Genomic DNA, 60,948 nt, shown 5'->3' on the forward strand with positions numbered 1-60,948 from the left:
TGTGGGCAACACCAGTCTCTGCAGAGCATCAATGGGTTCTCTGGGAAGCCTCCTTTACTGAAGATGAAATGCTTCCACTCAGTCACTTCAGGCCCAGGCTTCAGGCCTAGTCCGCAGCATCAGCCCACAGCACTTGCTTCCTTCTAGTTGTTGTGTGAGGAGCCCAGAGAGAGAGCCTGGCTCCTCCCTTCCTTTATAAAGCCTCCCACAAAAGGCTGTGCGGTGAAGCAATGCACCCTGGTATTCCAACTGAATTGTGGGTATCGTAGTATAAAAACGTCTGATTAATATCACCAAGTTGCAGTGTGGCAGTTTGGCCACTAGAAACTTCTGATGAAAATCACCAAGCTGCAGTGTGGCAGTTTGACCACTAGATGGAGCCGAGTTCCTTAAAATGTCCAGCAGCAGTTTTACAACTTGTATAAGGGGAAAACCTCGCTACAGCTGAAATCCTCTTCCCCACTCCAAATCCTCCACTTCCAGCACAAGTCCCCTCCCCCAGTCCCCCATTCCAACACAAATCCCCCTAGCAAATATACCTCCCTAAATAAAATTTCCCCTCTACTGTTTCAATTTTCCACCACTCCTACCACATCTCCCTCCCTGTCGCTCACGCAAATTCCCCTTCTCAACACAAATCCCCTCCCCCAAATATCCTTGTGGTGCCCCCCCAACCTCACATGATACCACGGTGCCCAGGGCAGCCGCAACTCCTGCCCACCCCTTGTCCTGGCCCTGGGTGGACAAACTTACTTATGTTAGGCTACATACAAAGCCCAGCAGCAGTGGTAAAATGGGCCAGTCCCTGCTGTTAGACAGAGCAGCTCTGTGAACCAGACCAGCAGTGGACCAACACTACATATGTTTTTCTTTTTCAGTAACAGCATAACAACATGCAGCAGAAAGAAGTTGTATCATGCAAAATGTTCTGTTGGGCCTCACTGATCGTTGGCCATGGTGAAAGGTTACTTTTTGTTAAGAACATGGTTTCCTTTGTGGCTGTTGGCCCTTTTTAATATGACAAGTCAAAACTGCAATCAAATTTGATACTAATATATTTCCTTCTGTCAGGCACTGTTAATGTATTGCCAGTGACACCGACTGAAGATACCACTGTAATCATTGTATGAATTGTTAAATATCCCCTCTCAGGGACAAAAGCCTTACATATCTTACTAGTGAGGCTTAGGAAGGGTTGCAGCTGTGACTGTGTTTATTATTCCCAGACTGGAGATACAGTTTGCTTTAACCACTTTACCACCGGAGGATTTTGCTGTCTTACGTCCAGGCCACTTTTTGCGATTTGGCGCTGTGCGACTTTAACTGACAATTGCGCGGTCGTGCGACGCCATACCCAAACAAAATGTACGTCCTTTTTTCCCCACAAACAGAGCTTTCTTTTGGTGGTATTTGATCACCTGTGCGATTTTTAATTTTTGCGCTATAAACAAAAAAAGAGTGACAATTTTGAAAAAATAACAATATTTTTAACATTTTTTATATGAAATTCCCCCCCAAAAAAATGTAAAAATCAAAATTTTTTAAAATTTTTGGCCAATTTGTTTTCTGCTACCTATGTTTGGTAAAAAAAAATCACAATAAGCATATTTTGATTGGTTTGCGCAAAAGTTATTGCGTTTACTAACTAAGGGAAAGATTTCTGTCATTTTTGGTGTTTTTTTTTTTAACGAGTAATGGCGGCGATCTGCGATTTTTTTTCTGGGACTGCGACATTGCGGCGGACAGATCGGACCCTTGACTGACATTTTTGACACTTTTGGGGGTACCAGTGACATTACTACAGTAATCAGTGCTATAAATATGCACTGTTACTGTAAATATTGACACTGGCAGGGAAGGGGTTAATTTTATTGGAGAGGGAGGGGTTAATGTATGCCTGGTGCTTACTGACGTGTGTGGGAGGAGGTGACTGAGTGACACAAGGACAGATCGCATGTTCAGCTATGCTGAACCATGCTATCTGACCCTGCCTGTCACTTAGGAGATCTGCCCGCTCTGTTTACACAAGCGGGCGGATCTCCAAACTCGATTCCCCGACGATCGGGGAAGAGCAGCCGCTCTTCCCCTGGCCCGACTCCCGCTGTGACGCGAGCGCCACCTACAGGGGGAGGGGTCCAGTGACGTAGGTCTACGTCGCTGGACGGGATCGTGCCACATTGCCGCAGTAGTGTCAATGTGGGCGGTTGTAAAGTGGTTAAAGGCTTAAAAAAAAAAATCTGCCGCAAGCTAACTGAAAGCATTACAAATGTACATATAGATTACTGATGAAGTCCCTATGTCTAAGGCTGGCCTAACACTTATGTGTTGCAGTAAGTGACAACACACCAGCAATGGAAAAAATCATGAAACAAGTAGACTTGCTCAGGGTACCCGCTTGGGAGGGAATACACTTACCCTTAGGTTTTCCCAAAGTAATTTTAGTAATTGTTGGAGGGGAAACAGTCTTAATATACACTATATTAACAAAAGTATTGGGACGCCTGCCTTTACACGCACATGAACTTTATTAACATCCCAGTCTTTGTCCGTAGGATTCAATATTGAGTTGGTCCACCCTTTACAGCTATACCAGTTTCAACTCTTCTGGGAAGACTGTCCACAAGGTTTAGGAGTGTGTCTATGGAAATGTTTGACCATTCTTCAAGAAGCGCATTTGTGAGGTCAGGCACTGATGTGAACGAGTAGGCCTGGCTCGCAGTCTCCGATCTAATTCATCCCAAAGGTGTGCTATTGGGTTGAGGTGAGAACTCTGTGCAGGCCACTCAAATTCCTCCACCCCATACTCGCTCATCCAGGTCTTTATGGACCTTACTTTGTGCACTTGTGCGCAGTCATGTTAGGACAGGAAGGGACCATCCCCAAACTGGTACCACAAAAATGGGAGCATGAAATTGTCCAAAATGTCTTGTTATGTTGACGCCTTAAGAGTTCCCTTCACTGAAACTAAGGGGCCGAGCCCAATCCCTGAAAAATAACCCCCCCCGCACCATAATCCCCCCTCCACCAAATGATATGGAGGGGTGGCCCAATACTTTTGGCAATATAGTGTAGATGAGCGAGTTTACGGTGGAGGAACTGGATTTGACCTAAACCTGATAGAACATCTTTGAGATGAATTAGGGCAGAGACTGCAAGCCAGGCCTTCTCTATGACATCAGTGTCTGACCTCACAAATGTGCTTCTGAAAGAATAGTCAAACATTTCCATAGACACACTCCTAAACCTTGTGGTCAGCCTTCCCAGAAGAGTTGAAGCTGTTATAGCTGCAAAGGGTGGGCCAACTCAATATTAAACCCTACAAACTAAGAATGGGATGCCATTAAATTTCATGCGCATGTAAAGGCAGGCATCCCAATACTTTTGGTAATATAGTGTATATTACTGATTGGCTGTAGAATGGGCAGTACAGTTCAGCTTTCAGTGCTGTTTTACACTGCAGTGTTACCGAAAGATGACTTGCTGGACGAATGGCGGTATGCTGTGTACCCAGGCTGAAATTGCTACAGTAACTGAATGGAATTCTCGGAAGGTTATTTGGCTCAGACAGTATCCCTCACACTGTCCCTACTTGGGGGAAGTCTCCCCACTGTCAGAATACAATAACTCAGTGTCAGCAGTGTTTTGTCTAGTGTGTAAGCTACGTTTAGTAGCTTCAGCGTTGAGAAACGGGGCTGCCGGCGTCCTTAACAACCATTGAATAGCTGGTTAAGGAGAGGGCCGGGAAGCCTGGTTCCCTGCTGACAGCTGAATGTAAAAAAAACATTGCCAACAATAAAAAATTATGGAATGAAATGTGAAAAATGTGGGTCCCCCCCAATCCATACCAGGCCCTTTGGGTCTGGTATAAATTTTAAGGGGAACCCCATGCCAACATTAAAAAAAATGGCGTGGACCCTTGGGCTTAGTATGGATTTTGAGAGGGACAGCCATGCCAAAAAGTTTTTTTTAAAAATGGTGTTGGGTCCGCCCAAAATCTATACCAGATCCTTATCTGAGCATGCAGCCTGGCAGGCCAGGAACGGGGAGTGACGAGGGAGTGCCCCTCCCTACTGAACCATACCAGGCCACATGCCATCAACATGGGGACAGTGCTTTGGAGCAGGGGGGCTTTCCCCCCCACCCCGAAGGGGGGGGGCCTCTTCCCCACAACCTTGACTGGTGGTTGTGGGGGGTCTGCGGTTGGAGGTGCTTATCAGAAACTGAAAGCCCCCTATACCAAGGGTGTCCCTTATGTGAATGAATATGGGGTACATAGTACCCCTACTTATTCACCAAAAAAGTGTAAAAAGTAAATAAAAACAAAACACAGTTTTTGACAATTGCTTTATTAAAAAATCCCAAAAAATATCCCTGCTGTAGATCCATTGTCAATCACGCCGCTCACGTGATTAACAACAATAACTTAACAACCAGCTATTCACTGGTTGTTAACCACTTGCCGATCGCCGCACGACTATTTACTGCGGTGGTCAGCCCCTCACAGGCAAAGCGACGTAGGCCTGTGAGCCTGTGAGGCTCGGTCACGGATCCCCCCCCGTGCGTGTGCCCGGCGGACCCGGGCACTCGCGATCGTCCGTTACATCGGGAGAAAGGCAGGTGGCTAATGTAAACAAAGCCGCCTGTCATTCTTCCCTGTGTAAGAATAGAGATCATACGGTTCTGCTATGTAGAGCCATTGATCTCTGTTCTTACACCAGTAGCCACATCCAATCACAGTTAGAATCCCGCCCCTAGGGACACACTTAACCCCTCCCTCTCAAAAAAAAGTTAACCCCTTCACTGCCAGTGTCATTTTTACAGTAACAGTGCATATGTATAGCACTGATTACTGTAGTAATGTCACTGGTAACCCCAAAAGTGTCAAAAATGTCAGTCAAGGGTCCGATCTGTCCGCCACAATGTCGCAGTCCCGCAAAAAAAATTGCAGATCGCCGCCATTACTCGTTAAAAAAAAAACAACAAAAATGACAAAAATCTTTCCCTTAGTTAGTAAACGCAATAACTTTTGCGCAAACCAATCAAAATATGTTTTTTGCGATTTTTTTTTACCAAACATATGTAGCATAAAACAAAAATTGGCCTAAAATGTTAAAAAATTTAGATTTTTACATTTTTTTTTAGGGAATTTCATATTAAAAAATTTGAAAAATATTGTTATTTTTGCAAAATTGACGCTCTTTTTTTGTTTATAGCGCATGATCAAAAAATCGCACAGGTGATCAAATACCACCAAAAGAAAGCTCTGTTTGTGGGAAAAAAAGGACGTCAAATTCGTTTAGGTACAGCGTCGCACAACGACGCAATTGTCCGTTAAATTCACGCAGTGCTGAATCGCAAAATAGTCCCTGGTCAGGAAGGGGATAAAATCTTCCGGGGCTTAAGTGGTTAAGGATGCTGGCGGCCTCCACTTCAAGAAATAAAAGCTTTGGCAAAGGCTGGACACTGGTGTTAAGCAGAATTTAGAAGAGTTTAGTAGAGTTTAGGAGCTGTCAGAATTTTTCTGCCAAACGCTGCTTTGCTCTCCTTAACATGCTGCCAGAGGGGGTTTTTTTCAGCCACAAAATTCACCTGCAAAAAAAGGCTGATAAAAGCCTATGTGTATATGAACACATAGGATAACATGCAGGGGAGTTTAGAGGCAGTTAAAAAAAAAATCTTTGTAGCCCAAAACAGCAGCTGTAAAAATGCCTGGTTTAAAGCAATTTATATAGAACTATATAGATCAGACCAACATGAGGAGGAAATAGGGACAGAAGCACTTTGTTCCAAATCAAGGACAGTCCTTCAAAATCAGGGACAATTGGGAGCTATGGGAATGTATTGTGTGCCTCAATGACATTATTGTGTAATTGGTGCTACTTCCATGTCACACAAATGTGATCTAGGGCTCAAGGAGATCTATTGCCACAGAATACACTTTCATTTTACAACCTCAGCATTGTAATAGAAAAACAAACAATAATTATATAATTATATACAGTATAAGTTTACTTTCAAAATCTTCTTTCATTTTGCGATTGCTGCTTGTCTGCTGGCCATCTCTTTCCACAACTTCCTGGATTCCCTGCATGCTTTGCAGCTTCTCTTCTGCTGTTTACTTTACTTTTCTAAGAACTACATATCCCATGGTACCTTGCTGGCTGCAAGCAGTGATTCCTGTGCTGACTCCACCTTCTGAAACTCCTCCTCTCAGCACCTCTGTAGTTCAGAGGGCAGGCTGTGTGAGATGTGTGACACAGCAGTGCTACTCACAGGGCAAAGTGAATACATGTCAAAGAATTCAAGGAAGTAATGTGTGGGGATCTTCGTAAAGTAAGTTTACAATCTTTGATATCATTCAGATTAACCCTTTGGCACTGGCTCCCCCCGGCATTTTAAGGGGTTGTGAATTCTGGGAGGTGGGGCTTGTGACCATGTGTCCGCTGTGATTGGCTGTCACGGTGGTTACATGATCGGAAATCTCCCACTAGCAAGCAGCGATCGGGAGCTTTCCGTAAGCTGCCGGTCACTGTGCTGTGAGTGCGCAAGGCACACGCTCTTGCCACAGCTCTATATGCGCTAAAGCACGCAAATATGGCTTGGCGCCAAGACCCAGCCACCGAGAGGCCACATATTTGCGTGCGCTCAGCGCCTAGGGGTTAATAGGAGTAAGCTTGAATTATTTGAAATACTGTAAAATGTGGAAATGAATAATGAATGTTTTGTAAAATGAATTTTACATTTGTAAAATTTTACATTTGTAAAATGAATGTTTTACATTTTGATCACATGTGGTTGTAATGGTAGAAGGTTTTCAAAACCATTGCACAGAGCAGGTAAGTGTAACATGTTTGTCCTTTAACTACCTCAATACTGGGCACTTAAACCCCCTTCCTTCCCAGACCAATTTTCAGCTTTTAGCGCTGTTGCATTTTGAATGACAATTGCGCGGTCATGCAACACTGTACCTAAACCAAATTTATGTCATTTTTTTCCCACAAATAGAGCTTTCTTTTGGTGGTATTTGATCACCGCCAGGTTTTTTCTTTTTTGGTGCACAAATAAAAAAAGACCGAAAAGTTTGAAAAAAAAAAAAAAGTTTTTTTGTTTAGGTTATAAAATTTTGTAAATAGATACGTTTTTTCCTGCACTGATGAGCACTGATGACGCCGCACTGACAGGCACTGATGAGGAGACACTGATGGGGTGGCACTGATGGGGTGGCACTGATGGGGTGGCTCCATTCAGAAGGACGAGACTCCCACCTGGCCGTATATGTACTATGGCCCGGGTGGGAGGTGGTTAATAAAAAAAAACAAGGCTTTACACTCACTTTAAGGCCCCTTTCGCAATTGTGTGACTTAGGACTGTAAAGTCGCATGACAAGTTGTACCCCATGATTTCCAATGAGTACCGTTCATATCTGTGCAACTTCAAAGTAGTCCCTGCACTACTTTGGTCTGACTTTGATGCGATTTAAGGTCAACAGACCTCAAGATTACACAGGCATTGCTTCAAGTCGCTTCAAAGTCACGTCAAAGTTGCGCGACTTTCAGGTCGCACAAGTGTGAAAGGGGCCTAAAGAAGAATAATACTTACCTCAGCTCCTGCAATGCGGCCTCTTCAAGCACCCTTGCCCAGCCGCTGATATCTTCGGGTGTTGCTGGCTTCCAGGTCTCGATCGCCGACCGCTGCCATTGGCCAGGCGGGGATGATGTCATTCTAGCGCATGCATGGGAGTTCACTCAGATTGAGCACTGCCGAATTTGTACAGTGAGGTACGCGTGCGGGATCACTGTACAAGGATGAACAGGCAGGTAAGTAGCTTTGATCTAGAAGTGACAAAGCACGTCTCTTCTGCATTAAAAATCTGCCAATTTTTTTACACAGGCTATGGCACAAAGGAATCCAGTTCTGTATTGGTTGATACAAAATGACATGTATTTTTTTATGCAAGCAAGGTAAGTACCAGAATTTGGTATGGAATTAGCTTCTTCTTGTCCCTGTACAGCAGAGCCCTGTCAGGGACAGAAAGAAGCAGCACAGAGACACAGTAAGGCTCCATTCACACCTGAGCATATGGTTTTCAGCCTGTTTTGAGGTGTTTTTCAGGTGTTTGTTCAGGCATTTTTTGCAGGTGTTTGGAGGCAGGCATTGACATCTGACCAAAAATGTTTGTAATCAGCCAAAAAGAAGCTCATGTACTTTTTTGAGCTTCAGCCATTTTGCTTCAGATGACAAAACGCTCATATGTGAACAGGGAGCATTGAAATTAATAGAATTTTGCTTGTTGGGCATTTTGGAACTTTAGAGATGAGCGTTTTACGAGCTGAAAAATGCACAGGTGTGAACAGGGCCTAAGTTGTGCTTCTGTGATTACATGGACCACACTGAAAGGAGAGAACAGAGTGAAAGCCATCAGTCTGCTCCTTCTCCTTTCACTGTCCAGGGTGAGGAGAGGCAAGACTGGTAAGTTTTATTTATTATCAGCGAAGAAAAATCAGGTCTCCAGAAGATAGAGGGAGGAAATAAGCAAGGCATATAAGGGCTCATTGCAATGGGTGCTGGGACCCGTCCTCCATGTTGAGCTGATTTTTTGCTGCATGCTCAGGCAGCCTATAGAAATGGACGCAGATACAGCAGCTGCATGGACAGTCTAATGTCAAAATCTGACATGCTGGCAGGAGCAGGTGCATGGATGTGAATGCAGACTCTGTGCATTTGGATCCATGCACCTGCTCCTGCCAGCATGTCAGATTTTGACATGCAACTGTGTCCATGCAGCTACTGCGTCTGCTTTCATTTCTATGGGATGCCATGGTGGATTCAGTGCCGGTTCAGACGTATGCAATGTCAAACATTGCATGTGATTCGCACCACACTGCTGGGCAAACCACATGCGTTGTCTGTGCGATGCGAATTCAGCCATGCAGATTGCATGGCTAAATTCATATCCCATTCAGACCAAAGTCGCACAGGACCCTTTTTTTAGTCCGCATCAGAATCAGATCGCATGGGTGTTCACACCTATGTGATCTGATTCCTGTCCGAACTGACAGTTCGCACTGCGATATGTGAACTGATCTGGGGGTGACGTTAACTTTGTATTGACGCCCCCAGCAGTTCGCATATGGCAGTGTGAACTGCCTGCGAGTCGAGTGCGATGCCGGAACCCGCAGTGGATTCGCAGGGTTCCCGCATCGCACCAATGTGAACCGGCACTCCACACTCAGCAAAAAGTGGCTCAGCACAGAGGATGCATATCAGCCCCATCTGAACGAGCCCTAAAGCCATCTATAGGTGATGCAAGATTCTTTCCTGCAACCACGGTGTGATGGTTGATTGGGAAACTCCTCCCGTCCCGCAGAGCTGTTTTGTTCTCCGGGGGGAGCTAGCTGTCTCTGCAGTGATTATTGCTAGTGGCTATAGCTGCTGGCAATATTTGCATGGAAAATTCAACATGCTGGTTGTACCCACGTTGATCAGTCACTCAACTTGGGTACAATCAGCCTGCCCATACATGGTTCAAATCCCTGCCGAACCAGCTGGGATTCCAACCATCTATAGCCAACTTAGAGGGGTTGTAAAGGCAGGAGTTTTTTTTTTATCTTATAGCATTCTATGCATTAGGATAAAAAGCCTTCTGTGTGCAGCAGCCCCCTTAATACTTACCTGAGCCCCATCTCGACCCAGCGATGTCCACAAATGCCTAGGTTGTCCGGGACTCTTGGATCTGATTGGCTAAGACACAGCAGTGCCACCATTGGCTCCCACTGCTGTCAATCAAACTCAGTTAGCCAAAGAGGAGAGATGGGGCAGGGCCAAACCAGGGCTCTGTGTTTGAATGGATACATGGAGCTGCAGCTCGGCTCAGGTGCCCCCATAGAAAGCTGCTTGCTTTGGGGGCACTCAACAGGAGGAAGGGGCCAGGAGCTCCAGCCAGGGACCCGAGAAGAGGAGGATCTGGGCTGCTCTGTGCAAAACCAACTGCACAGGGCAGGTAAGTATGTTTGTTATTTTAATAGAAAAAAAAAATCAAGACTTTACAATCACTTTAACTGTCGGTTCACACTATGTCGACACGACTTTGGGGCGACTTAATGAAGTCGCCGTGCACCGCGACTTTGGCACGGCTTGCACCAACTTCACATAATGGAAGTCAATGCAAGTCGCTCCGACTTCGTCCAAAAGTAGTGCAGGAACCTTTTTCTAAGTCGGAGCTACTAGAGTCGCTCCTATTAGAACGGTTCCAATTGCACAGAATGGAGCACGACTTGTCAGGCGACCAAGTCGCCTGACAAGTCGGAACAGTGTGAACCGGCACTAAGAGGAATAGCTGCACAACAGCAGAAAGGGTGTATACATGATGATTCAGTTTAACCATTTGCCGACTGTATAATATAGATATACGGTGACAAAGCGGCTCTGCTGGGCCAGATTACCTACCTGGTACATGATCTAGCACTTCTGGGTAGGGGGCGCGTGCATGAGCACCACTGGTCACCCAGGTCTTCTGTGATTTACACAGCAGATGTTGGGTGTTGGCCAATAAATTACAGCCAGGACCCGCTGTAACACACACAGGACAGGACTCTGACTATGTAAACAAGGCAGAGCTCTGTCCTGGCAATGGGGAAATAATGGATTTACGTACCCCATAAAGCAGGGAATGGAATTGATTACTTCCCCTAATAAAAGCACCACACTGTGTATGCCATAACACTGGCCAGGCACACATTTAACCCTTTGGTCATCCTAGATGTTTAACCATTTCCCAGCCAGTGTCATTAGTACAGTGACAGTGCATATTTTTAGCACTGATTACTATATTAGTGTCACTGGTTCCCAAAAAGTGTCAGTTAGTGTCAGAATGTCGCGAAATTGCAGTCCTGCTATTAGTCGCCTTTACTAAAAAAAAAAAAAAAAAAATCCCATAGTTTATAAACGCTACAGCTTTTGCGCAAACCAATCAATATATTGTATGCTTATTGGGATTTTTATTACCAAATACATTTTGCAGAATATATATTGACCTAAATTTATGAAGAAATTAGATTTTTTCATTTTTTATTGAATATGTTCTATAGCAGAAAGTACAAAATATTGTTTTGTTTTTTTTCCAAAATTGTCAGCATTTTTTTTGTTTATGGCGCAAAAAATTAAAAACGCAGAGGTTATCCAATACCACCAAAGAAAAGTTATATTTGTGGGGGGGGGGGGATATATTTTATTTGGGTACAGTGTCGCGCGACTGCGTAATTGTTAATAAAGTAACACATTGCCGTATGGCAAAAAATGGCCTGGTCATGAAGGGGGGTAAATCTTCTGGAGGTCAAGTGGTTAAATACGTTAAATGCATTTAAATGGAATATTTTTCATTTATTGATTTAATTGGGCCTGATAATAAATAAATGCTTTTAATGCTGTGATTCCATAAGGTATCCACGTGGTTGTCATAATGCCTGACGCGCTTTCCAAGCTACATGATGAGGATTTCACTGATCTTCATGAGGTTTTCGTGTTCATTTCATGCAGCTGATGTGCTTTTTCATGCTCATTTTGCACATTTTTCACAAGAATTTCATGCTGATTTGTACAGTTTGTATTCAGTGGGAATGTCTGGGGTGTATCCGCATCATAAATCATTCAGGCAAAAGTCTAACTTTAACTAGAGTGGCCCATGTGATTACTATGACATTTTGCAGCATAATGAGCTCAGTTCAAAATACATGTCCTCCTGGTTAGTACATTGATTCCACAGGATAGAGCAGGCATGTCAAATTTAAAGGAAGCAGTGGTCTGTACTGAGTGGAAGGATTCTGCCGGGGGCCATGCTCTGTATATAAGTAGCCAAACCTACGTCATTCTGTAAAAAACATGACTGAACTTTGGTACTTATAGTAAGTGTAGCTTACATTTTGTTATCCATGAGAAAGGGTCTTTGAAGCAGATGAATATTCAGATGAAAATTGATAAAATAAAGCATAGCCTGGAACAAACAGCTAGCACCTCATTCATGTCATGCATAACTTTGCTAATATTCATCCATGCATGTCAATGTGAATGCATCTTAAGGCTGGGTTCACACATGCTGCGACTCACAGCAGGGGGACTGGTGCGTCCGTGTTTACCAAATCAGGTGCAAACCAGGTCCGAATTTCTGCCAGAATTCGCACCTGATTCAGAGCCAAAGACGCACAGGACCCTATTCCAAATGCGGACCGCGGCCCCCAGGAGGTATGTGAACCATTAAGAGCTGGTCACACTGTCCTGTCATGGGAATCGGATTCTGGAAAACCCGCATCCAATTCGCATAAGTGTGAACCCAGCTTAAAGCCTAAGGCTGGCCAAACATTATGCAGTTATCTTTTCTTCATCCATGAGTTTGAAAAAAAGAAAATCGCTTGATTCCCCCATCGACACAGTTAGTCCCACTACGCTATTGTATTCTAACAGCGGGTGGTTTCCCCATCCCCGTGTAGCAGTATTTCCAGGCCTGTGGCCTGATGTGGGTCTGCCATTGTTACCGGTTACCTCTCCAGCCCATGTGAGCTGCGACCCTGGGTGTGAGAACTGAGACATTGACAACTCCGGCATCTTTGTTTGGTTGTTTTATTGTAGTTTTAAGGGATGGGAGAAGGGAATGAGTGGGATACTCTTTTGGCTCGACTATGTACAATTCCGGGACTTTATAGCAAAAATGCCCGTTAGCACTGTCTTGACGCCACCCGACGCTAGCCAAGCTTACTGGCGCTTTGAACACACTGTATCTCTGAAAGCTGTGCTGGAATTGTGACTTAAGTCCAAAAGATTCAGGACTGTAGAACATTGAACGTCTGACACTGCTTGCACTGCAAAGTCACTGACTACTCCCTCCAACCTTGCACTGGCTTGAGGTAGCTTGCTGTGGATTCCTGTATGGCTGCAACTCTCAACTGATGCACTACACACTGTGCACTAACTCTACAGGGCCCGAACTACAGGTGTCCTCTTTATCACTTCAGGGTCCTTAACCTTGGTACACCCTCTATCACTTCAGGGTCCTCTGACCAGGTACCCCTTTATAGCTAGCTGATACTTGGATCCCCAGAACCTTCTCCGGAGTGGTCCTCACTGACACTAGGCAGACCCCCAGGGGCAATCCTCAGTACTCACGACCTGTGTAGGCTTTCCATGGACTGGACCCCTCTCGCTCTCCGCTGGTTCTCGGCACACCGCATCCCCCTCAGCTCAACTCAGCACTCTCTGGATTCTCAGGCAGCACCCGAGACATCCGCTTCCTCTGACAGGAGGAAAGACAGCCGTACTCTCCCTCCTGGGACTCTGCTTCCCGCCAAAGACCACGAGTCACGCACGTCCCTCAGACTTATACCCACTCCCAGAATCCTATCCTTCTGGGGTAGTTACAAGCCTCAATGTGTCCCTGATTGAGTTTCCTCCACTGCCCTATGAGAAGCCTCTCACAGAGCCAGTGGGGAGACTCCCCTCTCAACAGACACACCTGGAAGCCTTGACTCCCTAACCAAAAAGCAATGATGGCCCTGCTGTTAGGCAGACAAGGCCCACTATGCATTTACATAGCACCTACCTGTAGGGTGCTACACCCGGCATCAGAATAGAATGATCACTGCTGCTGGCTATAGCCAGAGGCTGTGATCGTAGGAAAGAAAAAAAAACCCCGCAATCTGGTTGTACTGAAGTCGATCGATACATCAACCAGCCTGCCCATAGAGGGATCAAAATTCAGCCAAATCCTACTGAACTGGCTGAATTTCGAACTGTCTTCGGCAGGCCTAGAGCCAGCCAAATACTGAGCAAATTTCTTTCCTGCAACCATAGGTTGCAAAAAGGAAATTCACTCGATTCTCCCATCAACACCTCCTCCTGCTGGGCCATTGTCTTCTCCCGGCTTGAGGGCGGGAAGGAGTAGGGGAAGCCGTCCCGGCCGGGAACAGACAGTGATTATCGCTAGCAGACATAGCAGCTACTTGTGATAATCGCAAGCGAATTCAGCAGACAGGTTTTTGTACCCAAGTTCCCGGCTAGTCCACATACCATAAAAGAAGACTGCTGAAAATAGAATGTGGCTATCAGCAGGGAACAACGAGGGCTTCGTTTGGAGGTAAGTGTTACATAATGTGCTAATATGTGATGCATACTAGCACAGTATGCTTTTACTTTTCAGGGGAAAAAAAAAAAACACACTGGGTTTACTTCCTCTTTAATGGGTTAAGAAATCAGCCATTGTCAGATTATAGCAGTGAATTATTTCTGCGGGGTGAGGGAACTGCTTCAGCTCTGCTTGAGCTTCCCTCAATGAATAGAAGGCCGACAAATAAATGAAAGTTCTGCCTTCTCCATTTTTAGAGCACTTTCCAAACTTCTATGACTGACAAAGTGGTGGAAAGGGCAGGCATAGTTGGCACTCCTAAAAAACGCTTATGAAAGGTCCAACGACTGTATTAACCCTCTGCAGCACCTGAAGAGTCCCTTGTGCTGACTATCCTGGTTGAAATTTACCATCATCTGCCCCTCTATACCCCTGCAACTGTTATATTCAGGTGCTGCAGCGGGTTAATACTGCCGCTGGACCTCTCATAAGCCTTTGTCAGGAGTGCCAACTATGCCTGCTCTTTCCACCAATTAGTCATTCATAGAAGTTTGGAAAGTGCTCTAAAAATGGAGAAGGCAGAACTTTCATTTATTTGTTGGTCTCCTATTCATTGAGGGAAGCTCAAGCAGAGCTGAAGCAGTTCCTTCACCCCACAGAAATAATTCACTGCTATAATCTATCAATGGCTGATTTCATAGCCCATTAAAGAGGAAGTAAATCCAGTGCATTTTTTACCCTGAAAACAGTGGTGGCCCGTCCAAAATGGGCGCCCCCCCATCCATGCATCCGGCCCCCTAATCTACATGCATGCAAAGGCTCTAATAGGCTTCAAAAAAGGGTGGGCTCGGGGTGCAGAGCCCTGCGCCCTGAGCCCACCAAGTTGTATGGCAATAGCGAATAAATAATCGCTATTGTCACACTGATTCTACTCCCAGCCAATCAGGAAGAGGGTTCAGAGACCCCTTTCCGGATTGACCAAAAGGAGAAGCAATCTTACTGGCCAGGAAGAGGGAGGAGACACACGGCTGGAGGAGAAGCACAGCGGCTCAGCCATCCAGCACTCCCTGGCTCAGACAGGTGGAAGGAGGAGTTAAGAAGGCCGGCCAGCAGGCTGTTTGGGGGGGTGTGCTGGTTTTCCACCCCCCTCTCCCGAATTACCAAGCACCAGCCGCCACTGCCTGAAAAGTAAAAGCATACTGTGCTAGTATGCATCACATATTAGCACATTATGTGACACTTACCTTCAAACTAAGCCCTCGTCGTCCCCGCTGGAGGCTACATCCATTTTCTTCCTTCCTGGTATTTGGACTGGCTAGGAGCCGGGTAACGACACTCCCATGCATGCACGCAGGAGCTGCCAGTCATGGCACAGGGCTCTGAAGAAATGGCACCATGGCCGTTCCTTTAGAGCGCATGCGCCGATGACGTCATCGGCTGCATGCAATGTAAAATATCTCCTAAACGGTGCAAGTTTAGGAGATATTTACAGTAGCTATAGGTAAGCCTTATTAGGTAAAAGTTATAAAGGTGGGTTTGCAACCCCTTTAAGGAAACAGTGCATTGGAGTTACATAGTTAGTTTGAAAAAAGTCCATCTGGCTCAACCAATAAAAAAAAAAAAACAGTAAAGAAAATCCAACCATACAATCCCATATATACAATCCTATACCAGATGCAGAGGAAAGCGAAAAAACCCCAGCAAAGCCTGATCCAATTAATACAGCAGGGGAAAAAAATCTTTCCTGATCACCTGAGAGGCAATCGGATATTCCCTGGATCAACTTTACCTATAAATGTTAGTACCCATTTATATTATGTACACCTATTAAAGAATCCAGGCCTTTTTTAAAGCAATCTAGTGGGGTAGCCAGAACCAGCTCTGGAGGGAGTCCATTCTACATTTTTACAGTTCTTACGGTGAAGAAACCTTTTTGTATTTGGAGACCAAATCTCTTTTCCTCTAGATGTAAGGAGTGCCCCCTTGTCCTCTGTGATCACCTTAAATTAAATAACTCAACACCAAGTTCACTAAATTTCAAAAGGCACACCTGTTACCATGCATTATGGTGCTAGGCTGTTGATGTATTCAAAGAGCAGTGATACAAGATGTAACAGGAAGGGCAAAGAAGTCTTATTTTTACTTTTTCTGTATTGTGTGAAAAGATGGTGGCAACCAGTGGTGGATGTCACATATTCCACGAGGCATCAGCTTCTACACTGGAACAGTTACAGAGTACAGACCTGGAAACACCTCATCAGGGTGCTGGCCTTGGGAACCAGGAAGAGCCAGTCAGCTCCTGATGATGTCAGAGAGGAAGAGCCCCATCAGGTGAAGGAACCAGCATACAGCAGCAGATTACAGCTCTGTGGGAGAGTGGTTTCATTCACAATAAATGGTAAGAATTTAGAGACATAAAAAATTAAAACGGGGGGGGGGGAGGGTGAAGTTCCTGGATGTATGACATTTGGCCTAAAGGAGGCTTAAATTGTGGCTGATGTCTGCTGATTCTGCCAAAATTCAAACTGTGAGTGTCCCTGTCCTCCCCACCCAACTTACCAAACTTCAACTGAGAAATGGAAAGAAGCGGATTAATAATCGCCAGTGCACCCATTCAGATGCAGCCATTTTTCAGGTATTTAGACAGCTGTGAGCTGCGTGGACATCTGAATACAATAGCTGGCAGGGAAGGTTCCTTCATAGACACTGTTTGATTTATTTTGCTCAGCCTGCAAACTGAACAAAAGAAATGAATGCGTGTATGGATAGCAATACTCAGTACAAACATTGGCATAGCATAGGCAGGGCCACTGGAGCAGTTTATCTGATTGCAAAATTCTTATGCTGGCCATAGATGGAGCAATTTTCTTTCTTGCAGCCGCAGGTTGCAGGAAAGAAAATAACTCAATTTCCCTCATCAAAACTGATTGTGTTAATAGGGGGAATGCCTCATCCGGAGTTATTGTGTTCTTCCGGAGGGGGGGTAGATTGGAACCATCCTGGCTGGGAGAACACACTGATTATTGCTAGCAGCTATATCCACTGGCAATAATTGCATGAAAAAAACCCGACACACTGGTTGTTCCCAAGTTGATCGATCAATCAACTTGGGTACATTCAGCTTGCCCATACATGATTTGAATCTGAGCTGGTACCCGCTGAACCAGCTGAGATTTAAATAGTCTATGGCTGGCTTTAGGTATGCAAAATCATACCTTCCATGTGTCCTGGATTTCGCTGGATCATTTTGAGCTTTCACCAAATTCTCGGCTAATCTCCGAACTAAGTCCCGGAGTCTGGTGCTGGAACAAGCTCTAGCACATGGCTACACAAATTCACCTGGCAGGGGTGTGTTAGTGCCGGGCACCAGGGGCACCTTGCACTCTGGTCCCTAGCGCTGCAATCTCCTCTGCAGCAGCCAGCATTTCCCCCTGCCAGCTGCCTGTAACAACAATACACATCAGAGCCGAGTAAAGCTAGGCCACTGAGTACAAGACTGTTTATTAGAAACTAGCAGGTATGCCTATACTGACCAAAGTGCAAGCCTTATCTAGAACGAAAAACAATGATCAGCCAATATGTATGTCAATTTTGGTCAGCCGGGGGACATCTGCTGAGGTCACAAACTACTCATAGACATACGTAGGTGTGCGCAGTCTATTGCATTAGGGTGTGCACCCTCAAACACACATGCCTTTCTCTGCAGCCTCAGCTGCACTGAACAGTGAATGAACGGGATAGTGCTTTGTGCTGAGCGGCTTCCTGTTCATCCACAAACTGAGGCATAGTAATCACAGTTTACTATGCTGCAGTTATGAATGAACACAGTGAGTGTGTTCACTGTGTTCAGTTAGAAAAGGAAGGAGCTGGTAATGACATATTTACTAGCCCATTCTCCCACTTTCCATTCTGGGAGCGCAACACAGGGTGAAGCCCAGGCAATAGGGGAAATCGACACCGTACGCAGTGATTAGGGTATGCCCAAGCACACCTGGCACACCCACTGCAAATGCCTATGCTCATAGAAATCTGCCCAATTTACCCATGTCAATGGACACCTTCCATTCAGTCGACTAATAATATTTGCAATTAAAGCAAATATTGCAAATTGACAAAAAACACATATATAAGGCTCCATTCACACCTGAGCGTATCGTTTTCAGGCGTTTTATTTTGGGGCTTTTTACAGGTGGTTTTTTTGGGCTTTTTTCTGGCGTTTTTTTGGGCTTTTTTCAGGCGTTTTTTGCAGGTGTTTGGAGGCAGTCATTGACATCTAACAAAAACGCTTGTAATCTTCCAAAAAAGAAGCTCCTGTATTTTTTTGAGCTTCAGGTGACAAAACGCTCAGATGTGAACAGGGGCCAATGAAATGAATGGGATTTTGCTTGTTGGGCGTTTTGAGACTTCAGAGATGAGCGTTTTATGAGCTGAAATACGCCCAGGTGTGAACAGGGGTCTCCTCCTCCCATGCTCGTCTCCAGGATTTCTCCAGGGCCTCTCCCATCCTCTGGAACGCTCTACCTCAACCTGTACGGCTATCTCCTACTCTAGCTGCTTTCAGGCAATCCCTGAAAACTCATCTCTTAGGGGAAGCCTATCACTAATCTTTCATCAGCTCATTCCCTACTGTTTCAACCTCTTGTAACACCTGCCCCACCCCATTAGATTGTAAGCTCTTCTAAGCAGGGCCCTCTTAATCCTCTTGTATTTTATTGTATTGTAACTGTATTGTCTCCCTGTTATATTGTAAAGTGCTGCGTAAACTGCTGGCGCTATATAAATCCTGAATAATAATAATAATAATATCACACTATCTGAGGCATCATCCCAGAAACAACATACTACACAACAAACTGGTATACAAGTAGGACTTTGAATATTCCCCAGACAGTGACCAAAGGGTAAAAAAAATATATATCTTTATTACAAAATTTTTGACAAAATTGAAATAATTTTAAATTAACCATTATTACTTGGCTTGCAATTCCAGGGGTCAATCCATTACATCAAATGCTTAAAAAGGATGAGATTAAGAGGAATGTGTATGGGTCGACACGTTTTGTGGATTCATCTGCTTCTTCAGGATCCTCGACCTGGGGTAAGAATACAATTGAAGCTTCACTTCCACATTAATGTCAGGGGAACGTGGCTGGAGCGTTGATGGCTGAGGTCACGTTTATCTACATACTAATGCACTGGGTTGGGGAGCAGAACCCTTTCATCTCTTTGATATGTGTAGGGCAGATTTTCAGCTAGTAAACAGTACATTTTACGTACCTATATTTTTAGACTTTGCATTGTGGCCCCATGCACACTGGACGTTTTACTATCTCTCCTAGACACCTTTCCTCTTGGCAGCAGCAATTTGGCAGAAAAAACGCTTTATGCCTGTAAACGCATGTAATGTGTTTATTATACGTTTTGGCGCATCAAGCGCTGGGGCATTCATTTATTTCATTGGACAGAATAATATTTCATTCTGCCCATTAAAATTAAATAACGCTCAAGCGCCAAAGGTGCCTAGCGCTAACGCGTGTTTAGGCGCATTTAAATGCGTTTACAGGCGTCAAGCGGGTCTTCTACCAAAATACTGCTGCTCCTGGACGTGCTGGCAGTGAGTTTATGTTTTTTCTGCCTCTGAACGCCCCTCCCGCTAAACAACGTCTTTATGTGCATGGACACGTAGGCTACCATGCAGGGGCTTTTAGAGGCAAAAAAAAAAAAACTCCAGACGCCCCTAGGAGCAGCGTTAAAAATGTCCAGTGTGCATGAGGCCTAAAAGAAATAGACATCACTTTGTTGGCTGCAGAAATGAAATAGTACCTTCTTGATGCAGTTTACTCAAGGGACCTTTGCATTATACAGCTGGATGGAAGTGTTTGGAATAATGCCTTGCTGTTATGTTTGTCTGTATAGTGGTGTGCCTCTCACATTTGCTAAAATAGTTCCCCCACACATTCCTGGACTGCTGAAGCAAAGCTGTATGGATATATTAGGTAGACATATACACTATATTACCAACATATTATAGTGTATATGTTATAAAAGTAGGACACCTGCCTTTACACGCACATGAACTTTAATGGCATCCCAGTCTTAAGCCCCGTACACACGTACCGATCGTCGGCCGAACGATCGGCTGTCTTTTGTCCGAGGGCTGTCGTGTCTGTTGAAAAGTGCAAAAGACTGCACACAAATTTTGTCGGCCAACAACAGCCGACTGCAGAAGTGATGTCATGTGATGGTTAACTTTCCTTGTCTTTTTTATTTTCTGAGCATGCCCAGTCTTGCAAATCTGCTGTCTGTCGGCCGAAATCTGTACTGACTGGCGAACAATCGGCCGTTCTGGTGATGGCCAACAAAAATTTTAATGCTTGCACGACAGATTCTGTTCGGCCGAAAGTACGCTGTCGGCTGTCGGAAGCATCATACTAACAAGCCGAAAATCGGCCGATCGTTCGGCGGCCGAACAGATTCGGCCTACAATCGGTACGTGTGTACGGGCCTTTAGGCCGTAGGGTTCAATATTGAGTTGGCCCACTCTTTGCAGCTATAACATCTTCAACCCCTCTGGGAAGGCTGTCCACAAGGTTTAGGCTGGCCATACACTATACAATTTTCTTATTCAATTTCCTTTAGATTTACCTTAAACTATGTAGTGCAAGGGCCTGCCTGACCGCATACAAATTGAAAGTGTTTAGGTTTGACCCTATATTACATGGTTTTGGTAAATCTAAAGGAAAGTTGAACAAGAAAATTGTATAGTGTATGGCCAGCCTTAGGAGTGTCTATGGGAATGTTTGACCATTCTTCCAGAAGCACATTTGTGAGGTCAGGCACTGATGTAGACGAGAAGGGCTTGGCAACTACTTCATCCCTTTAAACCCAAACACATATAAATTACACAGGTTCTGAGGCTAATTTAATGCAGATAAGGCACCAAGTAAGTTTAATTACCAACTATTCAGCCACAGAACCTGTAAAATTAATGTGTGCTCGGTTTAAAGGGATGAGGTGGCAACCCCACCTGGCTCGCAGTCTCCACTCAAATTCATCCAAAAGGTGTTCCGGGTTGAGGTCAGGACTCTGTGCAGGCCAGTCAAGTTCTTCTACCACAAACTCGCTCATCCATGTCTTTAAGGGCTTTGCTTTGTGCACTGGTTCAAATCATTTGGTGGAGGGGGATTATGGTGTGGGATTGTTTTTCAGGGGTTGGGCTTGGCCCCTTAGCTCCAGTGAAGGGAACTCTTAAGGCATCAGCATACCAAGACATTTTGGACAACCTTATGCTCCCAACTTTGTGAGAACAGTTTGGGGATGGCCCCTTTCTGCTCCAACATGACTGCGCACCAGTGCACAAAGCAAGGTCCAAAAAAGACATGGATGAGTGAGTTTGAGGTGGAGGAACTTGACTGTGAGCCAGCTTTCTCATCCACATCAGTGCCTGACCTCCCAAATGCTCTTCTGGAAGAATGGTCAAACATTCCCATAGACACTCCTAAATCTTGTGGACAGCCTTCCCAGAAGTGTTGAAGCTGTTATAGCTGCAAAGGGTGGGCCAACTCAATATTGAACCCTACGGACTAAAACTGGGATGCCATTAAAGTTCATGTGCGTTTAAAGGCAGATGTCCCAATACTTTGGTAATATAGTGTCTAATTATGGGTGCACGGGCCTGTAGCTCTACAATGATACTGTAGGTATTGCACTCAATGACTTGTGTGACTCAGATAGAACTTGGTTTCTCTAAATACTATGTAAGAGTTCCATAGTAATATTGTGATACTCATACATGATGTCTGCGTGATGGTACGTGCAGATGATGGTACGTGCAGATGTGGAATCAGGGATGTTCACTACTTAAGACTAGTCCATTGTTACATCAGCTAGGTAGGGGGAGGAGGAGGTGAAGGAGGCTGAACTGGGGGGAGGTGACTATGCAGATGTTCCATAGAAAGCTGCATCCCCTGCACACTGAACAGCCTGAATGCTGACTTCTACACACTCTCCACAGCTATGCCTACTACTTACTGCTACAAAGATATCTCAAGCACTGACGCTGACACAAAGTAATACTCAGCACTGATACAATCTACCACTTAGTATTGAAACAATGTAGCACTCAGCTTCACTGATGGCTATATATTTTTTTTACACGTTAACCCAATCATGCCTAGGAGCTCCCTGGTGGCTGCATACAAATAAAGTGACACAAAAAAAATGATATTCAGGTATGTATTGTTACCTCTTAAGTACCTTCTATTGCTTTCAGCCTTCTTTTTGTGCTGTGATCCGACCTACTGTTAGAAGATGGCTACGTTCGTTCTTCATGGTCCCACTGTATGTAAGTGGGTTTAAACAAGCTTGGGACGAACCCAGAACTATACTTTAAAAAAATTCAAAAACATATAAAAAGGGCCCATTCACACTAAAGTGCCCTTACGATCTGCATTAGGTGTCAGTGCAAAATGAACAACACCCCAAATGCAGGTCACAAGCACAGTGCATTTGCCTGCACCGCATGGCTTGGTACAAAAGTACCATGCAATCCGGTTTGGTGCGATTACAGCCCATTCAAAATGAATCAGGCTGAAATTGCATTGCACAGAACTGCATGTGACTCGCACAGGAACTCTATGCAGTTTCTGTGCGATTTACATGTGGTTCCTAGTGTGAATGGGTTCTCAGTTTAAAAAACAGAGGGGGAACAGACTTGCTAGATCACTTGGTCTTTTTGCTGCCATCACGTTTCTATCAATGAAGCCATCCTCTCTTACTCGCTTCCCAGATGGACTATGGACTTTGTAGTGTGCATAGACCAGTACCCATGACCACAAATAAAGCAGAGTTCCACCCAAAAGTGAAAGTTCCATTTTAAGGACTCCTCACCCCCTTACATGGCAAACCTTTGGCATGTCATTTTCTTTGGGGGAGAGTGGGTATCTAGTTTTGACAGGTTCCCAGTTCCCACTTCCGCTCAGGCTGCCTAGGCGACTCGAGTGGAAGTTCCCCCCCCCCCCCCTACAATCTTCTGGGACACGTCACAGGTCCCAGATGATTGCCCGGCCATTGAGGTGGGGCATCGCGACTTGGGCATTTGCAGTGCGCACCGGGCTGTGAAGCCACAAGCTGTCACAGCTGGGTGCCCACACTTGTGATGCCGGCGCTGGGGAGAGTGGAAGGAGAGAACCAAGGCTTCGGGCGGCCACATCGCTCGATTGTGGGACAGGGGAGTGTGTGTTTATTAAAAGTCAGCAGCTAAACTTTTTGTAGCTACTGACTTTTAATAAACACAAAAACGACTGGAACTAAACATGTACTTAACATGTACTGCTTGTTTCAAACAACGGAAATGAGGGGGGAAAAGGAAAGGTTCGGGAGCTCACTGAGGACCTTAAAAGCAGACAGAAAAAAAATTGATTACAGATCTATTAGGTAGTGGATGTTTATGGATTTTTTTTTGCAGTAATAAAGTATGCTGTTAGGAAAGACAAAGTTCATTCAAACAGGCATCGGGGAGCTGCTGCTAGCCATTAATGAGTTAATCTTATCCAGTCATAGGAAGGCATTATTCAGCAAATGGTTAATTATCCCCACCAGAAAGTTGCCAGATGTGAATGGGCTTATCACACCCAGCCCCCAGGAGCCACTAACATAGAACAGATTAATCCTGGTCATCCTCCAGGGTGCCACTAGTCATGAAAGGGATCATCATCCTCATGCATCAGGGAATGGAAAGCTAGGAAAGGGATCAGCGTACAAAAAGCAGAGAGCTGCCATCATAAAAGGGTTAGGTATGCACATATCAATGAGCACATATCAAGCACGAAGGGCCGGTTCACACTGGATGCGGTGCGAATTCACAGCGAATTCGCTGAAAATTCGCACCGCATCAAAATTGCAGCCTGTTCATGCAAACTGATTGCGGAGTGTATGTTAAGTTAACGACAGCGCGATTTGCAGAATCTGATCGCATAGGTGTGAAAAGCCATGCGATCCGATTCTGGGGAGGACAAAAAAAGACTCCTGCATGAGTTTGGTCTGAATGCGATGCGAATTCGAGCCATACAGTTTGTATGGCTGAATTTGCATCATACAGACATAGCATGTGATCTGCACAGCAATGTAATGTGAATCACATGCGATGCCTGCCATCGCACCAGTGTGAACTGGCCCTAAAGCCTAACTCTGGCCGTTGGTAAATCTCATCTCCTGTGATTCAATAAATGCCTGGGGTTCCATTTTACTCATCCACAAACACTAGGAAGCTGTCAGACATGAAAGCGTTAATAAACCACAAAGCAGAAGCTGCCAGTCACAAAAAGGTAATGATATAGAAATCAGGGAGCTGGCGATCATTAAAGGGTTAAATGATCACAAATTGGGGAGCAGCTGGACATGAAAGGGTAAGAATGCCAAAATTGGGTAGCTGCTGATTATGAAAGGGTTAGTAACTCACAATCAACCATTGAAGGATTAAATCACACTTTGAGGACCCGCCAAGTCATGAAAGGGTTGTTAATCTAAAAATCAGGAACCTGCTGGTCATGAAAGTGTTAATAATTTACAAATCAGGGCGCTGCTGGTCACGGTAGGCTTTATAATCAGCAGATCGTAGAGCTGCAGGTCATTAAAGGGTTAAATATCCACATATTGAGGCGCTGCTGGTCATGAAAGGGTCAATAATGCACAAATTGGGGAGCTTCTGATCATGAAAAAACTCGCAATCGCAAGAAGCTGCCAGCCATTGAAGTGTTAATAAGTCACACTTTGGGGACCTGCCAGTCACGAAAGGGTTGCTGATCTACAAACCAGGAACCTGCTGGTCATGAAAGGGTTAAAAATCCACACATCAGGGTGCTGTCGGTCATGAAAGGGTTGATAATTCACAAGTCGTGGACCTGCCAGTCATGAAAGGGTTGTTCATCTACAAATCAGGGTCCTGGCAGTTATAAAAGGGTTAATAGTCCACAACTCAGGGACCTGGCAGATGTGAAAAAGTTGTTACTCTATAAATCAGTGCCCCACCAGTCATTGGGGTGCTCCTGATCATGAAAGGGTTAATGCTCCACAAACCAGTGACCTTCCAGGCATAAAAGGGTTATTAATCTGCAAATTAGGGGATAAAAGGGTTAATAATCCATAGCCATGAAAGGGTTAATGCTCCATACCCCAGTGAGCTGCTGGTCATGAATGATAGAAAACAATAATTAGCCATTGTTTAATGTTTTCTTTTGTTTTGAAAATAGTAGGAGATATGTTACACCTCCTATCAGGTTTATTTCTCTTGCTGTCTGTCCCAGTAGGGTGAAATACCATTACTTCCTGGTCCAGAGACACAACAGGAAGTGAGTTTAGGGCTACACTGCCAATCAAAAGAAATGTCCCTACATCTTGGCAGTAACCTCACTTGCAGCGCACAGAAATCAATGTGCTGCTAATGAGATGATGGGCAGCATGTAATTGGGGGCTCAATTCCATCACAATCCGTGCGTTCACTGTGCGTTTCTGCATGTGCGTTTGCAATGACTTTTCAGTGCTGGTTTAATATCGCACTCCAGATCCGTTCTGGATGCGTTTCTGCGTGCGCGTTTTTAACATGTTCTGGTGCGTTTCTGGATGCATTTCAAGATTCCTTTTTTCCTGTGTTTTTTTTTTTTTTTTTCACTGCGTTTTACCGCATTCCAGTATGGTCCAGTGCAGGAAAAATGCAGCATACTTTACTTTTTTTTTTCTGGAACGCCCTGGAAATGACTGCACTGGTGTGAACTATGCCATTGGAAACCATATAACCTACTTTCCATGCGTTTTTGATGCAGAAGAAAAAACGTACTGGGCTGCATGTGGTGTGAACTGGCCCTTAGAGCCCATTCACATTGAGGCGACACGACTTCGGGGGGCGACCTGGGAAGTCACGTGCACCGCTGTGCACCGCGACTTGCAGAGACTTCACATAATGGAAGTCTATGCAAGTCGCTCCGAGGTCGCCCCAAAGTTGTACAGGACCCTTTTTCTAAGTCGGAGTGACTTGTGTCGCTCCTATTAGAACGGGTCCTGTAGCGGTCAATGGACTGCGAGGGAGCGCGACTTGTCAGGCTGACAAGTCGCACTAGTGTGAATCGACTCTTAAACTCACATGCAGTGACAGCAATGCAATGATGTAAACTAGGCTCATAAATTCATTGTTCCTGCATATGCGTTTGTACTGCATTTAAAAACGCACCAACCGCATGTGAATGTCACAGTAGCATAGAGAGGTAAGGGATGGGTGCAGGTAAGTGTCATCAGGCAGATGTGGGGGGTTGGGGGCACACAGGGACACATGGGATTGCCTGCACACTGTTTTGGGATACAGGGGATGCAGGTTTTGATGTAACACCCCGCCTCCAGATGTCTGCTAGAATTTAGCTGGGTGGGGGAGGGGCAGGGCCAGGGGCTTGGCAGTTAGCAGCCAATGGTCACATAGAAAAGTACCGGCTATTCTAGGAAGTTAGAGTCTGTGGGGGGGGAGGGGTCAGAAAATGGTGACACGATGACATTGGTTGTTTGTGCTGTAACTCTGATCCAGGATATAACACTCTTAAGAGACAAATAGGACCTTTGGTCTAATTTCACCACCCCAAACCGGTCTTCTTGTTGTCCTGCCTCTTAATGTGTCCCTACCCCCAGTCCCTCCCCGTTCGCTGTATCCCCATACCTCCCCCTTATCCTCATCTTCTAGGATCTGGGTGACCCACTGCTGTCTCCTATCTCCTGTTAGTGCTGCTAAGATGCCAACCTTCTCTGTGCGCACTGTGGGGTAAGTGAATGCCATGGGGAGAGTGAGATCTGCACACACTAGGGGGGGTGGAGTGGGCACATGCATTAAATCCTACACATAGCAAACACATTCTTGACATAACTTCATTCATTACTGCAACTCCTTTTTAGATTACATGCATATATATGCAGGACATCATTAGGTCAGACATAACCAGGGCTGCATTCTCAATGACACCTTCTACACGTACACAATCCAGTCCCATACAATCATAGGTGTATATTTAATAAGAGGTCACCTAGCTGCACAAGATAAAGTCAACGGTGGATAGTGATAGGTTTATATGTAATATAAAGTCATTATCATCTAGCTGCGCATGGTCACAGCAGGCTCAAATAGTTCTGAAGCTGGTCATGTATCGATCAAAATTTGGCTGGTTTAGCAGGGACTGGACAAATTTTGATCAGATCGATCGTTTATCGACTTCTGTGGAAGGGACATGTTCTCAATCTGTGGCTGTGGCAAAGGATCAGTGTGTTCTTACAGCTGTGCCAGAATACAATGTCCTGGAAGGGTGGGGGTGGTGTTTGGTGGTACCTCCATCCATCTAGTTTCTGGAGATGGAGGAGCCTGTTAGGCTGACCATACATGGGTGAGTTTTTTTTTTTCCTTCATCCAGCAGCTTGAATGTAAAAAATGTACCCGATTCAATATGGATGGGGGAATCCTCCCCACTGTGTTCATAGTGGGGAGACTCCCCTGCCATCTGAATACATAGATCAGCGCTGCAGCCTATTGCCTATGGTACTGAACGAGCCCTAAATATATTGATAGGGCTGAAAGAAGTCAATCAGTAGATTGACTTGTGTTCAATCACAGTGCCCATACATGGATCGAAATTTGGCTGGTCCCTGCTGAACCGACTGAATTTCGATCCATGTATGGCCAGCTTTCGTTTTCCATCCACAACAACGATGTGGGTGGAAGAATCCTCCAAAGTGATGTATTCTGCAAGCAGTACCTGCAGCTGCCAGTTTTCCCATCTTTAATGTACATTTAATATGGAGATGCAATCTAAAGTGAGCTATAGATGGTTCGAATCTCGTCCGGTTCAGCTAGGACCAGCCAAGATTCAAACCATCTATGGGCAGGCTGATAATACCTAATTCGATCCATCGATCAGCTTAGGTACAACCAGCATGTAAGGTTTACCATGCGATTGTCCCAGTGGCTATAGCCACTAACAATATTCGCTGTGTGTTTTCCAGGCACCCCCTATGCTCATAGGGGAAATTTGAGTGGTAGAGGATTTGTACTATGAGAGGGATGGTGGTGGCAAAGAGGTGTAGGAGTTTTTGTTTGGGGAGAACTTCAGCTTGCAAAGGGAATTTGTGCTTGGGGATAAGCGTGCAGATTAGTGCTCAATTTTTTGGGGGGTGAGGGAGAGGATTTTTGCTGACACATTATACTCCTACAAATTGGGGGAGACACCATGTGGCATCTTTGCCCTGGGGGCAATGTGGCATCATTTGCCTTGATGACCATCCAGCACTGCCTTTATCTACTCTGATGAGCAGAAAGACAAAGTTCTGTAAGATCAGCAATACATTTCCTATAATAGGCTGTCTTAGTAAGGAATGCGGTGATAACTAGTCATGCTGGGTTAGCAGCTGTGCCCTCCAGCAGCAGTCATGGTTATGACCACCCCATTCCTGAAAGGCAGCTTTGCTTATTCATATGGGCAAGTCACTGTCATCTACAGTAAACAAAAAGTAACTTGCACGTCTCAGTTGTGTGCGTGGCCGAATGCCACCCCTTCATAGAAAGCATAAGCAGGAGTATAATTGTCATTGCTAGAAAGCTATATGCTCAGTGCCTAGGCTTAAATTCAGCGACTCTCAATGTAGTATTATTATATGATCTTCATGTATAATATACAGTCAGGTACATAAATATTGGGACATCGACACAATTCTAATCTTTTTGGCTCTATAATGGATTTGAAATTAAACAAACAAGATGCGCTTTACCTGCAAACTTTCAGCTTTAATTTGAGGGTATTTACATCCAAATCAGGTGAAAGGTGTAGGAATTACAACAGTTTGTATATGTGCCTCCCACTTTTTAAGGGACCAATCATAAATCAAACTTTCACTTTTTAATACTTGGTTGCAAATCCATTTGGCTGCTCAGCTGTTCCATGGCCAGGTGCGTGTTATTCCCTCATTGACCCATTATCCCATTTACAAAGAGCAGATAAAAGGTCCAGAGTTCATTTCAAGTGTGCTATTTGCATTTGGAATCTGTTGCTGTCAACTCTCAATATGAGATCCAAAGAGCTGTCACTATCCGTGAAGCAAGCCATCATTAGGCTGAAAAAACAAAATAAACCCATCAGAGAGATAGCAAAAACATTAGGTGTGCTCAAATCAACTGTTTTTAACATCCTTAAAAAGAAAGAACGCATCGGTGAGCTCAGCAACACCAAAAGACCTGGAAGACTACGGAAAACAACTGTGGTGGATGACCGAAGACTTCTTTCCCTGGTGAAGAAAATTCCCTTCACAACAGTTGGCCAGATCAAGAACACTCTCCAGGAGGTAGGTGTATGTGTGTCAAAGTGTTCAAGAGAAAGCGTCACCAGAGTGAATACAGAGGGTTCACCACAAGATGTAATCCATTGGTGAGCCTCAAAAACAGGAAGGCCAGATTAGAGTTTGCCAGACAACATCTAAAAAAGCCTTCACAGTTCTGGAAAGACATCCTATGGACAGATGAGATCAAGATCAACTTGTACCAGAGTGATGGGAAGAGAAGAGTATGGAGAAGGAAAGGAACTGCTCATGATCCAAAACATACCACCTCATCAGTGAAGCATGGTGGTGGTAATGTCATGGCGTGGGCATGTATGGCTGCCAATGGAACTGGTTCTCTTGTATTTATTGATGATGTGACTGCTGACAAAAGCAGCAGGAAGAATTCTGAAGTGTTTCGGGCAATATTATCTGCTCATATTCAGCCAAATGCTTCAGAACTCATTGGACGGCGCTTCACAGTGCAGATGGACAATGACCTGAAGCATACTGCGAAAGCAACCAAAGAGTTTTTTAAGGGAAAGAAGTGGAATGTTATGCAATGGCCAAGTCAATCACCTGACCTGAATCCGATTGAGCATGCATTTCACTTGCTGAAGACAAAACTGAAGGGAAAATGCCCCAAGAACAAGCAGGAACTGAAGACAGTTGCAGTAGAGGCCTGGCAGAGCATCACCAGGGATGAAACCCAGTGTCTGGTGATGTCTATGCATTCCAGACTTCAGGCTGTAATTGACTGCAAAGGATTTGCAACCAAGTATTAAAAAGTTTGAAAGTTTGAGTTATGATTGTTAATCTTTCCCATTACTTTTGGTCCCTTAAAAAAGTGAGGCACATATACAAACTGTTGTAATTCCTACACTGTTCACCTGATTTGGATGTAAATACCCTCAAATTAAAGCTGAAAGTCTGCAGTTAAAGCACATCTGTTTGTTTCATTTCAAATCCATTTTGGTGGTGTATAGAGCCAAAAAGATTAGAATTGTGTCAATGGCCCAATATTTATGGACCTGACTGTATATACTACTCAGACACTGCCTGCTTTACACCGCCACATACATTTCGATAGGGTCTATTCTTGATTATTCTCTGCTATTCTGCAGATTGCAGTCATGATGGCTTTGCAAATTGTGTGGCTCTGCCGGTGTCCATGTTAAATTGAGCATTTTCTATTTTCATATATCTCTAAAATAATGAGCCAGGGAAATAGATTTCTATTGTGCATGTGAAATATGGACCTTAGATTGTAAGCTCCCTGAGGGCAGTGATTGATGTGTATGTACATTATATGTAAAGTTCTGCATAATATACTGTACTTACTGTATATACTGTACCTCTAATAATAATAAAATACCTTTCAATATTATAGGTGCCAGAAAGAGTTTTCAAAGCTTTGCATACTGTATGTGGAGCCTTGTGTTTTCTATCTATCTTAGTGGTGCCTTGCAGCACTGGGGTCCATGATTCAAGTTCCCGGGCAGGACACTGTCTGCATGGAGTTGCATGTTCTCCCTGTGCTTGCATGAGTTTCCTCCAGGCAGTCTGGTTTCTTCCCACACTCCAAAGATATACTGGTAGGTTAATTGGCTCCCATCTAAAATTGGCCCTAGCATGAACGTGTGTTTATGTGTGTGAGGTAGGGACCTTAAGCCGGTGTTCTGTCAGAATACCGCTACCTATCAGATTTTGCTACCAGAAGTGATAAATGGACTAGAACAAATTACTGCCCATGCGCCATGCTTTCCAACTTTGCCGCTATGCGTTCCAATAGGTTTCCTAATGTGACAGAAAATGAAGCAGCGGCAGACATCTTCTTACACCATGCAAGTCTTGAATTTTACATTTATTTTAGCAGTAAACTCACCTTATATACTGAATCACAGTATTACATTTGTATTATCATTGTATTCTAATAAGTATAGCAAGAAACCTGCAGGTAGAAGGTGGTGACGGCCATCTTGGTACACTCCGCACTGCTCAGCGACAAACTGATTATATAGTGAAATAGACTATTTCAGTCGGTCGCGGTGAAATAGTCTATTTTAGTATATAAGGTGAGTTTGATGCTAAATGTAAAATTCAAGACTTGTGTGGGTGTAAGAAGATTTCCGCCTCTGCTTCATGTTCTGTCACATTAGAAAACCTATTGGAATGCATAGTGGCCATTTTGGAACGCATGGCACATGCGCAGTAAGTTGTTCTAGTCTGCAAGTCACTTCCGGTAGCAGAATCTGATAGGTAGCAGTATTCTGAGAGAACACCGGCCATAGACAGTTCCAGTCTCGGTCGTTTCAGTAGGGACTGGACAAAATTCAAACCATGTATGAGCAGGCTGATTGTACCCAAGTTGAGAGGTCGATCAACTTGGGTACAACCAGCATGTCAAATTTTTCATGCCATTATTGCCAGCGGCTAAAGCCACTAGCCATAATCACTGTGTGTTCTCCCAGCAGGGACGGCTCCCCCCACCCCCCACCGGGAGAACACAATAGCTCCAGGCTATCAACACTGACTGTGTTGATGGGGGAATCAAGTGATTTTCCTTCCTGCAACTCCTAGTTGCAGGAGAGAAAATTGCACCATTTATGGCCAGCTTTGGACTGCAAACTTCTTGACTGCACGAACAGATGTGAATGTACCGTATGTAATACGCTGTGCTGTATATATGCCCAGGTGCAGGATATGAATGTATCCTTCATGGATCTTCTGCACAGAGTTGTGAATATTCGGCACTGAACCGTGCATATAGCATCAGAGGTGCATTCAGAGCTGACAATGACCAGTGAATAATGACAACCACTTCCACCAAAAGATCTATGGCTTCCCCTAAGGGCATGGCATCCCATTGCTCCTAAAAGAATAGACCGCCCCTGTGGCTGTTAGAGAAGGCTGTACAGAGTGTGTTGCCATATTGTCAGAATGTTAGTGCTCTGTGCATTGTGATTTTGTATGGACACATCAGCTTGTACATTCTGATGCCAAGCCATACTGTGCAAAATTTTTGTGCAACTTTCATTTCGGTCATCCATATAACAACGTAAAGTGGGAAGGCATGGGCTGGCAGTCTGCACTCCCTGGCAGATCCTAAATCATCTCCTGTGCCTAAGAGCATCTTTGGGGCAGTGGAAGTCTTTGACGCTACTCAGATTTAAGGCTATGTTCCCATGAGAACCAAATGCAAAGAGCATCCTGTATTAATATTAACTAGCTTTTGGGTTATCGTCACCCCAAATGGAGGGCACACCAGAAGAGCTATTGAAGTGAATGCCTAGTGCAGTTTGAATGCTGCATGTAGTGTTCAGTTTGAGGCCTGTTGAATTGGTTTGACTTAGGCTGGCCATACATGTTCAATTTTCTTGTACAATTTTTCGTTAGATTTACCAAGAAACATATATTATGAGGTTAAAACGAAACAACACTTTCAATTGTATCCAATTAGGCAGGCCTTTGTACTACATAGTGGAAGGTAAATCTAAGGAAAATTGTACAGAAAATTGTATAATGTGTGGCCAGCCTTAGTAAGCCTTTACCTGCCCAGGGTGTGGGGGGATATTCAGTAATGCCAAGTGTCCCAATCTTGTGCCCTGGCTTCCAAAGGACCTGTTTAAAGGCAGTAGATACATTCACTGCAAATTTTATTCCCAAGGAATGCCAGTTCACACTATAGCGATGTCAGACATTACATGTGATTTGCACCGCACTGCTATGCAAATCACATGCAATATCTTTGCAATGCGAATTTGCATTGCATTCGGGACAGTCGTGCAGGACCCTTTTTCTGGTCCACACCATAATCGGATCACATGGGTATTCATACCTATGCAATCCGATTCCTGACTGAATCGACAGTTCGCACTTCGATATGTGAACTAATCTGGGGGTGTCATTAATTTTGTGTTGACACTCCTAGCAATTCGCATATGGCAGTGTGAACTGCCTGCGAGTCGGGTGCGATGCGGGAACCCGCAGTGGATTTGCAGGGTTCCTGCATCGCACCAATGTGAACCGGCACTGAGTCACTACTGTAACATTAGCCTGAAAGTGATATTGTTATAATAGGGTTAGCAGTGTAAGGTCATGTACACATTCGTGGGCTTAATGTGCCAGAGATACTTTGCATTTCCAGTCTTGTACTAGAAGTGTCAGTGGATCCATACCTCCTATAGTACAGATTTACTAAAACTGGAGAGTGCAAAATCTGGTGCAGTCCTACATATAAACCAATCAGCATCCAGGTTTTATTTTCAAAATGGTTTTAAAGGCTGAAGGTTTTTTTTTTTAAAAAGGTTCTAAAGGCTGAAAGTCTTTTACCTTCATGCATTCTATGCATGAGGGTAAAAAAACCTTCTATGTGCAGCAGACTCCCCTCAATCCTTACCTGAGCTCCTTCCGATCCAGCAATGTGCGCTATAGCCTCGGATGTTCCTAGCGGTGCCCCTAGGGAAAGCTGCTTTCTCTGGGGGCATTGCTTGAGGGGGAGGAGCACCGGTAGGGGACCGGAAAAGAAGAGGATTGGAGTTGCTCTTTGCAAAAAACACTGCACAGAGCAGCTAAGTGTAAAATGTTTGTTATTGGGAAAAAATACAAATAAATTAAGATCTAGTATCACTTTAAATTTACAAGCTGAAGTTAGAAGCTGATTGGTTTCTTTGAAGAGCTACACCAGATTTTGCACTCTACAGTTTTAGTAAATCAACCCTACAGTTGTATGCCTGCTGCTTTCTAATGCTGCCCTTGCAGATTTAATGTTGGGTCTGCACAGTGGCGAGACGTTGCATGATATACTATCAGAACAAGAACAGGGTGTGCTTACTCTGTGATATAGAAAAGCCATCTGTCTGGGATCCTATTTATTCACAGTACATACTCAAGACAGGGGTCCTTGGCAAATATATGGTACAATCTAAACTAGGTGAATGCTGAATACATGTTTATCCTGAGTTTCTGCATATCTTGTCAATGACCTTAGCTCTTTCTACGTGTTGTTTTTCAAATGCAGGGTTAAAGGTCGCTAAGGCTGGGCTGTAATTACAAAGCTAAGCAAAACAAGATGAACTGGTAGAAGTTACAGGAACACAGCACGTATACATACGCCAATCAGCCTTAATAGCCTTGTGGCTAAAAAAATATATCCTTTTGCATACTGACACAGAAGAGTGCGTCACTTTGACCAAATACCATTGCAATTATAATATCTTCTGGTACAAGGCGATTATTTTTACTGACAATATATGTGACACCTTTCCTCTGGTCTCAACCACTCGCTGAGATGGAATCGAAATCCTGGGTGATAGACTATAAATTAGCAATTTCAATTGCATGGACAGGGGATCAAAATTGCCTTAATTGAACGCAGCGGAAATTCTGATCATGTTCAACCAATTTTTTCAAACACCTTCATTGGCGCTGTCAGTTATAGTCCAGTACGATCGATTAATTTTAGGTGATCAATCTGCCTCATGGGTGCTTGATTGCTTTTGACTGTATGTTGACTGTATGTTCGATTTTAAGGCTGGATTCAAACAAATGCATTCTTTCATGCTTTTTGCAGAAATGCATTTCATTTTTTTTCCTATGGAACACGTTCACATCAATGCATTTTTGTGCCTCTGCATTTTTGGAAAGGGTCAGGGACTTTTTTTTCCATCAAAATGCAGTGCTTTGCATGTAATAGGCTTCAATAGACCTGCATCCAAAACGCAAGTATTGCGTTTCTACCTTGATTGTGGCGCGATTTGCGCTTTTAATCTGCCCAACAACAAATTTTCCAAAAAAACCCCATAAAAACCGCAAAATGCAAAATCATGCTGAAAAACCGTGGAAAGCACAGCAAAAAGCCTACAGAAATGCTAAAAAGCAACATGCATAGGTGTGAATCAAGCCTTAGGGGATCAAAAGGGCTTGAAGTTTCCTCACAGTTGCCATGTGTATGGTAAGCTGCCTGATGAACCAGCCAAAATTTGAGTCGTAGGTGGCCCTGTTGGCATCCTCCCACCTGACCTACTTTGACCTGAAAATTACCATTGGCTGAGAACGCTGATCGGGAGCCGGTCGGCTGCTGGTTTTCCATCTGCTGGTCCAACAGAACCCGGCCTAACGACAGGCCAAATGTCAGCCGATTTTTATTGAACCGGCCAATGACGCCCGGGGCTTTAGTCTCGGTGTGCAAGTAAAAGATGTACAAGGGTTCTTTAAAACGTTTCTGCACTTTTTATTAAGGATTTCAAAACCAAAATACATCACTTTTACTTAACTGCAAGGTCAGCCAGCTTGCCAGACAGACTAGGCACATGACACTCTCAGACATGACCAATTACTACTCCAACCCTCACCGTTTCCAACAAAAATAGAGAAAGTGAGGAAACTTTTTGAAGACCCCTCGTATTACTTTGCTTGGCTTCAGCAGACTCCAGCTGTCCTCAAGCTATTGTCTGTGAGCGGTCCCTCAGCGTAATTACATGCTCTGCATTGTATGTGAGGAGGCAAGCCTGCAACCACTTAGAGAGGATGTCCTGAAGGACTTGCCCGAAGCAAAGGTAGATTTTGCCTTATTTTGCTTGAGAGGTTAACTTCCCCACACATTATCTATTACCTATTTGCCTAGCAAAAAAGCCCTGTAAAAGCTCCAAGTTGGAGTGTCCAGGGCTTGCACAAAGGACTTGCCCTCTCAAGTCCTGGCAACTGACCACAGCATCATGAGGGGGAGAGAGTCACATACTCCACTATAACCTTAAGGCCCCTTTCACACATGCTGTCCGTTTGTCCGTTTTTCATCCATCCGTTGACGGATGAAAAACGGACATCAATGCATCTCTATGTAAAAACGGATGACAACTGATGATCATCAGTTAACATCCGTTTTCATCCACTTCCGTCAATGTCCGTTTTTTTGAACGGATGAATGCCCTATTTTTCATCCGTCAAAAAAACGGATCGGACGAAAAACGGATGACAACGGATGAAAAACGGATGTCAACTGATGACAACGGATGACAACGGATGAAAAACTGATGTCAACTGATGACAACGGATGAAAAACTGATGTCAACTGATGACAACGGATGAAAAACGGATAACAACTGACGAAAAACGGATGAAAAACTGATGACAACTGACGAAAAACGGATGAAAAACTGATGAAAAACGGATGAAAAACTGATACATTTGACGTGACTGAACTGATGAACTGAACGGACTGTATGTGTGAAAGGGGCCTTAATCCCAATTATGTCATTCCATAGTAAATCACTACAAGAAATAGTAGTAATTAGTAATTAATCATTTAACAAGGTTTCCTATGGGTCACGATCACATATGTGCATTTTATGGGCCAGGGACTTTTTTCTGGTTTTTGGTTCCATAGACTTCGATAGATTGAACAACGCAAAATGCACCTAGAATATGCAAACTGCAATCTGCATAGGTGTGAACCAGGTCTTAGGGTTATTCAGCAGTGCGGGCAGCAGAAGAGGTAAGTATTTACTCTTCTCTACAGGTAAAGCAGTTAAACGTTTGCAACAGAGTCATTTCAAAGAGATTTACAGCATGATCTGATTATGAAAACTGCAGTCTTGTGCAAAAGCCATGTGAAAATCCTGCTGAAACTTTACCAAGGAATTCCATGAAACACAGATTAAAAGTATAACTTGTAAGTTGAGTAAACCTTCGCAATCATAGCAGGCTTGCGATGTTTGCCGTAGCATTAGTAGTTCACATACTGACTGTAGGTGCCGCCTGAAGTTGATCATTATTAATATTCTTCTATGTGCATTGTGCGCTGTGACCTTTGCTCTATATTACAAATGAACAGTTGCTAGTTTTCTGATGATGAAACAGCTGGTGATGCCCTCTGCTGTTTGCAAGCAATTTTATTATGCCTAGCACATTCATAGAACACAGGCAGATTTTTGTTTTTGGAATAGCTATATCCTGAGTTGTACCAATTCTGGGAAATTTCAGGACATATTTATAAAACTGCAACAAAATATACACCAAAAAGAGTCTTTATTTGCGCTATAAAAAGAGTTGTACCTTTATGAATTCCCTAACGTATCCTTGTGACAGTGTCTGTGTAAAGACCCCCATCCAACCCACTGTTACCTCTCCAAAAACCCCTACCGCTCTTATCTAGCAATAGCAAAATATGATATGGGGGAGCATGGAGCTTCCGCCCATGATGTTGTGCTTGGGCCTAGTCACTAAACTAGGAAATGTCACATGATGGAAAGGGCGACATCACTGCTCTCTCTAGTTTCTGGACACCAAGTATTTTGGCAGTGGCTGTGGAAGAAGGATTGGCTGAGGATCACCAGAGAAAATGACTTCAGTGATTTAGGGAGAGAGAGCTTTTACACAGATATTATCAACTTTACCTGGTTGGGGGCAGAGTGACAGTGTCTCTTTTGTGACGGTACCAGAGATGTGTAAAGGTACACAACAGTAAAAACTGAAAATTTAACATGAATATAGAGAGCATAGTCTATCTGCTGAGTAGCTCACCCAGACACTGCTTTTCAGCACTGATCCACCCTACAACCCTTGATGATCCTGAAACACGTCTGCTGGTGATGCTGGGACACCCTCCTTCACACACAGAAAGCCTGATGAAAAAAGAATACCAGTAGTCAAAAACTTTGCACAGCTAACAATCAGATTCAAGCCTGCCTGCCTCCTACTGACCCTCTGTTGAGCTATAATTTGATGATCCTGGAACACGCCTATTAGTGATGCTGGGACGCTCTTTCAGCCTTTAACACACAGAAAACCTTATGAAAAAAATACCAGTGGTAAGAAGATTCTTACTGCTAACAATCAGATTCAACTCTGCCTCCCTCCAACTCACCCTCTATTGAGGTGCGTGTGCTTATTCTGCAGTGGACCGCTCAAAATTTAGGCCAGACTGAGGCAACTTTATGAATATAGTACATTTGTTGGATATAGTAGATAAATAGAAATATTAAAGAATATGTTCACTTTTTTACAAAAAATGAAAGGTGACCTAAGTTCGAAAAAAAAAAAGGCCACCCCATTGCATTTAGTGGCTGTAATTCCCAAAGCTGCAAGTGTAGCGTACTGTACACTACAATACATAGGACACAATACTCATTTTAGATAGATACTAATTCTGTCATCTATTGATTTTGTTTTCCATCAAAAAATAATATTGTTTTAATAAATTTATAGGGTTTTGTATTTTATTTGCTTAATTTAAAATAAAAAGCATTTGCTTACTGATTGCTATAGGTTTTTTTTGCCACAGTAATATTTTTTACATTTCTGGTAAATGACATTCCACTTGAATGTAATCTTGAATGATCACTTGAATGATCTTGTGCATTTTGTTTTTATGCAAGTTTGTCTTTTATGTCGCATTTTTTAAGTGGATGGCAGTCTCTCTCTCTATATAGTCTCCTTACTGAACAATGTGCTTTCCTCTTTTGCTTAGTCTTCAGAATTGATGGCATGTTAGTTATGCACATTTTCAAGGCAATTTGGAGATAAGGATGATGTTTCTACCATGCTTACTATATTTCTAGACCCAACACAAGTGAAGTCTCACGGTTACTATTTATTTTTCATGTACAGGCCGTGCTCCCGGACGGTTAAAGCATGGGTGGAGGCACAGCGGGTAAGATGCCGCAAGGCACATGCTGTACAGACGCTCAACGCGCAGATGGAGCGCCTCCCTCCAGGTGTTCGAGAATTTGTGATAAGAGGAGCTGAATTGTGTGATCCCAAAAACATCCACGTATGTGATGGGTCACCGTCCGAAAATGACACCCTTCTGACCTTATTACAGCAAGAAGGAATGCTGAAGAAACTAAGCAAGTATTCTAACTGGTAAGGTGTCATTTTCATAATGTATACGTTACAGCCAAGTGTATAATTATAGCCATAGCAGACCTTGCCACTGTCATGAAGCCTGAAGCTGTTTGGCTACCCCAGGGGTGCTCAACTTTTTGAAGAGCTAGGGCCACTTCAGTAATTTGGTAACCAGTCACAGGCAACAATGAACTATGGGATGTAAATGTACATGAGTCCATACTGTCATTAGCCCCCAATAGGGCTGTTTTCACACTAATGCCCTGCATTTTACCAGTTTTTTCCTGTGAGTTAGCTGCACTAAGCCATAGACTTCTATTACATCTTGGGGGTATGGTGCACTTTCTGAAAGCACACCAAAACTCCTGAATTCTGGATATAATAGAAGTCTATGGCTCAGTGTAGCTAACCCACAAGCGCTTAATTTATAAAATAAGGTCTGCAGGCATCGACCGCAAGGTTTGCTCTTGGATACGGAACTGGCTAAAAGGGCGTGTCCAAATGGTGGTAATAAACAGCGCATACTCAGACTGGTCTGAGGTGGTAAGTGGGTTCTCCCAAGGCTCAGTCCTGGGACCAACCTTGTTCAATTTATTCATAAACAGCATTGAGGACGGGATCAGTAGTTCGATATCAGTTTTTGCCGATGACACAAAATTGGGCAGGGCAATAACTGCACAGCATGAAGCAGATATCCTACAGAATGACCTGAACAAAATAACAGAGTGGGCAACGACATGGCAAATGAGGTTTAATGTGGAGAAGTGTAAGGTTTTGCACTTGGGGACTAAAAACATAAAAGCACAATACACGTTAGGGGGGGATCCCTTGGGGGAATCAAAAATGGAGAAAGATCTGGTAGTCTTGGTAGAGGATAGACTAAGCAATAGCATGCAATGTCAAGTGGCAGCTGCCAAAGCTGGCAGAATATTAGCATGCATAAAGAAAGGGATGTATTCCAGAGATAAGACTATAATCCTTCCACTTTATAAAACTCTGGTCCAATCACATCTGGAGTATTCTGTCCAGTTCTGGTCGCCAGTCCTCAGAAGGGATGTGTTGGAGCTGGAGAGAGTCCAGAGAAGGGCAACTAAACTAATTAGGGGATTGGAGGACCTTAATTATGAAGAGCGTCTGCAATCGCTTGATTTATTCTCCCTGGAGAAGAGACGCCTGAGAGGGGACATGATAGCAATTTATTAATATCTCAATGGTGATCTCAGCATAGAAAAAAAGCTATTCAGTCGAAAGGATTGCATGAGGACTCGAGGGTGTACAATGCGATTAGAGGAGAAGCGTTTTAACCTCAGGCAACGTGGGGGGTTCTTTACTGTTAGGGCTACAAGATTGTGGAATTCTCTACCACAAGAGGTAGTTTCTGTGGGTAGTATGGTGGCTTTCAAAAGACTCTTAGACGTACATCTCAAGGATCAGAACATTCAGGGGTATGAGAGATGATTACGGCCACACACACCTACACAGGTGAACTGGATGGACTATTCTCTTTATTCAACCTCACCTACTATGTAACTATGTAACCCGCAGGAAAGCAGCAGGTGCTCTAATCTGCACCTGTGGATCAGTGTGAAAGCAGCCTAATAACCCTTCTTTATAAATGCTAATATGCCCATTGCAAAAGTGCAGTTCATGTGATGTTTAATACACTGACCTTTTCCTCTTCCAGCTTCTGCTGGCATCTCTCTCCAGGCTGCTAGAAAGATCCCAGACAAGTGTACTCAGTATCACTCTGCCTAGGACTGGAGCCGGCACTGCAGAGGAAATACCAGCTTATGCGGCTACTGCTTCTTCCGTGGCCACCCGCTTCCTCCACTGCTGGTGTCGGCTCCATGCACTCTGGTGCTCTGGGATTCCCAGTTGGCAACCCATTGATTGTAATCTGGGCTTGTGGACCTGCTATGCGAGAGCATGTACTTCCCTGGTTTGAGGACGCAGGCCAAATCGGAGGGCTTCACAGTCCACTTGTGGCCCACGGCAAGGAGTTGAGCACTCCTGGGCTACACAATGATTTATGCAGGAATAGCATTTTTTCAAATACATTTTTGGATACAGAATTTAGGAGACTCTACACGAGTGCAATGAAATTATTTTGTATTAGGTAGGTCACATAAATGTAGTGTTTAAAGAGGAAGGGGGCCTTTAGTGGTTTTCTATGGGGTCCCATTACTACAAGTTCTGGCAATAATTTCAACCAGTTTTCTAGGGCATATTTTCATGATTGCTTATTTTTTTAGTCCACATTTTTTTCAGTATGTCTGTGTGTCCTTGTTGATATTGCTGAGTATTTTTTTTTAATACATACTATGGCTGACTCTATTTAGGCAACAAATTCAAATTTTATGGTTTTATATTTTTTTCCTGTTATCTAGCTGGCTGGCGAGAACTGACCCAAAAGATGTAGCCCGAGTAGAGAGTAAGACGGTTATAGTGACTGACAAGCAAAGGGACACTGTGCCAATTCCACTGGAGGGTGCAAAAGGACAGCTGGGAAACTGGATGTCCCCTCAAGACTTTGATCGAGCAAAGAGTGAACGTTTCCCTGGCTGCATGAAAGGTTTGTATCGTTTTTTGAAGTTTGGTAAAAGACTGCACCAGTCTGTTCATCATGTAAGTGCCGCAAATAATTCCAGTGCAATCATGTGACAATCTGACATGTGTGTCAAATGTAAATTATGTCATCCTAGCACTTTAGCAAATAAGTTACACTGAGGAAATCTGTCTGAATCCTATTTAATCAGTGAGTGGCTCAGTCTTTACCACTCTGCCCACCAACCTTTGATTGAAAAAATTGTAAGTCGAACAGCACATGTATCCAATCAGATGCAGGCATTCTCCTGGTATTATGACAGTCCACCATATTGGCTGTCAGAATATAATAGCCACAGTGGCAGATTTGTCTATCTGCTCTGTTTAGCATGGATGAAGTTTTCTGTAGGCTGAAGGAAAGGAAACTATACTTTTATAGCCAGCTTTAGTATGTCATTGTTTCTCCATATATTCTCCACTCTTATTTTATATATATATATCCTCTTTCATCTGACTGTCTCTCGCCTTATTCACATGTTTGATTTGTTTTTTTAGGTCGTACAATGTATGTATTACCATTCAGTATGGGCCCAGTTGGTTCCCCACTGTCTAAGTATGGGGTACAGCTCACAGATTCTCCCTATGTAGTCGCCAGCATGCGCATCATGACTCGGATGGGTAAACCAGTGTTAGATGCACTGGGCGATGGTGAATTTGTGAGATGTTTGCACTCTGTGGGACAGCCACTTCCTCTAAAAGGTAGGATAAAATCTTTGTTACCCTTTGATCAATGTGCATCAAATAAATATATATGTTATATATGGTGTCTTTTTTTTTTTTTAACAGCGCCCCTTGTGAATTCCTGGCCCTGCAACCCTGAAAAGACACTAATTGCCCATGTTCCTGATAACCGTGAAATTGTGTCCTTCGGTAGTGGATATGGAGGAAACTCTCTGTTGGGAAAAAAATGCTTCGCTCTGCGCATTGCCTCCCGAATCGCAAAGGATGAGGGCTGGTTGGCGGAGCATATGCTGGTGAGAGAGGAGCTTATAGCACCCTATACACTCTCTCCTGCACTAGACCCTCTGTCTTCTGTTTCCTGAGCCTTTTCATGTTACTGTACATTCTTCTGTTATGGGGTTTTTTTCCCATGTTAGATTTTGGGGATCACAAACCCTGCTGGACGTAAGCGATACATCGCAGCTGCTTTCCCAAGTGCATGTGGAAAAACAAATCTGGCAATGATGAGGCCATCGCTGCCTGGCTGGAAAGTACAGTGTGTGGGAGATGACATTGCCTGGATGAAATTTGACAGTGAAGGTGAGTGGTACAATTAGTTTCTGTAGTAGGGCTGCCAACAGGGAACACAGTGAACTATGCTGTTAAAATAGGTAAAAAAATGTGAAGATGGATGGATTTTCCTTGTTACTCTAAAGTTAAATTCTTTACAGACATGAAAATGTGTAATTCATATACACATAGGGAATGCACCCTCCTGCACAGTATATCTAATATTCATTCTGTCATTAAATATGTGCACCAGATTGCCCCAGGCTGCAGGTAGCCAGAAAGCTAGCTAGCACACTCTCATCCACACTCCGACACCTGAAAACAGAAGGGAGAATGGATCTTAAAGGACACCTGTTTAAGAAAAATATGTAGGCAGCTATTGCTAACCTTTCTCTAAATGGCTGGTTTCATGGCTTGAATGCTTTTAGTCTCTGCCCTACAACAGGTATGCATCTATGAGGAATAAGGACTACATATCTACTCAGTTTGCGCTATACCTGTTTTTTGAAAGTACGGTACTTAAAGTAAAACTATGGGCAAAACTTTTTTTCTCTTTTTTTTTTATCTTGAATAGAGTACGGAAGAGTTATAACCCCTGTCAGATATTTATTCACCAGCTCTGTCCCATTGCGGAGATATCCCTTCACTTCCTGTTCCATAATCAAACAGGAAGTAAGCGAAAATCCCGGAAAATTAAAGGAATTCCTTGGGGACCCCCAGGTCATCAGACCTAGTGTCCCCATTGGAAGATTTCCCCTCTATTACTTTTCTGGGGACAACCCAACATTTGGGGTTTTCTTTTACTCTTTCAATGATAATGGTAAACAGGACAAATAGGGTGAATCTCTCTCACAGGGTTACAAACAGCAATAAAAATTGACAGGAGTTCTAATCCATCTCCACTCCACCCAAAAAAAAAGTTTTGGCTTTAGTTATACTTTAATCTAGAGATGGTCAGATAACTAGTATTTTAAGAAGGAGGCTGATGAAGAAAACCTGTATTGAAAAAATGTAGGGGCAGCCATTGCTGACCATGCTGAAAATGCCAGTTGTCTGGCTGTTACGTTGAAACAGAGGCTTTAACAGTTTGTGAAGTACAGACCTGGAAATAAAGTATGTAGATCTGAAGTTCTGATGTCACTCTAACTCAGCCTTTCTCAACCTTTTCAACACAGAGGAACCCTTAAAATAAATTTCTGGTCTCGGGAACCCCTGCTAAAAATGTAAAATCTACAACTCATGACACATTAGTGTGACAATCAGTGGGAAGAATGCTCCTTACTCTTGCCATCATTTGGAAGAATTACCCCCTTACAGATAGCTAAAAGGAACAATGGTGTCATTGTAGACTTATCTGAGAGGCAGAAATTGCCCATTGCTCAAGGAACCCCTAGCAACCTCAGAAGGAACCCAAGGCTTCCACAGTACCCTGGTTGAAAAACCCTACTCTAACTTTATAATCTGCATTTTTGTTCAGGTCAGTGACTCAGAAAGTACCGAGGCCAGAGACAGGCAACTAGTATTGTCAAAAAGACGTACAGGCAGCCTGCAAACATCTGTATAATTTTTCGTTTTTATACCAAGACACTGCATTAAAAATATATATATATAACCCATTGTGTCCTATCGGCTCTGTACAGTAGGGGCCTGTTCACACCTAGTATACTGCAATAATGTGTGCGCTCCTGTCTGCTACTGCAACATGTGTATGCACATTGACAGTCATGTGGAATGGTACCACAATGCACATACACAACACATCCGCGTGCACTGCAGCACACTGCAGTACACAAAAGGAGGATGCAGTGTGCTGTGGTAAAAGAAAATACTGCAGCCAAGGTTTTTTCTGTGTTGAGGCCCATTCAAAATGAATGGGCTACAATAACGTAGCACAGCCTGTGATGAAGTGTGTTGCAGCACATGCATTATCATAGCACAGCATAGTGTAGACAGGCCCAATGAGCAATGGAAAAACATTATCTGTATATGTTTCTGGTTTACCCACTCCATGCTATAAGATTACTCTATTTTCCTCCTTTGTTGTTCCTGCAAGACCTGCTTTAATATGCATATTCTGATAAGACATATCCACAATCACACCCTTGTGTACCCCCATTTCAGTCTGTCTGTAATGTTTGCCGAAAGGTATAGATGAGCAAATCTATTTTCAAATCAGGCAAGTCCACAAACTGCTATTATTTTTTACCTAAATACAGTTTAGCTGGAACTTGGTGGAACTTAGTTCCACCACACCTGGCTCAGGCCCTCTGCTCTGTGCTCACCACTATGACTTGTAAACACAAAAGTCTGGCTTCTGTCTTTACACGTTAAAGCTTGTCTCCCAACAGCTCAAACAGCTCTGATCTCTTGAACGGCTGCTGCTGAATGCAGGATGGGGACCAGGGAGATGCAGGTGCAGATCTCGACACCCCAACTGAATTATCTCCCTGCAAGTAAGAGAGGCAGTGGCACCTACAGGGTGTGGGGAGGTACTAGAGCAAGCTGGGTGCTGCATCTTAATACAGAAACACAAGTAAGACATGTGGAAGATGGTGGAGCTTTTAAGGAGGGAGGGAGAAGATGGGGGCAGTGGAGGGGGGTTGCATGCAGAGGTCAGAGCTGAAGAGGGGTGAAAATGAGATGAGGGTGGGGGATGCAGCGGTAAGCAGCTGTAGAAAAAGGCTGAACTCTGTGTGTAGTGCACCCCTGAACGCTGCACTGTGTAGTGCACCCCTGAACTCTGCACTCTGTGTGTAGTGCACTGCGGAACTCTACACTCTGTGTGTAGTGCACCCCCCAAATCTACACATAGTGCACCCCTGAACTCTGCACTCTGTGTAACACTCCCCACCCCTGAACTCTGTACGTAATGCACTCCTGGTATTTAATGCCCCTTCCACTGTCAGTGAAATTTTACCACACCCACTATTTGATGCGGTTTGGAGGGTGTGTGTGGGGTGGGGGAGGGATTTTTGAGAGGTCGTGGTTGAGATCTTTCATCTATTTTCTGAAAAAATAAATCCCTGCCTAAATATATGCATGTAGATTTGCTCAGTCTGTGAAGAACTATACAGTTCATGACTCGCAGTTGCTGGGTTCTAAATTGTGAGATTCCTCATATATCTGACAGATCTTCATGTATGTAGACATTTATGGATATAAAAAATAATGCAAACTGCAGATTTAATCATTCCTGTTTAAAAGATACACAGGATGCCAACATGCTTCAATCCTTACCCCAACAGTCATAAAGCTCAATAGGGCAGCAAGTAATTATGAAAAAATATATATTAATATAAACAGTCTAAATTTAGATTTATTGGGTATTTCCTTTTACTTCATGATTGAAATAGCGTTAGCAGTTTATGGGATTATGGAACTTTAGTCGGTTTTGGAATCTGTAACAAAAACATAATTGCAGCTATTCATACTTTATCATTCAAAAAAATTAAAAACAGCTAGGTTCCTATTTATTTAATCAATATTACTAGTTTGCCGATGTTTAAGAGGGTGCAGTCCGAAACAATTGTAGTCTTCAAAATAATTGCTAGCTGCTGTTTCTCCTTAGGCTCCGTTTACACCATGGCGTTTCGGATCGCGGGCAGAATCGAAGCGATTCTGTCCGCAATCCCGAATTGCCACAAAATATGGGACGCGCTTGCGATACCCGTTACTTTTAACAGCACTCCAGTCGCCACATGATTTTTCCGCGATTGTCACCTGGCGAATCGCGGTAAAATCCTGCAAACACAATTGCGGAACGCCTGAAAAGAAGTTTCAACAACACTGGGTGAAGCCCAGGCAATAGGGGGAATCGGCACCGCACGCAGTGATTAGAGTGTGCCAGGCACACCCCCTGCGCACACCTATGATTATGGACAATGTGGGTGCTAGAGCTAAGTAAGATCTTTTTTTTACTCTTTGTCCCCTTTAGAAAGTTTCCTTTCAACTCCTGTCCGAGTGACCTGTGACAAGAATCTTTCCATGAGCACCACGGACAATAATGATAAATGACTGCGATTCATTTCTAACCCTTTTACACTCTACGAAAAAGTGATTTTTGTTATATTGTAGAAGATAAATAAAAAAAAACAGCAAGCACTCGAGTTCAAATGTTTTGTCTTTTACAGGACGTCTCCGTGCTATTAATCCAGAAAATGGATTTTTTGGAGTGGCTCCTGGCACCTCTGTAAAAACAAACCCCAATGCCCTTAGTACAGTAGAAAAAAACACTATCTTCACCAATGTGGGAGAGACCAGTGACGGTGGGGTCTATTGGGAAGGGCTGGATCAGGAAATACCTCCCGGTGTCTCAGTTACATCCTGGTTGGGAAAGCCATGGAAAAAAGGTCAGATGTCCTTCTTCTTTTTTTTTTATTATTATTAACTAATTTGCATTGTTTTTGGACCTCAAATTGTAATGAGATTTTTATATCTACAGGAGACAAAGATCCCAGTGCACATCCAAACTCCCGCTTCTGTGCACCAGCTGCTCAGTGCCCCATAATGGATGAGAATTGGGAGTCTCCAGAGGGTGTTCCTATAGATGCCATTATTTTTGGGGGGAGACGACCTGAAGGTACGTGATTTACCTATATTTACATATGTACAGTATATAGTGAAAAGAGGCAGTATCAGCAGTCAGTCTGAAACGTATTGGTTCCTGATTAAGATGTCATCTCCAGCATCAGGGGTTGCTATGGCCATTGTCCCGGCTGGTGGTATTTCCGGCTACCAGCGTTTCTATTGCAGGCTGGCTAAAATTGCTAGTGCCCGTGCGATTGTGAAAAATAATGTATATTTTACTATCCGTAGGCAACGCTTTAAAAGACTTTTACAGGTTACCAGTTTAGAATAACTGAGGAGGTTTAGTGCCAGAATTACTGCCCATGATCTGATGTTCATGGTGATATGTCACATGTGTGCGACAATCGCTGTGTCACTGCCGGAACTATGCACACCTTCACCTGCGCACAAGCACAGGGGACAGGGGCACTTTCATTTTTTTTTTTTTTTAATGATTAATTTTTTTTTTTTTTTACACTGTTGCTCTATAATTTTTTTAAATTAATTTTAATGCTGTCACAAAGAATGTAAACATCCTTGTGACAGCAATAGGCATGTTTTGGATGGATCGAGGGGTCTCTATAAGAACCCAAATCCCTCCTAAGGCCCTTAAAAGCATTCGAAACACCAAGATTAGTGTTTTTGAATGCCTTTGATTTTCTAAAAATCGCGCTATTGACATCTGGGAGAACCAGACGTGATGGCAGGTCATCTCTTCCAGGTTACCATAGTGGAGAGCTGATCAAAGCCGATCTTTGTTGGTGTTTAGGACCAGCCGGCAGACACCCCGGCGGGTTGTTTGAGTCTCCCGGTGCGATAGAAAAAGCCAGAGCAAGCCACAGGAGGGGGAGATCATCCCCTTCCACTGCTTGTAAAAGCAATCCAGTTAGAAAAAAATTGTCCTGGTGTGATGCCTGGTATAAACACCCGAAGTCCAGCAACGTACCGGTATGTCGCTGGTCCAGAAGTGGATATGTTAGATCAATAATGAGCACTTCTAATGCACAAGCATGCTGGTTATTATCCTTGTACTCTAATTAATTGCATAATTTGCAACAAACAAGCTGTGTAAGACCTTCACTATGTATGTTAAGTTGGATATTGGAATATTTTTTAGGTGTGCCGCTAGTATATGAAAGCTTCAACTGGAATCATGGTGTATTTGTTGGGGCTGCTATGAGATCTGAAGCAACAGCGGCTGCAGAGCACAAAGGTGAGTCTAAAGATGACTCTTCTACAGACACCACATCCCTTTTCATGTATAAATGTCCAAATTATTTTAAATTTGTATTTTTATATTTATTCAGGCAAAGTAATAATGCATGATCCGTTTGCAATGCGCCCCTTCTTCGGATACAATTTTGGCCACTACCTCTCTCATTGGCTGAGCCTACAAAAAAGGGAAGGTCTTCGTCTCCCCAAAATCTTCCATGTCAACTGGTTCCGAAAGGATGGAAATGGACAGTTCTTATGGCCAGGTTTTGGTGAAAATGCCCGTGTGTTAGACTGGATCTTCCGTAGAGTAGAGGGAGAAGAGAGTGCACGGCAAACTCCTATTGGCTATCTCCCTGCTGAGGGTGCACTGAATTTGCAAGGGTTAGGTGGAGTTGACACAAATGAGCTGTTTTCACTCCCTAAAGGATTCTGGGAAAGGGAAGTACAAGAGGTGGGTAAATACTTGACAGAGCAAGTTAATGATGACTTGCCACCACAAATTATGGAGGAACTGAAAGGCCTTCATACCAGGGTGAGCCGCATGTGAAGCATTGGAAGGCCAGAAAGAGAGTGATAGGCAAACCTCAGTTCATGCATTGCACAAGTGCCTTTCTTTACATATCTGTAACACCATTAAAACATTAGAAGCACCCTTTTGAATCGAATGAACTACAGAAATAGGGGCAAGAAGCTTAATCACTTTATAAAGTGATTCAGAAGCTTGACGACACAAACCAAAGAAAAAGCAGCAAGATGCTATATAAGGTGTATACATCAAAGAATTATATTTCTCTCAAAACCACCATCTGATGACCTCAGGAATTATGATTGTATTTTTCTGTCTTTTTTAATACGAATAAACATTTTTTTTTTGTCTTTGGTGTCCTTCTTCTATTAACCTTCTGACATTTTGGGCCTGTTACCTGAATCTGAAGTGTAACATACTGCATGCTAAAAATGTCAAACAAGTGTTGTTATCAGAGGTGATGTAAAATGGAAAAGGCTACAGTAATATGTGAAGAAGAGGTGTCCCTATAGTAACCACTTTAGCCCTGAGAGATTTGGCTGCTTAAAGACCAGGCCCTATTTTGCGATTCGGCACTGCGTGACTTTAACGAACAATTGCGCGGTCATGCAACGCTATTCCCAAACAAAATTGACGTCCTTTTTTTCCCACAAACAGAGCTTTTTTTTGCGATTTTTATTTTTTGCGCTATAAACAAAAAAACACATTTTTGTATATGAAATTCTCAAAAGAAAATGTAAAAATCAAAATCTTTTAACATTTTAGGTCAATTTGTTTTCTGCTACATATTTTTGGTAAAAAAAATCGCAATAAGCGTATTTTGATTGGTTTGCGCAAAAGTTATTGTGTTTACTAACTACGGGAAAGATTTATGTCATTTTCATTGTTTTTTTTTTTTTTAACTAGTAATGGCGGCGATCTGCGATTTTTAAATTTTTTTTTGCGGGACTGCGACATTGTGGCGGACAGATTGGACCCCTGACTGACATTTTTGACACTTTTGGGAGTACCAGTGACATTACTACAGTAATCAGTGCTATAAATATGCACTGTTACCGTGAAAATGACACTGGCATGGAAGGGTTAACTTTACTGGTGATCAAGGGGTTAAATGTGTCCCTAGGGGCGTGATTCTAACTGTCAGGGGGCGTGGCTAGTGATGTAATCATAGAGACATGCGATCCTACAAAGCAGGATCGCATAGCCTCTGTGATTACTTTAGTTAGAATGACAAATGGCTGTGTTTACATCAGCTGTCTGTCCTTCTCTCACTGTAGCGGGAGATCGCGAGTGGTCGGCGGCCATCGGAGCCGCCGGTCACACGCGCTTACTCCCCAGCCAACGAGCAGGGGCCGGAGTGCGCCTCTGGCAGCACGCAATCGCCCCCTAGCTCCTCCCTTTTGCCTGGGAGCGACCACGGGCGGTCGGCAAGCAGTTAAAGTGACTGTAAATTATCACCTTGTAAAACAACCATTCAGTTTAAAATATAAATAAAAGCAAAACATTTGTGTATAAATTTTCTTCAGAGCCCCGTGCCGTGGCCTGTGGGCTCACGCGCGTGCGTGGGAGTAACGTCACCGCGGCTCCGGCCAATCAGATGGCCGGATGCCGCGATCCCGGAAGACGGGCGACTGGACATGTCGCCCGTCATACAGGTGAGTGAGCGGCATGGCGGGGGCTCGTTCTAAGGTAAGTATTTCATAATGAGCTAGTATGCGATGCATACTAGCTCATTATGCGTTTCTCTTTCAGGTTACAGAAAAAAAAAAAAAAAACGTTCATGGGTTTACAACCTCTTTAAAGGCTGTGCAGGGGGGTTTTGTCAGGACAAGTCTAATCTTTGGAGGAGAGCAGGCTGAGTTCCCAGCATGCCTAGAGACCTGACCATGATGCATGCTCCTGCTTAGTGGTCAATTTTTAATAGAAAATCAGGGGACAGGCAAGGACACCAGGGATTTCAGACAAAGGAAGCAATACAAAGAGACAAGATACTTTTTTTTTTATACAAGTACTTGGTACAGAAGGGACATATTTTAGAAATATGAAATGTTGGGGTAAGAAACACTATAAATTTAAAGTTAAAGTTCAGTATTCAACCTCCCCATCCCCATCTTCCACTTCCTACGCAAATTAGGATTCTATAAAAACAATTTGATTTTCTCTGACATCACTAAATCTACTACATGTGCAGAACCCTAATCCAGACAGTGCTAACATAAGCATACCAGTGCTGCCTTGTTTGAACTTAAAGGGGACAGTAACAAGACCAGACGCCCTGTTCAAGGAGAAAGAACTGCAGTGATCAGTCATTGCAGACATGAACTTCTGCCATGAGGCCTATAGATACTTAGGTTTGAGATTGTTTACACAGGCAGTGTTGCAGTGTATCCCAAATGCAAGGGCTTGCGCAGGGGGTGTGCCAGATGTGCCTGGGCACAGCCTAATCACTCTGTGTAGTGCTAATTCCCCCTAATGCCTGTGCCTCCCCCCCATGTTGCGCCCCTCCATCGTAATGCTGCTGGCTTCTCTCCCCTCCTCATCCCCGGCTGCTGCGGGGGTTGGTTCAGGATAGAGAGCAGGGGAAGGGGCTAATCAATATGTAATTTTCATTTATCAGCTCCTTCCTTTTCTTAATGATCACACTCACTATGTTCAGTCATAAATAAATCATAGTAACTGGGTTTACCATGCTTCAGTTTGTGAATGAACAGGAACCTGCTCAGCACAGAGCACTTCCCATTCATTCACTGCCCTGTTCAGCTGAGGGTGCAGAGAAAGACGTGTGTTTGAGCTTTGGGGTGCACACCCTAATGCTATAGGCTGCACACACCTATTCCCAAACAGAGTTTAGCTAATAATTTTGTATTTTTAAAAAAAGTACCTTAAAGCAGACTTTGCAGTAAAATGCAAGGTCTGCTTATACTTTCTGGGCCACCTCTACTTTTACAAATCCCGTACTATTAGTGGGTTTGAAAGGTGTCTGTAAGGAAAAAGTTAGGGTTTAAGGTTACCCCACCCCCATCTTCCGCAAATGGCGCCTAGGCAAGGATGATGTCACACTCCTTCTGCCTTTATCGAGGGGAATACGGAGCAGCCAAAGTCTCATGAAAATGTACTCTTGCATTGAACTGGAGTGTCTCCTCTCTGTATTCTCCAGAAATCTTCCCAGAAGGATGGTGACGTCATGTCCACTGATGTGAAAAAAAGGGCAAGGTGAATGTAAAACTTTATTTTTTCATAATATAATTTTATTGAAAGAAATGGCATTGTAATGAAAATAACACCTCTATTATGGGTTACGACCTGCTCTTCTGTGTCTCAGCATCTCAGAAGTGAAGAAAAGTATACTATCAATGCCAACTTTTTCAAGAATTCAAAATAAAACCGGGCAATCAAGAATAAGAGAGAGAGAAGAGAAAGAGAGAGAAAAGAGAGAGAGAGAGAAAAAAAAAAAGTCGTTGAGAGGGTAGCGTCCGGTAGAGAGGGCCCACCATGCAAGTCTGCCTTAAGGAAAGATTCAATGTCTGTTTGTCTAGTAATATCTAACAGTAAGGGTCATCCAGATATGGATTACCCAAAGAAGGGAGAGACCGTAACTATCTCATATAAGATACGAACAAGGGAGATTCAAGAAACTCCACCCACGGGGTCCAAACTTCCCTAAACTTGAAGTCGTTTTTGTTTGCTGTAGATACTAACTCCTCCATCTGCATAGTGTGGTTCATCTCTGCTACCCCCTACCATAGTGTTAGTACTGCTGGAGATTTCCAATCTACCTGCCATCAGCAGAAATCTAAATTTATTTTCGTACATCACGGGACACAGAGCCATAAATCATACCATATGGGTTATATAGCCCCCTACAGGTGAAGGACACTGGCAACCAATCAGAAAGGATGTCCCCCTATGTAACCCCTCCTACACAGGAAGAATGTCAGTTTTTTCGCCAGTGTCTAAAGGGGATGGTCACTGTGATGAGTCTCTCCACATTTTTCTTCAAAGAAGAAAGAAGATATGCTATATACCCCAATCAGCAGAAATCTAAATATTTCTCTATTTAACCTCTTGCCTACCACCCACCGTAGTATTACTGCGGCAGGGCGGCTCAGCTGCGCAAAATCACGTAGTACTATGTGATTTCATGCACAAGGTCTCAGCGGCTCGCGTGCGCCGCCGGAGCCACGCTCCTGCTGTGTTCAGACACAGCGGTAGGTTGGGCCGCGGGAGGAGTGGCGGCAATCGCTGCCAGCCTCCCGCGATCATCAGATAAACTGACAGAAAACCCGCCTGCTTATGTAAACAAAGCAGTTGAGTCTTCTGTCAGACAGGCAGGGAGAGATTAAAAGTTTCAGCTAAGCTGAAACCCTGAACTCTATGTGCCTGTCACAGAACCATCCCCAACACAGTCAGCAAGCATATTTAGGCATACATTAACTCCTTTGATCACCCCCCAGTGTTAACCCCTTCCCTGCCAGTGTCATTTATACAGTAACAGTGCATAATATTTAGCACTGATTACTGTATTAATGTCACTGGTTCCCAAAAAGTGTCAAAAATGTCAGTTAGGGGCCCGATCTGTCCGCCGCAATGTCATAGTCCCGCTAAAAACCTTTGATCGCCGCCATTACTAATAAAAACAAAAAAATGAATACAAATTCCAAAAATCTATCCTGTAGTTTGTAAACGCTATAGGGAGAAAGATATATAATAGATAGATACTCAGCAATATCCCTATATATATATAGTAGCGCAAACTTGTCAAGAAGCAAGTGCCAAAAAAACACTGTGCCCACTGCACAAAAGTCCGAAATGCAATAAATGTCACATAGGCAGCAGGAAGAAGTTCAGAAATGACTCAAACAGTCCATAATCCTTCACTCTATCTCCTGGAATGATAATGTACGAAGACGTGTTTCTCAAAAGGATCACCACCACCACCGTGCTCCAAGGGGGGAGGAGAATTGCCCACTCACCAGATGCTGTGGCCCAACCCACTTTCGTGTTTGAGCATTCAGGCTTATAATGATGGTCACTGGTCCAGAGTATCCACAACAGGAATCGCACCAGCGCAGTCAAAAAAAGCTCAGCAGCATATGGGGAGGAGAGAACATAATCCCAATAGCGTGATACCGTTTAAAAGGGTTTTATTAAATAAAAATAAAACATAAGGTAACACACTCACATGTCTTGTATGTCATCAAACGCAAAAAAACAGTCACGAATAGGAGAGGGATGCCCTTCGGGAGATGATGTCCAGGCTCCACGCCGTGGACGCCGCGCCTTCTGGGTAATCCGAACTCCTCTTACACAGCCTGGTTACACCGCCTGGTCACGCCCCGACGCGTTTCGTGATTTCCACTTCTTCCCCGGCACGCTCTACAAATTTGCGCTACTATATATATATAGGGATATTGCTGAGTATCTATCTATTATATATCTTTCTCCATATGTTTTAGTTAAGTAGCTGCATAGCCAATTTATTTATTTATTGGTGAGTGGTCCTCATTTGAAGCGCTTGGGATAGCTTATACCTTTATTTGGTTTTCGTTGGGCATTTAAGCTGTCATATTATATATTGTAAACGCTATAACTTTTGCGCAAACCAATTAAAATACGCTTTTTGGGATTTTTTTTTAACCAAAAATATGTAGCAGAATACAAATTGACCTAAACTGATAAAAAATTAGATTTTAAATTTTTTTTTATTGGGAATGTTTTATAGCAGAAAGTAAAAAATATGGCGTTTTTTTCAAAATTGTCTCTCTTTTTTTTGTTTATAGCACAAAATTTAAAAACCGCAGAGGTGATTAAATACCACCAAAAGAAAGCTCTATTTGTGGGGGGAAAAAAAAGGACATAAATTGTATTTGGGTACAGCATCGCACAACCATGCAATTTTTCAATAAAGTAACGCAGTGCCGAATCGCAAAAAATGGCCTAGTCATTAAGGGGGTAAAACCTTCCGGAGTTGAAGTGGTTAATAGATTTCAATGATCCAGGGATCATTGGGGTCTCCGTAAAACTTTATTTTACGAGTATATTTTACACCTACTAACAGTAAGTGATTTCTAAAGAGAAAGGAAGCACTGGCAAATGGAGCAGACCTCAAACATGGTAAATGTATAGCCATAGGCAGCAGAGACAAACAGGTGGCCTATCCTTGTATAATTATCAGCCATTATTCTTTTTCCATTGACAGTAGAAAAAAAATCACCTTGTATTACGTTATTTGCACATTATCACAATATTCCAAGCCAGACTAGGACCAGAAATCATGCAAGTGTTTTTGGTAAGAGGTGAACCCGGCAGAGGGGTGTTACTTAACCACTTCAATATAGGCCACTTTAACCCCCTTCCTGCCCAGGCCAATTTTCAGCTTTTAGCGCTGTCACACTTTGGATGAAAATTGCGCGGTCATGCAACACTGTACCCAAATGAAATGTTTATCATTTTTTTCACACAAATAGAGCTTTCTTGTGGTGGTATTTAATCACTGCTGGGTTTTTTATCTTTTACCAAAAAAAAATAAAGACAGAAAATTTTGAAAAAAAAAGTTTTTCTTATTTTCTGTCAGTAAGTTTTGTAAATAAGTAATTTTTCTTCTTCATTGATGTGTGCTGATGAGGCGGCACTGATGGGCACTGATGAGGTGGCACTTATGGGCACTGATGGGGAGGCACTAATATGCCACACTGATGGGCACTGATAGGCAGCACTGATGGACGGCACTGATGGACACTGACAGGCGGCACTGACGGACAGCACTGATGAGCACTGGCGGGCAACACTGATGGTTGTCACTGATGGGCAGCACAGATGAGCAGGCATTGATGGGCACTGATTGTGGGCACTATGGGCACTGATGGGATTTGGTTGGGATGTTTTATGGGCACTTTTTTTACTGTACTGTAATCAAGGCACTGGTGATCAGTGCCCTGATTACCTCTCCTAGACTCCCTTTTGAGGAGGAGCCTCTAATCGGCTCTCCTCGCCACACACTCTGACTTTGCTGCGAGGAGCGCCGATAAATGGCACTTCCTCATTTACATGTGACCGGCTGTGATCGGACACAGTTGTTCACATGGGTAAAGAGCCATGTCATTGGCTCTTTACCAAGATCGGGGTCGCGCCGTGTCCTAGGAACCGCCGTTCTGGGGCGCCATCATATGACGTCCTCCCAGAACAAGAGCCGCACCGCTCCGCTGTCATTTGACGGTGGGCAGACAGCAAGTGGTTAAAGTGATTGTAAGGTACATATAAAAAAAATAACAAACATCTCTATACTTACCTGCTCTGTGCAGTGGAATTGCACATAGTAGCCGCTAACCTCCTCTTCGGGTCCCCGAAGACCACTGGCACTCCTGGCCCTTTCCCTTTGTCCAGTGCCCCCATGGGGGCACTTGTGCGTGCTCACAGCCAAGCCCCACTGCTATGTGCATTGACACAGACAGCAGGACTCCGCCACGACCCCCGCTTCCTCCTCACTGGCTTTGATTAACTGCACTAGGAACCAATGTCCCAGTGCCCCAGAAAATCCATTGAGACCCAGAAGTAGGAGAGAAGAGCTGCAGACTTGCATGGCCCTGTAAGGAATGAGGGCTCAGGTAATTAAAAGGGGGGATGAGGGGGATGCTCATGCCTAAACATTTTTTAATTTATTGCAAGGAATGCATTAAAATTAAAAATGTTTAGGTTATTTATGTTTACAACCACTTTAAGGCTGGTATACATGAGCCAAGCCGAATATCGGTCGGTTCAACAGGAATGTCTGACATCTGGCCAGTGTGTACTGCAGCCTGTTCGACAGAAGCCAGTCTAAAGACCGGGTATGCTGGAAAATGAATAGATCATTGGCTGCCAATGCTGATTAGTGTGTTCTGGTTGGGGGGGGGGGGCTTGGGGGTCTGTAACAAAGGCACAGCGGGGGAGATCACTGCATCACAGTTAGTAGGACGACCTCTCAGTTTTTTTTTTCGTTCAGCCTGCTGCATTGATTGAAAAAAGCCAAATATTGTGTGCTTGCAGACTCCAGTAATGGAAATGTGGTCCTGTTTCCATAGTTACAAAAAAAGTGAGAATTTAATTTTTCTTCTAATTTTAGTCACAGGTTACAGGATATAGATAGAAGAACAGAGTTGCGCTAAAAAATATTTAAACATATCTGATATTACAAAAAAAAAAAAAAATTAGTATAGAGATAATCTGTAAAAGCCCCATGTAGGCATTCCAAGTTGGTAAAATCTCAACTTGCAGGTGCTAAATCATAAGTTACTGGAAAAGAGAAATGGACAGAGGGTGCACCAGCCTAGCGCATTATCTTTAAAAAAATTTATTGTAATAGACATGTATACACATTATACTCACAAAACGATTATGAAACACGGGCAATAAGCAATGAGGGACCACCAGGGGTCTCCACTGGGCATCCTCAGCTGCCGCAGGCCGTGGAAGGATGTAGACCTCCAAAAAAACTCTTACGCGTTTCAGGGTGTTCCTCCATCATCAGCTCTGATGAAGGGGGAACACCCCGAAACGCGTAAGAGTTTTTTTGGAGGTCTACATCCTTCCACGGCGTGCGGAAGGATGTAGACCGCCAAAAAAACGCTTACGCGTTACGGGGTGTTCCCCCTTCATCATCAGCTCTACATCCTTCCAACCTTTTGATTTGCTATTTCTGAAAACAGTTACATTCAAGGAAAGTCGTGAATGATAACTGTGACTGTTGCTTGTGCTCTCAGCTGAACTGTCATACCAACAAATAGCTGGTGTCATAACTGGTTACACGTGTGGCACTGTGGTAACTGCAGATCAAGCAGACACCAAGAAGGCAGCTTCCTTGTCTGTAAAGGAGAGGAGGGTTTAGTTCCGCTTTAGGTTGCCACATAAATATAAGAACTGTGTATAGTCGCCATGGATTATTGACTGTGTTGAACACAAACTGCTGATTTATGGCTGGAATACACGATAAGAAAATCAGCCGAAAATTTCCATTCAGCGAACGATCGGCCGATATTCTACTCGTTAATGCCCGGCCATCAATGAGCGACATCGATATTGTGAACGAAAAATACCGTTTGAAAAACACGAAAAATTCTGTCGTCTCATTTGCGAAAGAATGATATTCTATACGTTGGTGTTGAGGTCGTTCAGTTTAAATCTGTATAACCTCATCACGCATGCCCGAAAATATTAGGTCGGCGGGCAACGGTCGGGCGATATTCGGACCGTGTATGTTGGCAACGTTTTCGACCGACAAATAACTTTTCAAAAGTCGGTGGTCGAATGATCGGGCAATATCCTAATCGTGTATTCACACCATTAGCACATACACAGAAGCCAGTTAGAGCAGAAGATAGATAATCTATCATTAAAATACAGGGAAAATGTATGAACTCTTCTTGGCCGGATCTGATTCCAAGGCCTCCAAGCTACAAGGCAGCAACCCTACCAGTGCACTGCTATTAATTTGGGTTTTATGCTAAATTAGATCAAGAATTGGCTGTATGTGGTCTATAGCTGCTAATGAGTCTGGTTATTTACAAAAGGAGGTCATATGCTCTGTTACTGATAAGGACCTTTTTATTTAATGTGTGCAGAGAAGATAAGTGACAGATCAAAGTAATCAACTGTTTCTCATCATCTTTTAGTCACTGCCCGGATGGATAAAGTCATTTATCATATACGGTTATGTTTGTTTGCAAGTCCATGTTTTTTAATAGGTCATCAGAACAATCACTTTTCTGCTGTTAGTAGCGATTACTTGAATGCGATTATGTCGTATTAGCAGAATAAGAAAGCCAGGAAAGTGATTGCTAGTCATTTCCCATCTACGGTCTAAAAAGCATCTTTTCATTAAGGCGATTCCTAATTTCTGTTGGCATAACAGTAAATAAAGACATCTTTTCAGGAAATGCACACAGGACAGTGTATTTAAGTGGTCTATTTCACCGTGCAATATATTGAAATCTGTTAATAAAGATGAGATGAAATGAGGAAAAATATGTGACAGGGTTTGCAAGCTTATTGCCGTTATATATAGGTGAAACTAACATGGATGAAAGTATTGCATTTACTGCGGTCTCAAAACAGGAAGTTTTTGGGGTTAGAACCACATAGAGATCATCAGAGTGAAAGTACGCAAACAATTTACAGGGCTTAGTAACACTGTACAGTAGTTGTATACGGTGTTTGCATTATTACGTACGTTTTCTTGTAACTGCATCAAAGATGCAGCAAGTAGGATTTTTTATTGCACCATACCTAAAATGCACAGGTGTGAATGGAGTCTAATAGGATCATGGCCGGCTGTTCTGACCCCTACCAAGCATCCTAAAAACATAGGTCCAGAAGTGTGTACTTGGACAAATAGTTTACACTTCTCAGGCATGCTTTGTTTTATGTTGCGGGCTAAATGCAATCTGCAGCATTAGGATAGTGGTTACCCATTGATTTCCATGGTTTCCCCTGGAGTGCAGTCAAGCCAGTTGCTGCAGAATGCTGCCCCAAAAAAGTACTGTACATGGGTTTCAGTGTTTACTACATTGTCCACTACCTATTATCCTGGAATCCTGATTTTGGACTGTGCTCTTAGCTTTTTTCTTATTTATAAGTCAATATTAATAATTCACATTGTTATTTTCATATCCATTACATGAAATGTGTTGGGTTTCCTTTTAGAAGAAGTGGTTAGCATTTTATGCCAGCAATACAGCTGCCGCTCTGCAAGTATTATGGGGTTCTTAAAGAATCCTTTCTCAGTGCTGAACCAGATATATAGCATACAATCACACTGTATTCAACTCTGACATGTTGCACCCACATTGGGCTTAAGAAACATGGCTGAGGGGCATAACCAAAGGGTGGGGACTTGAGCAAAAATGTCAAGGTATGGAGTCAAGCATTATATACCATTATATGCACATATTTCTGTAGAAATGGCTGTGTATGTAGATGGGTGCTGCAGTGACTATCAGCTGCGACCGAAGACAGAGTGAAAGAATGTCACCAGCACACCATGGATCTCCAAAATGGGTCTAAGCTTTAATCAGCGATCTCATCATTACAGCAGAAGCAAGGTTTTGGAGCCTCACAGGATCCCTTCGTCAGTCATGTGACCACTGGGTGGGGATTGAGCTGAAGTGTAACGGTATGGAATCTGACTCGAAGACCAGTAGCTATAGCAGTAGAGAAGCATCCACCGACCAGCTGGATAAGTTTAGAAGCAGGTCAACCTGGTAGATGACACAGGCTCACCTGAGGTGCGGAGTGAGCTCCTGATGGTGGAGCTGTGTTTTGCTGTGTGCTAGTACCAGGTCACAATCCTCAGGAATGTCCCTCCAGGAGGTGAGCAAGTAAGGGTCCAGTAGCAGATATAGCAGGTAGGGATAAGCAGAAGCATGGTCAGTAAACAGGCCAAAGGTTAGTAATGAGTGGTTGCAGGTTGGGATCAAGCAGAAGCTTAGTCAAGAAACAAGCCAAAGATCGGTGACGAGTCGTAGCAAAGATATGGACAACAGCAGGA

At 43.6% G+C, this 60,948-nt stretch overlaps 1 protein-coding gene across 2 annotated transcripts; it reads left to right on the forward strand.

The window, feature by feature from the left end:
- Window positions 1–26,751: 26,751 nt before the first annotated feature.
- Window positions 26,752–49,760, forward strand: PCK2 (phosphoenolpyruvate carboxykinase 2, mitochondrial). 2 transcript variants are annotated; one of them, XM_082263210.1, is made up of 10 exons: window positions 26,752–26,909; window positions 39,050–39,304; window positions 41,674–41,858; window positions 42,386–42,589; window positions 42,677–42,864; window positions 42,988–43,150; window positions 47,251–47,469; window positions 47,562–47,699; window positions 48,804–48,899; window positions 48,994–49,759. In XM_082263210.1, exons 1-10 carry the CDS (start codon window positions 26,881–26,883, stop codon window positions 49,446–49,448), a joined length of 1,932 nt encoding a protein of 643 aa, XP_082119336.1. In that variant the 5' UTR covers window positions 26,752–26,880; the 3' UTR covers window positions 49,449–49,759. The 2 variants fall into 2 exon arrangements, with proteins under 2 accessions (XP_082119336.1, XP_082119335.1); XM_082263209.1 differs by having other exon boundaries at window positions 42,386–42,864; window positions 48,994–49,760.
- Window positions 49,761–60,948: the final 11,188 nt, after the last annotated feature.

Source organism: Pelophylax lessonae (genome assembly GCF_965119305.1).
Source record: "Pelophylax lessonae genome assembly, chromosome: 1".
NCBI lineage: Eukaryota > Metazoa > Chordata > Amphibia > Anura > Ranidae > Pelophylax > Pelophylax lessonae.

Coding starts and splice junctions, on each gene's coding strand:
- PCK2 (XM_082263209.1), top strand. CDS start 26,881: ATGCCAACCTTCTCTGTGCGCACTGTGGG. Junction 41,859..42,385: donor TTTCCCTGGCTGCATGAAAG/GTTTGTATCGTT, acceptor TTGTTTTTTTAG/GTCGTACAATGTATGTATTA. Junction 48,900..48,993: donor AGCGGCTGCAGAGCACAAAG/GTGAGTCTAAAG, acceptor ATATTTATTCAG/GCAAAGTAATAATGCATGAT.